Genomic DNA, 60,948 nt, shown 5'->3' with positions numbered 1-60,948 from the left:
CGTAGCAACCTTTAGTGAACATAATTTTCTCCCCTAATTTTCATTTTTCATGAGACAAACAGTCTGAAGTGGAAAAAAGTCTATGAATGTCTCGAAAATAATTTCGATATATAGAGATTCTTTCGATATATAGAAACAATTTTTCTATGTAATGAACATAGAAATTTGCTGGGATTTCGATATATAGAAAATTTCGATATGTGGAAGTTCGATATATGGAGGCTCGGCTGTAATTGTTTCAAGACTATCGTTCAGAGATTAGAAAGTACAGAACTTTGTGACAATACTTGCTTTAGCAGCGGCGCTTGCGCAGAGCATACGCTGAGTTGCGCTCCGCAAAGAGCAGCACTGCGAAATTCTCGCCAACCATTTTAGCAGCTTTCGAATTTCGCCAATTTACTGTAGGTAACCAATCAGGGAAAAGAACTTCGCGAAAGTTCTAGGATGTGGATATATGCATACACACACAACTCAACCGGTAGCGACCGGTTGATCGATCGCGTGACAGCCAGTGACGTCAGCTAATTCTTAAGCATCAGAGGTGACGTCATTATTTTAACCGATGAGCTACCGGTTGCTCGTTCTGCTCATAGAACACCGGTTAACCGCGTCGACCGGTAGCTCTATTCGAACAGAAAAGTCAGTTTAGTATACTGCACATGCGCGCATATTTACCGTCAATAGAGTCGGAAGACAGAAATTTCTAGAGCCGAGGAACAGGGAACAGAGCGCTTGCGCATAATAGAAGGGGGTAGAGGGATGATGAAAATAAACGCAACAAAACTGTCAGAAAGACAACGTAACTGTCAGATTCCTGTTATATAGCGGCCACTGCTGATACTGTGACAACTCAAGAAATTTGAGAAATTTCGCTGTGATTCCAGTGAGTATTGTTCCGTGTATTTGAAGTAGTATTTGAGAGAAAAGTAGTGATGAAGACCGATTAAATTTTTTGAATGATTTTTATCGTTTTATAATTACAAAACGCTTAAGTTTCCAAACTGCGAAGTTTGTTTGTGGTGCAGTGAGTAGCTCTTGTTACGCAATACTTCCAAGGTACAGTTGTTGGAAGTAGTAGAAATTTTCTTGTTGTCTTTAATTTTGTTTTCATCATATTAAGTCATACATCATTTACATCATATTAAGTCACATAATTAAGTTTTTAAAATCAGAATGAACTCGTTTTATGAATAATAAGGGGGAGGAGGGGTTAACCCCCACCCCACCCCAAAAGAAATAAATAAATTTAACTGTTTCATTGATTATTTTTTAATTGACTTCTTCACACTAAAAAATATTTTTTGTTTTAGTTATTTAAAAGAACACAAAAAGCATTTTTGTTTGCTAAAGAAGTAATACTGCAGTTACAGGCCAGTTTGACAGAATACATTTAACTCCCTGTTTTAGAATTCAATAGAACATATCAGGATTCATCCATTAATTCTTCTTTGATGGAATCAATAATTAACATTAAAAAAAAAAAAAATGTGTACCCGTACCCAGAAGAGTCATTTTGATCCAAGAAGTTATTTGTGAAATAATTTTTCAGCTTATAAAAAATGCAAAAGGAAAGAAATCACACAGTACAGTCAAACCAAGGGCGCCCATATAGGGGGCCCTTTGAAATTAGAATTTCCTTGCTTTTAGCACTTTTTTCGGAACAAATCTGATATACCCCCCTCTTGGCGACTTTTTCCTGTTGGCGCCAAAAAAGCGTCGCCAAGAAAACTATGTATGACGTCATATGTCATACATCGTTCTTAGCGGTGCTTTTTTAGCGCCAACAGGAAAAATTCAAATTATGTCATTAATTATTTAATGAAATTAATGCATTAATTTTTTTCCGTTGTTTCTCCGGGATACGAGCCCTCGGTCTCATAGTACTTTCGTAATGAGACCTCGGCTCGCCGGCCCTGCCTCGGTCTCATTACGAAAGTACTATGAGACCTCGGGCTCGCCAGGACCTCGCTGCCGCTCTGTCCGTTATCCCTCCGACTTTTAATATACATCACAGTCGGATATAAGTCACAGATCTCCTCCGTTCAGTATACAATAAAGTCACAGATTTTATGTGAAATTAACACCATTTTTGTGCTACAAAAATGCCAACCAGACCAAAATACAAACTACCAGAAACACACTAAAAACACAATAATTCAAAATATGTTCACTTACCTTTTTTACTTTTCTTTTACTTCCTCACGTGAGGCAGTGCACATATGTTCCGCTCTTAGGGAAATTATCCCATTTTTTATTATCATTACTTTACAAAAATATTTAAATTATGTTTGTTTTGACAAAAAAAATTCCAAAAAAAAACAACCTTATTTTACTTGTATTTTGTACTCCACCCAATTAATTTCGCGAATTATTTCCAAAAACTTTACAAACATATCCTCATTTTTGTATTCACAATTTTTTTTGTATAAATAATAAGCTAAATAAAATTTAAAATCCCCTAATCTATTATATGTTGGTAGAGTACTTTTAACGTGTCTCCATGTGGATTCAATTGTGTTAGTGTGACATTTAGTTTCTGGATCTACAAAATTAAGTTTATGGTTGACTGTTAAATGCTCATACCCCTCCTCCCCCAATGTATCATATGCCCTCCAACAATCGGAGTGCACCGTCGTGCCTGGTAGTATCCACTGCTTAATTGCCAAAAATAGAGTTTCCCTACCCCTATCCCCAACAGCAACCAAAAAAGTTTTCCCCGAACCCCGTTCAACCCCCCCAAAAACCCATTGTCCCTCAACTGCATGTCCCCGATTATATTTTCTTTTCCCAAATTTAGATTCATCAACTTCAATAACTTTCCCAACCCCCCCTATTTGTTCGGATTTTAATTCAATGTAATTTAATATTTCTTCATTAATATAATTTCGCCAATCGGCTAAAGTTTGTGATGAAAAAAAATATTGACTTTCAATATCAGCAGTTTTGGTCCCAATTAAAATCTCATATGTTATCAAAAAAATCTCCTCTATTTTCAACTTGCTAGAACTAAACCATGACCCACTCCTGATCGTTGCTTCTTTTCCACAAACAACACCCCCAATAACCTTTCTACAAAAAAAAATTAACCCATCTGAACATTTTTTAGTTTTTTTAATTTTCATAACAGAATTACATCTAGAACATAACATTTCATTCTTAAGTAAACCAATTTCCCTTAAAAATTCTAAAAAAACCTCTTTATTTTCAATTAGTTTAAATATAAAAAATCTATTTAGGACTCCGGTACGTCCAAACGTTGGACGACCGGACGAAAAAGAAAAAGAAGATTCATTCAAAAATTTCAATTGATACTTTTGGACATCACAAACCGAACTCATAATTAAAATAAAAAATTCAACTAAATTAACATTAAAAAACAACAAGAAAAAGAATACTCTAAAAGCGGAACATATGAGCACCTACCTCCTACCACACAGACACGTGCAAAAAGAGACTTCGAGAAACTACTTTCCAGCGTTCAAGTTGCAAAACCAGGGTTGCCAAGTTATCGCCTTATTGGTGATTTTCGTATCGAGCGAAAAATTAAAATCTCGCCAAGAGGGGGCATATCAGAGGAGAGCCCTTTTTTCTTTGCAAAAATGTAAAAACAGTTCTTTTTCAGCCATTAATTAATTAGTTATTAAAAATATCAAATTTAATGACACTAAATGAATGCTGTATAACATAATTCTGCCACCCTGTTTGATTTGAACAAGATTTCTGGCAAAATTCAACCACCCTCTCAACGAAAATATTAGCAAGGCTTCACTTTAAAAACTTGAACTAGTTCTTTATTTATTTACATTTATAACATTCTCTTGATAATACGAAATTGAATGAAATTTCTAATTTTATCCGTTTTCTAATTATCATTTCTAACCATCATTTAAAAGCTTGATCAAACCATTAACTCTTTGAGGGACAGAGACTTCCTTTGCTGCAATCATTTTTTAAAAAAAGGCGTATTTCCGGTTTTTCTTATCGTTATTATTTTTTTGCAACGAATTGGTAAAATAAGCTATCTTAGGATCCATTATGGTATTTTTGTTCTTTCTAATGGGGCTTCGTTAGGGGCTTTTTTTTTCGGACCTAGTGAGAATCACCGATATGGCATCTAGTCTTTCATATGCTACTATTAAGGTGCGGATGTGACTGGCACAGGAAATTTTTACGCCAAGTTTCCACCAGATGGAGACACTTGAGCTCTCTGCGATGCGAAACTGCACTAGGGGTTTAATTTTGTCGAGTCAAATGAATACCTGAGAGATCTTTTACCTGGCGAGTAATGGAATGTATAATGAATGAAATTAAGCATCTATGTATTTTTATTTTAACAACATTTTGGAAAAAATGTAAATGATTGCTTTTTATAAACATTTTTTTATAAGGGCATGAATGATTTGAACATTATTGGCAATTTTCCTCTGATGTTTTCAATTTGAAGCTTCATTTAAAAGATCAATAAGAGGCATTGCACCACAAATCAGTCTTTTTCAAATTAAAAAAATAATTGTAAACAGCTACAGGGAAAATGGCAATATGCTCTGTTACGAATTATCGTGACAATATTTGATTATAGCCTGGTTACTTTACTGTCTTTATTAGCAGTAAGCAAGTGTCAGACTCAAAAATTTCATAATTTGGAGTCAAACGTCAAATTTTGATTAGAGACGTACCGAGTAGCACTTTCGCCGAGTACCAAGTACTTGGCCTTTTACTACTCGGCCGAGTTACCAAGTACCAATTATGTTTTATGAAGAACCACCGACACACATGTGATGAATTTTGAACTTATTGGAATAGTAGTATAGACCTCCTTGTCTATATAATAGTTTTTAAAACTAAATTCCTGCTGAAATTCAATTTACGCATTATATAAACCATTTTGTTTGTGTCAAAAAATTTACAAAAAAATTATTTTTTGAATTAAAAATAAATAAGTAAAAGGTATGATTAATCAAGTTGGAATTAAAACAAATTTATACCAATCAATTATAGTTTTAGTCTGCAAAACATAAATAATTTTAATACAACAAATGTGCAGGAACACTGCAGACATGTGTTTCTGCCCCCCCCCTCCCCCCCTTACAAGGAACGTCTTTTTCAGTGCATAACATGTGAGCTAAAGAATGTTAAGACATTCGACAAAAAAATCTGACTTTTGTCGGATGCTTTTAAATCCACGAGCTCCCATGTTGTGCATTGAAAAAAGAATTCCTTGCAATGCCAAAACACATGTCTACAGTGTTCCTGCACTATGCTTTTAACGTTGTTTTATTTCCTTTTATTTTTTAAGCAAAGGTATTTTCATAATTTTTTATAATTAATTTTTGTTTGTAACAAAAATCCATTTTTAACATAAAAATTCCATATTTTCTATACTTTCTTTTTGCAGAATTTTACATAAATAATTTTTATCAACTTTGGGGACATTAAAATAAAGATTTATTCCATTGAAGCATTACAAACTTCATTATTCTCAAAATTTAAAATTTGACTTATAAATTTTAATTGTAAATGTTTGCAGAATATAATGCTTGCTCTTTTTTCTATAAATTTTAGTATCTGCTTTGGACAATATTCAATTTTTTGCAACTACTCGGTGTTGGCCGAGTATCTGATCAGAATTTGGCCGAGTACCGAGTACTCGGCAAATTGGCCGAGTAGTTACCGAGTACTTGGTACATCTCTAATTTTGATCATTAAGTAGTCTTCCTCCCGTTTGCGATAATACAGCAGCATCAAATTAGATACAATATGTATGCATAAAGCTAGCCAATTTTTGGAAACAAAATTTATAGGTTTCTTATAGCCTTAGTTTGCAAATTTTTTGTTCCTCAGTCATTCCTCAGTCATCTGATGTTCCAAAGTCTAAAGACAATCTTTTGTAAAAACTCTTAGAATAATTGTGATTAAAAATCCAGTGTAATGATTTAAATCAATCTTCCAAAATTAATATAACAATAATAACACTTCTGATTCTTTCATTTTCAAACTGGTATAACTTCCATTCTAGGAGCAATTTTGTAATCATCCTGTATTCTCAAAAGCATATCATATTTTATTACTTAGGTATTGACTTTTTTTTTCTTTTATGTGATGTTAGTAAAATATATTCTAGTGTAAGAAATAGCAAGTAATTTTAACTTGAAGAAATTAAGAGTTAAAAAAAAAACTAATATAGAAGTGAAAAACACAAGAAAATTTTCCTTGCATTCACCTTTTTTAAATTATTTGCTTGTAATGCAGTAAGTAGCAGAAATTTTCACCTGGTAATTTATAGTTAAATGCACATGTACTTTTTGTTATGTTTAATGCTACCTTCGCAATTTACTAATGATGGATGCATAGATGCTTACTAAATAATTCCTCAATACAAAGGCCTTATACCTTTATTCAAATGAAGCAAATACAAATATGCTTTACTTGAAAAACGGAACAACATCGAAGAAAGTTTTTTTTCTTCAGTTAAAAATGACTATCGGCTCTTCTCTTGGGACCATAGACTCACAATTCGGTAAGATTTAAAAGTATGAGTTTCAAATAATTACTTTTAAATTACATGTGTTAATATGGTCGAACTTGCAATTTCATAAATTGATCACAGTAAAATATTCCAGTAATTTTCAATTTCATTCTTCGCTTTATGAAATTTTGATACAAATTTTATTTATTCACTTATTTTACCTTCAAACACAAATTCTTTTTGGGCATTTAATATGTTTCATGGTCATGTTTAAATATTGGGTGGAAAAACATCCATAAAAAATCTAGTTTGTTTCTCAGAAAGGAGAGAGAAGTTTCTCAATGTTTTCTTGAGCTAAAAATAAGACATGAATGTTCAAAAAAAAAAACTTTTCAGGATTACAGTTCAAAAGTTGTAAGCTTCTGGGGACATAAGTAATCTATTATTGTTAAAAATAAACTAAAAGTTTAAATAAGATTAATAATCAAAATATAAAATGAATCTGAAATTAATCATCCCAAAAATATAAAGAGCAAAAATAAATTAATGTTTATTTTTTCTCATCTTCAAACGCACAAAATGTGCAGAATTTCTTTTTCATTGCTGTCTGATTTTAGTTTTTAAATGGGCAAACACATTAACACATAAAATTGCTCGTATTATTAAGAAAACTTTAAAAGGGAACTTCAACTTACCTAGTTTGTGTAAACTTAATTTTCTTCTGATTACAAATTTGTTCTAGATATGTTTCCTATAACTGTGTGTTAAAAAAAAATACTGTGTGTTAAAACAGAAAATAAAAGGAATTTCAATTACTGATTCACCAGGGATGCACTTTACTCTGGCTGCCCTTCGTGCAGCATGTGTCTAGGAAATCCAGTCCAAACGGGAAAAGAGTCAAAACAAAAAAAAAAGAAAGAAAGAAAACCACGCCAATAAGACTGGGGTACGGCGAAAGTGACAATAAATGTTTTTCAATTACTTTGCCGATAGCAATGTAGTGGATCAAGGGAAAGGGACCGAATTTCAACATCTACAACCCAGCTGAGTTGAAAGAAGAAACGGAAATTCGTCATTTTCGTACAGAGTACGCGAACCAGCAAAAGACAGGAGGCAAGAGAGAGCTGCAGGTTCAAGGTTCTCATGTTCTGAATTGACTCCAATGCAGGAAAATTGCCGATTAATGGGAATATTTAAGGGGAAAATACCAGGTTTCATAAAAATTTTCTCTTTTGAAAAAATTTTTGTTGACGTGAGGTGCAACAGCTGACAAAAAGCAGACAGTGGTCTTTTGGGAAGGGGGTTGGGTCCAGACCCCATGGACAACCTCCCTTGGCTACGTCCTTGCAGCACACGTTAATGAAAGCTAATGACTAAAACCTCTTAGTTTTGTGGGAGCGAGATCAAAGTCGCATTTTCCTTTCTGTATTATATTAACAATATCTAACTAATACTTTTGCTTGATTTTTAGGTCAGTTTCCAAAACTTCGATTTCTTCCGACCGAGTTCTTTCTAAATTAATAATATTTAATTTTACAAAAACAGTTGATGCCATCCTGTTTTGTTATTTTAATACTATGTTGCTTCTATTTTTTATAATATAAGGTACCACCAAATTTAGTACAGATATGGTAATATGAAAGTATTTTACAGCTTCTGCATATAAAATAAGCTCGGGGGGGGGGGGGCACCAAATAAATTTTGTGCCCATTAGAATCTTGGTGAAATTATATTGGGTTTTGTGTTTAATTGGCTTAAAATGTTAAAGATATTTTACCTATACATTCAAAGCATATTAAAGCATAATATTTATGTAGTACGTAAAAGTAGATTAATTGACCTGAAGGGATTTAAAAAAACATTTAATGATAAAGTCATGAAAACTATTATGAACCATTGTTTGGGGGAAGGGGGATCGCTTTACAATTTCTGGGCCCCCTCCAAAATTTATTTCTGTATCCGCCCCTGTTTAGGGCCACACCCATAAACGAGAGAGGGGGAGCATGTGACATATCCCCCCCCCCCCCTTTCTAACTTGCAACTTGCTCGACACTTTAGTCTTAGGAACCTGAATTATTCCAAAGTTAGAACAAAAATCATTTCAAAAACATAATTTTTTTTTTTAAATCTTATTATTATTCCCACTAGCATAGGATTGCGGTGGGGGGGGGCACAATGAAATCCATGCCCTCAGTGAAAAAAATTCTGGACACTTAACATTTCGCACCTGAATTGTTTCGTAATTAGAAAGAAAATCATTTCTATATCCTCAAAGTCATTAGAAGGATTATTTCAATTTTTTTAACACTAACTGGTGCCGAAGGTAACGGCACCAGTAACAGACAGTCGTAAGTTTGGATTTTAATAGTAAGAATTTTAGCTGGTTAAAACTGATGTTGCTGTGGCCCATGATACGATGCAAACATCTAGTGTTATCGGAGTACATTTTATCAGCCAGTTGGTATTTACAAGGCACCCACACAGCACACTCGTCCATAAAGTGACTATTTCTCGTCGAAACTCATCTATACTCATCTGCATCTAAAGGTGATATCTATTCTACGACTAATAAACGTTATTTCTATATGTTCTATCAAACGTCTATAATTAGAGACATCTATTAGTTATCCTTTACAGACGTAAATTAGATCATCCATAAGGGTCGTCTATTAAACGTCGAATAGAAGTGTCCAGTAGAATCAACACAGACAGTGATGGGTGAGAGCTGATTGCGGTGGTGCTAATTGCTGCAAAGATTAATTAAAAATAGTTCATTAGTTCATAGAACAACGGTTAAAGGGCTAGAACTTCATTAAAAAAATTAATGACAATGATGATATTTATAAATCAATTGACATTTTTGGCAACACTTGTTGTTGTGATATTAGTGTTGAAGCGCGTGCTTCAACGTACGTTGAGCAGCACCGCTTTTTACTTCTGATATATTAGCGTCTGTTTTATAACGCCTTAATTTCGGTAATCCTATTCATCTTGTTGATTTCTGTTTCAAAATGATATGTGGAAACAAGACTGTCAGATAAAAAGATAAATTTGCACACATGAAAAAATGAAAATAAGGTTTTAAGTTAAATAGTGTAATTGCAATAAGTACTAAAAAATTGGACTGGCAGATTAGACAGAAATGTATGAATGTTAAAAGATTAAGGAAAATGTAATGTGTCGTATAAACATTACAATTAAGAGTCCAGAATTTTAAAAAAAAAAGGTGTGCTGCGTTAATAAGCGCAACTAGAAGACGTTTTTTAGAATATCTATAACTGTTCTTGGAAACGTTACCTAACGCTATGGATATCGTCCATTATTCATCTAATTCCACCAATTTTCATCCATTGTAGTCGTCTTTTCGACGTGTACAAGATGACTTTCGACTGTTCTGAGGGGACATTTCGACGAGTTAGGGACGGTTTTTAGATCAGTTATAGAAGAGTGTTTGGACCAGATTCGAGGACTTTTCAACGTCTATTCCACCATTTTATGTTGTGTGGGCAGTAGTGGAAGGTTATGAACAGCTACCATGAGGTCAGCTGTTGTTTCATATTCATTTGAATTTAATGAGGCTTTAGTTCTAAAAATAAAGAACTTTTGCACATTTTGAAAAGAAAAAGGGAATTTTGTCCATTGCTTATTATCCTTTCCTCATCCTATCTGTTACTGGATATCATCAGATTTATTTGTGTCTGTTACTATAGGTCGGACCTTTTTTCAAAATTGAGCAAATAAAAATAAAATTTACTAATGCAGAGGAGCCAGAAGCATAGTCTAAACGTTAGGTGAGATGTAGTTACATGAGAGAAAAATAATTTTAAAAGTTTTAATACATTAAAAGGCTCAAAAATTGAGTTAACCTGAGAGCTATGTCTGTTACTGGTGCCGTTACCCTATCCCCAGTGATGTATTATAGTTAAAAAATATAGTTAAAAATTACATTACAGTTATGGGTTAAGGTCAGAACTCATTTATTTGTTTTTATTTTTTTACATCGATTTACTCTTTAAATAAATCTATGCAGAACAATATTAAGTATTTTTAGTTTAATAAAATTACTAATGTTTGAACTCAATACAACCAGGTTTTTTTGCATCACTCACATTATCACTATATTCAGTGTTATTTAAACTTCTCTATGTTTGTTGCGTTACTAAAATAATAGTTTTGAAATAGTGTGGAATCATTAGTTATGCTAAATGTTCTTTTTATCATTTTTGTGGCTTACATTTTAAAGTTCTATAGCACTACTAACTACACGAGAAAATATTTGGAGATTGAAAGTACCATATCCATAAAATCTGACTCATTATCTGTGAAAATCAAATTCATGGACTTCTGACAGTATGTAATATCAACTAATCTTTATGTTTCAGGTGTTTATAAAAGATGTCTTACTATGGATCAGATGCTAATCTTCGACCGTTTGAAGACTCATTTTCAGAAAAAAGTATTCGACATGGTAAGATGTGTATGATACTTAGGTTTTATGCTTAAAATTAATAGCATTTGCTGAAAAGTTTAGAAATAATGTGCAAAGCATACTTTTAACTTTAACAGATGTTTTAATATCAAAATTTTCTTTATACATTCAAATATAATTGGAATTGTTGGTTCCAAAATATTTCTGTAGTTTTGATGTATTGCTAGAAGAGAAATGCATATCAAATGCATGTGCATTCGAAGTTGATAACGGTTAATAGGACCATATTGGAATGGGAACATTTTGGTCCTAACAAACAGCTGGTTTGATTAAGTGAAGAGAACCTGTGTAGCCTGACCGCACACAAAACATTTCAATGCCCTTATGATTATTGTGAGCCCCAAATGTATGGTGAGCATACAAAGAAGAATACAGTCGGATCCCGCTACAACGCAATCCGACTTACGCGAAATGGCTATAACGTGAGTTTTTCATGAGTAATGAATTTTTTAGTGCTGACACAAATTACTCGCCTGCAACATGAAATTTTTCGGAAAAGAGCGGCAAAGAGTTAAAATGGACTTCGTTGACACTAAATATTGGTTTTGTGAATGGACTTTCATCCCTATAGCATCACTGAAAGCGGACGTTCACCCATTGTATTAGTCTAAACAACGCTTTGCTTTAGTTTATAGAAATAACCGCTCTGATTCTTAACTTTTTTTTTTCATTTTACTTATGAACGTTAATAAAATACATTCTGATATCATTCTAATCGCGCTGCATAAACCTTCTTCGTTTTTTAAATTATAAATATATTTACCAAATCTATACTGTTAAGTGCTAATAATGCTGTAGTGTACATACTGTAAGTACCATGCTGCTTTGTTTTAAGTTTCTCTCCCCCATTAATCATTGATTTTGTGCTAAATTACAGAATTTTATGTCAAATAATAACGCTTTTTGTAAAATACAGAAAAACGGTTCTTTGTAAAAGGTACTGCAATATATAGTTAATAAATGGTTTGAAACAATATGAGGGGTGTTTACAAACGTCTGAAACAAGTGGGTATGGTTATAAAAAATTACTAAACATACCTTGTTCCACAACGCGAAATTCCGACTTACGCGAGGTGTCTTGGAACGCATCCCTCGCATAAGTCGGGACTCGACTGTAATTGCTGTTTACGAAATTTTCTAATAAAAAAATAAATTAAAATATAACGAATAATAGCTTTACACTTGTTCAGCAACGTGTTCAGACTGATACAGTTTTAGTTATTCCTTCCAGTCAGTGTCGATTCAATTCAATCACGAGAAGCAACTAAAAATGTGAGAGTGAAAAAGTAAGTGCTAAAAAATACGAAACGGTCCGTAAAATTTTCAATGAAATGCAAGTTACGTATTTTACAACTTAACATTTTTTTTTTTTTAAAATTACAATTATTGAATGTGCTAACTAAACTGAAGAAGTTTGAAATGTCACTGACATTTGCATCTCTGCTGGAACAATTGCTGCCATGCAATGGGAGCTTGATTAACCTTTTATTTTTCTCCTGTCAATATGCTGGGTTAGTTGAAAGCTATAAGCAACCATTATTAATTTTTATTACACTAATAATTAAGTGTTAACCCACTTGAAACTCATTTCAAGCAGACAATTTTAATTTTTTTCCCTATTTGTTCTCATGTTCCTCGGTCCGATTAAACAGATTTTTGGTCCCAATAAGCAAATAAAATTAGGCTTGAGTAGTGGGATTCGTTTTGATCTTTTAAGATTTGGTCTGAATATATGGCTGATCCGATTAAGCATATTCCACTGTGTATCAAGAAGTTTCTGCAAAAATATGGCCCATATGGTTCTCTAGGGGGTAGAAGGTGCACTTAATTATAGGCAGGCCATTCATTAGTTCAAGGCAAATAATAGTCCTGCTGTATGCAAGTTTACAATATTAGCTTATATTGTAAAACTAATGTCATGGTTTGTATGCTTTTAAAAACCCTTGAGAATTACTTTAAAAGAAATAATTTTCAAGTTACTTGAAAAATGTCGAAATGTGTCCTTGAATTTCGTAATTTATTCTGAAAAGGTACATTGGAGAAATTAAAAAAAAGTTTTTGCTGCCGTTTTTCACGCAGTCTCTTCAATTGTATTTAATGAACATCAGATTGTTTAAAAGGAAATCCGATTTTTTTAAAATTTTGTGTGAAAAACCGGCGTCAAATTTAGTCCACTGAAAGAATCGAGTTATTGAGGACTATTACTTGAATAAATTTTCAGAATTAATAATTTATATACTAAAAATCTCACTTTTGGAACCTTGTCAACATTGAGTTTGTGCTGCTCTGATAATTGCATTTAGGATGCTTTAAATCTTAATTCTGTTGCACCTTTTTAATTTTTTAATCATTTCAAATGTTGAAAGCTATTTTAACATATGTTACTTAAAATGTTTTTTGTTTCAACAATTTCTTTATTTTATTGATTTCATTTAATAAAAATAACTGACTAGTTCAATTAGCACCGTTATTGCTGAATCTGCAGGTTCAAACACTAGCACTCTTGAATCGCATATGACTAAAAACAATGTATTAGATCAGCGTTTCTTAAATTGTGTTTCACAGAACACCAGGGTTCCTCAGAGCTCTCTCAGGGATTCCATGAGATTTGTATATTTTCTTTTCCCACCTTTCAAATTTGTCACTTAAAAAATCGACAAAAATAACCCCTTTTCAAAAATACATTTACTGTCACTTTCGCATCTAATCTCAGTATTATTACCCACCTGGGATAGCCACTATGTGGGAACAATTTTATTTCTTGTCTAAAATAATGCAAATTTTTGACTATCAAAAATAGCATGAAATGGTGCTTTTAAGGTTTTAACTTCGAAATTTTTTCCAGATCAATCCCAAAAAGCCTATTTTTCACCTAATGGGTCTCCAAAGATAGCATAAAATTGGGTTTTAAAATCTTCAATTTTGAAAAAGTTACGGAAGAAGCTATTGACTCCCTAATATCGCCAAAAATAGTTTAAAAGTGGCTTCAATGTTGAGCAAATTTCGGGAAAGCACCCCAAATCCCTCTGCTACAACATTACCAAATATTGCCATAAATTACGATTTTTGACATCAATTTCAAATATTTCACCCTTGATACTAGCCATTCTCCCAGTATCTATGGCAAGGCCATTGTGGCTTGATCGGTAAGGCATCGGACTTGTGATCGGAGAGAGCCGGGTTCGATCCTCCCTGGTTGAAGATCAACCGTGTTCATTAATGGTGACTGGGGCACATTAAATACTCATAGTCACAAAGTCCTCCAAGTGAAACGATACTTCTGGCGGTGCTAGTCCAAGGATTGCAGGGTTACTGGTCTGATTTCAAAAAATCAGAGCTGCCTTCAGGATTTCATCCAACTGGTTAAGCGACAAATAGTGGTAAGTAGGGAGGACTCTGGAATGAAAAGTAGCTATGGCAGCAATTGAAAGGACAATTTAAGCATTTAACAAGTGGTGACTAATTTAAAAAGAAGTACTTATTACGAGGGTCTAAATGGTTTAGTTCTGTCTAAGGCCCCTATATATACAGCGAATCTAGTTCTGTCTGAGGGAACACACAGTGACATCAAAAACTCTAATTTGTAAATAAATAACAAAATGTTAAAAAATAAGAGGTATTTTTACATTTTTAATTTTAAGGTTTAAAAACTTTTTCTATGTAAATTTAAGTGAATTATTAACACTTTTGTAGGTAAAGCACATCAGTATTTCTTTTTTCTAATTAAGAAGATATTTTAATCATATAACTCATGCATCAATTCCAGGGTTGGCAAGTTTCTGCAAGGCCGTTAAAACCACTGGTAGATATCGGTTAAAACCGGCATGGCAAAAACCAGTTTCTGCCACATTTGCGGCAGAAACTGGCAAAAACTCACAAAATGACAAAAAATTAATTATTGACACACAGTAGAAAATGCAAGGAAAAAATAATTATTTTAATGTGCACAAATGAGGAACTTAAGAATACTCTTGCAACAAAAGAGCTAGCAGGCAAGGCATCAAAGAACAAGCAATATTCGTGAAACTTTCATCAGTTGTATATTTTTTCAAACTGGTCCACCATCTAGTAACTGGGAAAGTGGTAAAAATTTAACTGGAAAAATAAGTTTCGAGAAATGCGACCAATTTGTTTTGCAAAGCTGTGACATTAGGTACATACAAAATCTAGGTTAATATTGGCAAGTAAAATTCTGACACTTTCTTCTTGAAGCATGTGATAATTTCAATCACATGCAATTTAGATGAAACATATAAAGCGAGCAAATTACAATCAGTAATTTCCTGTTTTTAGTTCTGTATGTCACTCCTCTTGCCTAAGAACCCATCTGATTTTTGTCCTTTGTTAGATTAATGCAAATATTACGAGCATCTACAATTGAAAAGTTTCCTTTCCAAACTAAATCAAGGGCATTAGCATAAGATTTTATTTTTTTAAATGATGAAATGAAGTTTGATGTCTCAGTTTATTTAAACGAATATCATTTAGTAATTACTTTAAAAGTTAAGTAAAGTTAAAGTCATTAAAGACACTTTTAAGTTTTTGCCAGTTTCTGCCAGTTTTTACCGGTTATAACCAGTTTCTGACACTGGCACGGCAGAAACTAGTTTCTGCCAGCAGAAAGCCAACCCTGATCAATTCTGAGGTTATATATCTCTTTTAAAAATGCTGAGATTTCTCAGAATCACAAATAAGAGTGTACTGGTATTTTACAATAAGAAATAATAATTAGTAATCATCAATAATTAAAATGATCTATAATTATGTATATTTAATTAGCGATTGAATGACAAATAGTTAATGTGATAGTCTCTTTGGCGTAAGAACCTAGGCATTCTCCGAAACAAAATACTGGCTACACCCCTGCAAACTTTTGAAACACCAAGGGTTCCACGAAAGAATGAGAATTAAAAAGGGTTCGGTTCCACTAATCAAAGAAATTAAGAAACGCTGTATTAGATGCTTATGCACATTAACTTATATGCGCATTAAGAATCATGCCTTATATAAAGTAAACAAGTATTGCAAAAATACCTAATCATATGTTTCCTAATTTCAGTCACTGCAAAACTTGGAAATGAATTTTGAAATTCTGATTTTTTTCAAATTACTTATTGTACTAGGTTAAACTTTTTAATTTTTAAATTTTGCTTTTTACTATTAATTCAGATCAGTGGTAATGATTCTGCTCTTTACAGCCCACTCAATTAAAAATTGATTTTGAAGCTTTATTAGCATGGTGTAAAAGTTTTGTCTGGGACTGAAACTTTTATGTTAACAGGAACCCAATCAGACTTTATTATATATATTATTACTGTAGAAAAGTTCACTCTTTCAAGTACCCCTAACTAGTCCTTGAAAAACTTTATTTTATCCTTGAAAAGTCCTTGAATGGCAATTTAAGATTACTTTTTTTTACTGCTCAAAAACTTTTGGTTGGATTTAAATTATCCACTGAGGCTGTTTCTTTTGCTTCTTACACTATTTTAATTTTCTAACTAAAAATTATTTTATTACTAACTATCTGGAGCCTTTTTAAATGGTCAGCCCAACATATGACCACCCAGTAAGCAAAATATCTTGCCTCAGTATTGCATAAAGGTTGACATGCAAGAAAAATCATCTTGCATTAATGCTGCCTCAATGTTATGTTACTCCATTTATGCTGTCAGCAGGCTGCCACAATATTGACTGACAAGGTGTATGCAGCATAATATCAGGAAAATATCAAGGTAGGCTGCTTTTGTAATATTGCATACGTATTGATATGACAGGATAATATCAAGATGTTTTCATGACAGCATGAAATCAAGGTCTAGGCAAGATGATCTTGCTTTTGTAATCTTGCATACGTATTGATATGACAGGATAATATCAAGATGTTGTCATGACAGCATGAAATCAAGGTCTAGGCAAGATGATCTTGCTTTTGTAATATTGCATATGTATTGATATGACAGGAAAATGTCAGGATACATTGACATGACGGTATGAAATCAGCACGTTTGCAAGGTGTTTTATCTATTTATTTATTTGTATTATTTTCACTTTAAACTCGAGAATTAAATTTCATTCTTTAATTATTTCTGTTATTCTTCAAGATAGTTTTCTAGCCTAAGAATATTTTCAAAGCTGGCATCTGATCGGAAATTTTCATATAAGGGTATTAATAGTACTCGCAATTCAATTTAAAAAATGAAAGTTTCTCCGTTTTGCGTAATACTTGACTTATTTTTTAAATTCATGCTTCTAATTGTATTATAAAGACATAAAATGCCTAGTTAGGAATAATTGTGGAAGTTTTTATAACACATTTAGGAGTAAAGAAAGCAAAATAATAAATAAGTAAATAAATACAATAAAGTACATTTCCAAATGGATGTCAGCATTGAAAATATCCCATTGACAAAACACATGAATTTATCTTAAAGAATAACATAAATAACCATTGAATAAAATAAATCTTACTTATGAGATTGAAGTGATAATACGAAATTCTGGGCTTCATGTCCTTTGTTTCAAAGTCTTAGGGACGAAAAAAGTTATTTTCGGCCATTTTTAACATTGATCGTACATTGTCTGCGATATGACTTGTTTAGTACTATATTAATAAACAAATGCAGTTATCAGTCATTCATAAGTTATTCCTAAAACAATACGATTCTACACTAATAACTAAGCAACCAACTTAACGAAGCCTAAAGAAATGCAACGCCACGTGCAGCTCCTCTGAACCGACTGAATCGGAGGTTGAAGGAGAAAGATGTGCCAGTAAAGCCAGGGACGCTGGGTAGAAAGAACAGCGCATGCGCAAGTATCAACAAAGGTACACGTGTTTTATTGTGTACTAATTACCTTGACAGCAACAGCATGAAATCAATATCATCTTGACGGCGTTAACATGTATGCAATGTTGTTATTGTAAGGTAATATCAATATTGATATTTTAAGATGAATGTAATGTTGCATACGTGTTGTTATTGTAATATTGCTTTTTAATCTTTATGCAGTATGAAACACGTCAATATTGACGCCGTCAGTATAATATTAAGATCTGTCAAGGTTGATGCAAGAAATTTTGCTAGTAGGGCAGACTGCAATTCATATACATGTGTTTATATGTGTGCATAGAGAGAGAGAGAGAGAGAGATATGCATGTATATTTATTTCTACATTATTATTTTTTAGCTTTTATCAGGAAAGTTTACACCATCATTATGTTTCAACTTGCTATCACAACTGCATTTATATGCCTGTTTCTGTATGAGTAAGTATTTTCTGACATAAGTAAGATTTTATTGTATTTATTTAACTATTTTGTAAAATACCAAAAAATCTTATCTATGATCTTTATTATCAGGATTGGCATTTTGATATTTAAAAAAACTAGTTCTTGGCATGACGGGTATTGAACATTAGATTCAACTGTAAAAAGCTGGTTTTACTGTCAAAAATCTAAAATAGGAAAAGACTTTATGAGTAAAATAATTTTCCAGGATACTTAAATTCACATTAAAATGTATTTCATTAAGTATTAAAAAGTAGCAGTTTGAAAGGTATAAATTGTTATTTTAATTGTCTCATTAATATTGATTAGTTTATGTTGTATAAGTTGCAATAATTTCAATGGAAAAAGAATACAAATCTTGGCCTCCAGGTTGCTCAGGCGACTAAGAAAAAAATACTGTGGTTCTTTTAGAACATTACGGACCCGGGTTCAGTTCCCAGGTTGAGCATGGTTGACTCAGCCTTTCATCCCTTCAGTGGACCAGTAAAATTAGTACCAAGCGTACTTGGGAGCTAAACCCCGGGGGTTCCTCGTTTGATTGACCACCTAACCGGAACATCTGCCGTGCATCACAGAGCCCTCAGCCTTGTAAACTGGGATGGGCACAGTAGTCCTTGGCCTGTATGGGCTGTTGCGCTGCAACGAGCTTTGAATTCAACTGTCATAAAACACGGAAATTATAACCAGTGTTAGAAATACATAGCTGTTAGGCATAATTTGCAACCAAATATTGCTGTAGTTGTACAATTCATGCTCTGCTGGAAAATTTAAATATTTCAGATTCTAAAGACTTCGGTGTTGAAACATCAAAGGTTTTTGGAACAAATCATTGGTAGCCATCTGAGAGATTTATTTCTCAGCTCTGCGCAGGTCATTTTTTGCTTGGCAATAACAAGTGTAAACATTAATTATAATTAAATGCACATTACTTTTGAAATCAATGTAACTGCGTCAATAACTACCTGATTTTTTAGAAAATGTTATTCATATTTCTGATGTATTTTACAGGCCTAATGTCAAGCTATATTCCATGGAGCATCCTGCGATGTTCTGGGTGGCTTTGTAAGTATAAAGCAAAAATCATAATATTGTGTTTGAAAAATAAAAGACTGATGTCTTTCTTACTGAAGAACTTCACGTAAAAAAAAAAATAACTAAATGTTTTCTGCTCTAAATCTTATGTATAGTTTCCCTCAAAAGAATTAGTTTTTGATGATATTATTTGAGATCTAGAAACATATTGGGCTTTTTATAAATGCAATAAACATCAAAGAAAAAAGTTTTAAATGTTTCGTTTAATTGATATTAAATGTTTTAAATATATTTTCTAAACATCGGCATCAAAGCCAGGGGCACCCTGATGAGAGACTACTGGGACAACCCAAAAGAATTTTCTGTTTTTTAGAGAATTGTCTCACAATTTGGTAAATTTTGAGAAAGCATTGCAATATTTCATATTTTTAAATGGTGCCTGATGTCTCTTCTCATTTTTAATCATTACACAATTTTTAATGATGCATAATGTCTTCTCATTAGATGTAAGTGTGCCCTTTTTCTCATATTTTATTACCAGTGGGCAAAATTCGAATTTTCATTTGGTAAACTCCACCTTTCCTGCAAATTCAAGTTTGGGGTGCCCCTGATTGAAACCAAGCACACAAGTTCTATGTTTTGTTTTTCAGCATTAAATATAGGCTTTATCTATTCAAAAACAGTTTTTGAATTATTCTAAATAAATGATTTCTCATGATTGTTGTGAAACTGTTAAAAAACTTTAGCAACATAGAAAATCAAAATTGAAAATCTTATGTTAATGAAGTTTGTAAATAGTTCACAGGTATAATAACAAACTTATTGTAATATCATCTAACTTAAAAATAAAGAAGAAAAACGAAAACATTTTATCGTCAACTAGAATGAAAAGTAATAGGTACTAAACTGACAAAGATGAACAGCTTTCAAATTGATTTCACAATCAGTGCCGGATCTAGGGGGAGCAAGCCAGGTCCCTTGCCCCGGGTGGCAGCTTCTGAGAGGTGGCAAATTCACCCTCTTTCTTTTCTTTTTTTTTTCCTAAATTGAAGGAAAATAATTAAGGACACAGCAATTTAAAGTTTTTTCCCAGTTCAGGAAAACCATTGATGTAGCACTGTTCACAAGGAGGGAAGAAATTGTATGAAAATGAGTTTGGTAGTAGGTTATATGGTATTAGCCAAACTTTGTTAAAATAAACTCAAAGGGAGCTTTAAAATCAATTAGTCTTGAGAGTAGTTTGTCTTATATGAAAAACAATGAAGTAACTAATGATTGGACAGGGATCGGAAATGTAATTCATCATAGCAGAATTAGTTTTTAAAGTGTAACTGTATAAACACTTTGGAACTTGTCCAAGACTTGCAGTTTTAGAAAAGTCGGGGGAACATTGCAATAAACTTAAAGAAATCATGGAATTTTAAGTTTCTGAGCTGAAACTGTTCTGAAGTGTTAAAAAACATATACAAATGCAAATTTCTCAAAATTATAAAATACACAAAAGCCAAGTAATTTCAAGAAACATAAGGGGATTATTGTGAATAAGGAGTACATACTGGTTTTGGTTGCATATTGTTTCTATTTTTGTAGCTCTAGTTGAGTTCATTAACATTTAAACTTCTGTAGTTACAATGATGTAATATAATGACCAATCAACTTTCTTACAAATACAGTATAACTTCGATTCAACGATTTCCTCGATTTAATGATACATTTCACTGGTCCGAATTTGACTGCATTGAATGTCGATGTTCCTTGATTTAACAATAACTTTTCCCAGTCCCTTTACAATCGTTAAATCGGGGTTATACTGTAATAAATAGTTGTTCAAAAGCTTTCACTGTCTTTTTAGAACTAAAGGTATGCTGTTTATAATTCACATAATCATGTTGCTTATGTTTTATCAATTTTTGTACAGCATTAACTGAGCTTTAAATTGAATTATTCCACAGTTTCAAAAAGGAATTCTTATACTTATAACTTTTTTTTTTAGTGCTATGACTTTTATTATGATTATTGTACTGAGTTGCTGTCCTGGTGTTCGTAGAAGTTTTCCTTCAAATTTTATATGCCTCTTTCTTTTTGTAAGTAAACTTTTTTCATGTGTACACTATTTATATTATATCTTAATATTATAACAGATATCTAAGCATTCTTAATTTAAATTTTTTGAAGTTAGATGTAATGTGTGAATGTAATGTACTCGCATTCTTTCCTACTTAATCTAGTTTTTATATTTTGTAAAACATTTAATACAGTGGAAAACTAACTATCCACGATGTTTGGGACTATCTCTATCCCGGATATCTGAATTTCCAGGTTTTGTATATCGCTGAAAAAAAACGCTGTTTCCCTGATTGTTTTTAACACCCAAATTACTGTAATAAATAGTCATGTATCTTAAAATATGAAGAAATGCCTATAAATTTCAAAATAGTTTGAATTGTAACAAACGTTTAAAATTCTAAAAATCTTGGAATTTTCTCAGACCCTTCCAAAAAAAAAAATCACTGCAGTATTACATAATGGTTTAAAAATCGAAAATGAAGGGTAAGAGACTTGTTTATGAATGTAAATGTACGATTTTTTATACTAAATGTATGAAAAGAATTTTCGTGAACGTCTTATGTTTTGAAAAGGCTTTGTTTTTGCAATTATGATAAGTATTAATTGTTGCCTTAGCATTGAATTAACATCAATAGAAAATCAGACCTCATGATTTGGCAAGGCTGAAGTCTCGGCAAAATAGTCAAAGATTTGGCATTCTTTTTTTTTTTTCTAATAACAAATTTATCTTAAATTATATTATTCTTTTTTCCTTTTATTTCTTAATTTGTTATGTAATTTTCTATAACTTTTTGCTACTTTACTGTTTTTTAACTTCCCTACTTTTTTTTTAGGGGGGGGGGGTTCGGAAACTTGTTTCAGGGTTCGATATTTACACATACATACAGTGCTAGATCTAGAGAGAGAGAAACATTTCTGTGTTTTTCTTCATTGAAACCCGAAATAAAAACTTGAAGCAAAGTGTAAGGGTGTCAATTTCAAGTTTTTGTCAAAACTCGGGAAAAGTCGAATATCCACACTGCATACATACTATGATTGTGCAGTGCCTTCTTAAAACTTGGATCTCAAATGCAACTCATTTTATTGCATTGTAAAGTTTCTAGGAATCAAGATTAATCAATGAAAAGATGTTATTCCTCTCATATTGGCATTTTTAGAAATCCAATATTTATTGAATTATTCATTTTTTTAAGAGCAAATTAAAGTAATATGTCTCTCAATATATGTATTAGAAGTGCTAGTGGACTCAAGTAAAATTTCCTGAAACTATGAGGAAGCTGTACCCCCCCCCCCCCTTTCCTCTAAAAACTCTTCAAATATGCATTCAAAAATCATTGAGAAAAAAAATTGAAAATTTTTGAGTTTTAGAATGTGTTGTCAGCTCAAAATTTTCGGAGACTAGAGCCCAAAATTTTCGGAATTATTGTATCTAACATCCCTAGGGGGGGGGGATTATGAATAGCAAGAGAAGTTTTTTTTTCCAATGTTTCTCAATTTTAATATCTCATTAGAATAGATTTAAAGGAAATTCAAGCTAAGAAACATTTGAAAAAAAAAATGTTACTTTTTTAAATTTTGATAAAAATTGTAACAGGTTTTTATTTATCTTTCAAGACATTCTTTGAATCATTCCTGTTGGGATCTGCTGCAAGGTAGGTTATGAGTCAGCATCAAGATTAAACTTTTCATTTAAAAATGTACTAGATTTTCTAATAAACTATACTTATTTTTATAGTTACTATGACACTGAGGCTGTAATGATAGCTGTTGCCATCTGTGCTGTAAGTAAATTGAGATTTATTTTAATAGTATTTTCCTCTTTGCATGCTTATGAATGGAAGACTCCTATTTGAAAATTGCATAAATTCTTTTTGTTATATGGTTTGGCTAGGTTTCATTTGCTGTAAAATGCCATTTTGGGTTATGTCTTTAAATTGAAATTTCTTGTTGTCCTTTTTATTTATAGGTAATATGTTTGGCTCTTACCATCTTCGCATTCCAGACAAAAGTATGTAATATTTGTTTCTTCATTTATTTCCATCATTCTTGCTAATAAAAGTAAAAAAGGAAAAAAAAAATAAAGTACCTCTAAAACGTAGCGTTAAACCTTCCAATTCACTACTCCTTTTTTGATTACCGTCAGATTAAATAAAGGAAAGAAGATGCAAATTAGGGTGGAGTGAAAGTGTAGAAAACACATCATCGGGGAATATGAAATGAGTTTTCATTATATACAGTAGACACTCGTTTTACGCAGGGGTTACGTTACATTCCACGGAAATGCCGCATAAATCGAAGCTGCGCATAAATCGAAGCTGCGTAAATTGAAACTGCATAAATCGAGACTTAATACTATTGTTAAAATAGGGGTTTGGTTCCGTAGATAACAGAATACTTCATTCTACTAATGACTAATTGTACAATAAGTTTAATATGTACTTATATCGACTTTTATGCACAACATGCATAAAGAAAACATAAATTAATTTCATTTCCTGTTTATAAAGAGGAGCTAGCTATGATAGTCTTTTGGCAGTCATTAAGAATTTTCTCTGTAATTCTTTGCAGATCATTAACACATCCATGATCACTTGCGTCATTTCAATGATAGAATCTTCCTTCACTAACAAATCAGAAAGATCATTTCTATTGTCTAGGAATGGCTCAAAATTTCTACATAATGCACCCAATGTGTATGGGGGGAAGGGGGACTTTGGAGGAGCAGCATTTTTCTATTTTCAGACGAACTAGAAAAGAAAGAGAAGAAATAAAACAGGGGGAGGGGGGCGATTAGCTGATCAATGAACTGTAACTTTTGAATATTTAAATTCAAAAATTTATTTTTGAAAGAAATTAAGATTTCCCCTGACACAGGGGTGGCTCGTAGCTGTGGGCAGTTCCCCACCCAAAAAAATTGTAATTAATAAACAAAATTATTAACTATATAATTGTAATTATTGACAAAAATGTCGCTTTGTGTTTCAATTTAAAAAGCAAAAAAGTAAGGCAAACAACAGATTTAAAATATGTCGCCCCCCCCCCTCCCCGCATATCTCTAAACATAGCCAGAAAGTTTTTAAATCCCATTAATTTTAGCGCTGTGCACAGCTTTCAGAGCTACGGGCTCGCTTTAAGTTGCCCCCGAATATAAGGGCCACACCTCTGCCCTTAGCCAATCGGAATGACTGAATCAGAAAGCAAAAAACGGCGGGTGATAACACCCGAAGGAATTCATTGCAACTTCAGGGTGGGCAAATTTCGCCGAGCAAGAATGAAATCCTAGTTGTTTAATACCAACCGAGAGCAGTAGCTTGGAGGGAAGAGTAGAGGTCAGCGGGTAAGAGTCTAGCAACGTCACTCTATAGAATAACATGTAAAAGGGCAGAGAATCGGCTGCCCCCTGCCCATGTGTCAGGGAAAACCTTTTATCATGCCATTCTGCTTCTGTTTTTTTTTTTTTTTTTTTTTTTTTTTTTTGTCTTAATTTTTTCCAAAAGGCATGGAGATTGCCAGTTTTATGAGATTCTGTGCATGTTTTACAATGCATACATATTTGTTTTTGGAGTTATTCTCAAAATTTCTGTGTAAAGACTTTCTTTTCGAATAGTAGAGAAGCCCGGTGGTCTGACGCACCGGCAAAGAAAAAAAAAGACTGGTCCTCAGATTTTTTGGTCTGCACACAAAAAATAATAAAAAACGAAATGAAAGAAAACTAATACCTAATGATAATATTATCCAACACTTAATCTTTTACGTCAGTTTTAAGATTAATTTTTATAATTTTCTATGATTTCTCAGCAGCTTTTTTTTTTTACTTATGTCCATTTTTTTTTACCATAGTTACTTCTTGTCTTACCATTTAAATATTTGTGTAACAGTTATTTAATAGAGTTTTATTTATATATTTACTAATTCATTTATTATTACTTTGTAAAAAAGGAAGGGGGGAAAACTTCAGCCGTTCGTAATTTTTTTTACAAGTTAAAAAAAAAAACAGTACTGGTCCGCGTGAATTTTTTTGAAAAGCTTTTGCAGGCCCGAATGTCAAAAAAAGTCGAGAGACACTGTAGAAATTACATTGCTGGTTTTCATCAGATTGCAGTTCTATTGGTATGTACCTTAAATTTTTTTTTCTATCATATAGGTTTAATTTTGCCATTAATTAAAATATTTAAGATCCTTTCAAGTTAATGTGCCCATAACTGGTCGATTAAATATTTTTTAAAGAGTAAATGTGTAACTGTAATTAATTTTTCAGCCTCTCTTCCTCAAAATTATTATTTAATAATAATGATGATAAAACATAAGCTAAATTTGAAAGTCGATAAGTAAAAAATTCAGCAATAGGAATATTCTGTTTATTTCTTTTATTTACTTATTTTTGTTGTTGTTTAGACGGACCTTTTAGACATGATTTGTCAGTTATCCATGTTTTAATTTTAAGGTTGCTTCAATTGTTAAGTCAAGATGCTTATACTGTAATAAAGTATTTTTTTAAATATTGTTGAATACTTTTTTATGCCCTGTCCTGAAAATAATTTAATTCACCCAGCAAGACCATTTTTTGCGGTGGTGTTTTTAGTGGTAAGGGGTCTTTCTCTTTTTAAGAGTCTAGTTCCTTAATGTTTGAGAGTGTGTGCCACCTCTCTTGAAGAAAGGGGATGGCACATTTGATTAGATTAATACTTCTATTACAACATATTATTATTATTACTGCTGTTAATATTATTATCAATTTGATCGGTTAAGGGAAGCCGAGGGTTTCATTTAAAATATACGGGGTGTTCTGTTTTAACTATGAAGACCTTTTTTTTTGCAACCGTTTGTCTAAGATGTATTCTTTCAATTGCAAAAATGTTCAAAATCAGATGCAGCGTTGAGATGCTAAAAGTTAAAAGCGTAAAAAAAAAGTCAAAAAATAAAAATAATAACTTTTTATATGGGCCCTAGGTCTTCTAACTTATATTTAGGGAAATAATCTCCATTGAAATACATTACATACGCAAAAATTTTTAACATTTATGCAACCAAAACTCAAGGAGATATTAAAGTTTTAAGGGGCCAGATAGAAGATGAAACAGGAACTTATTGTCCTTTCAGAAGAAAAGTTAAAAAAAAAAGCAAAGTTTTTTGATTTTCAATGATATTAAAAAACAAATGCAAATGTTATGCTAAGATACAAAAAACACTACAAAACCTCAATCAATTTGAAAAATAACACACTATGCTGACAAAAATTTTAAATCTTTGTACACTGCTATATTTTCCCCCAAAAGGTGTTATTGACAGTGAGTGTGAAGTAGTGTAAGTCACGAAACGCTGCGTTTCATATCTAGGTGAATATTGGTCAAACTATTGTCAAACTTTTTGTGTTGGAATTATTTTTCAATGGGGACGACTTCAACTATGGCTGAAAATAAACAAGGGGACTCCCTTGTATCATGAAAAATAAAATTTGATGGCATTATCGGTTTGTGTTATTGAGGAATTGCATTTTGTGTTTGGGTAACGGAGATGAGAATTTATTGTGTGACATGACTCCTTGTCCTACTAAAATAAACTGAAACACAATATTAAAAAATTAAATATACTTAAACAATTAGCATTTGAGACACTTGTGAAAGGAACAATGAATAAATAAGTATATGCTATTAATTAAACAAATTATTATGCAACAAAAAGTCACATAAGGTATGTGACATGCCACGGAGGTGAGAATTCACATGTTGTGAGCCAAAAAATTTCTAAAATAAAAAATATTATTAAAAAATTGTTGACAGGTTTAAATAGATATATCTTGATGAAATTAAAAATAATTGATAAATGAATTGTTCCCTAAAGTTTTTACTGTAAAAGCCGTGTGACAGAAAAGTTACTTTTTGAAGAATGACCCATAAACATAACTGTGGGTCCACCCACTAAATTAAGGCACAAGCTGCCACTTTCCTGACATTGCTATTAATTTATAAAAATCACTTTGTTTTCCAAAGACATTCTTATCTTCTCATCAATAATAAAGAATACTTTTGAAAAAAATTTAACTCAGAATTCTGGAGGGGGGGGGGGACAAGCCCGGTGAGCCCTCCCTGGTTGCACCATTGTTCTGTTTTGACCCCTCTCTTACATGGTTGTAAATTCATTCATGTGAGTGCCAGTTAAACTATTAAAAGTAAATTTCGCTTGGAAATGCAGCAACATTTCCGCCCTTTCTTGAAAACATTAATTTTTTTAGGCATGTAATCCAAGTTTACTACATAAATTTAGTAAACTAAGATTACAGGATTTTAGTAAACTAGGCCTATATATATATAGGGAAGCGAGGGGGAGGGGTCATCATCACTTTGTGATCAGGAACACGAGCCTCTTCTGGGCTTCCGATTGCTCACTGTGGTGCAGTTTAAAAACAGATAAACTATGGGTTCAAATTACTAATTGGTAGTTGACTACAAGGATACAACTTTTGCATAGAATTCATTACAATTGCATCAGTAACATACAAATTACATTTTATTATCATTTGAAAATTAGCCATAGATCATTTGAAAAACAATTTTAAAAAATCTTTTGCTTAAAAACTGGGGGGTACTCATGCCCCCCCCCCCCCCAGTTTACGCTTATGTGTAATGGTATCCTATTGCAAGGACATATTCTAAAAATTTCTATAGAAATGTATTTATTTTAACTTAAATTAAATTAAAAAACTAGAGTTGTAATAGGCAATTTACGTATGTATTCTAGATTGAAATTCAATTCTTTTACTTTACTAACAGATTGATTTTACTGCCTGTTCTGGAATATTGCTAGTTGCACTTCTGATACTGATTATCTTTGGATTTTTTGCAATTTTGTTTCCTGGGAAAGTAAGTAAAATCAATGTTAACAAAAACAATGAAAATATTTGCTATAAGAATCTGTGTGATACATAATGTGATTTGAATGTTTTGCAGCTCACTCATTTATTTTTTTGTATTATAGATTATGCAGTTACTCTATGCATCAGGAGCAGCCCTGATATTTTCTGCTGTAAGTGTTCAAACTATACGTAATGTTGCCTGTTTTAATACTAACCCATAGTACTTCAATTTTAAATACAGAAGAACCTCGATTATCCGTATTACATTTATAGAGCTGAAAAAAATATATTCACTTAAATGATAATTCTAAATTATGATAGTAAGAGCAGAACCATAAATGCGCAAAAATTCGCTTTATTTTGATTAAATGTACAACTCCTGCATAGGTCGTGCAATGAACAACATGGCGTATTTAGTGTGTCAGTCCGACACCGCTGCAGCTGGGCTATAAATGATAAATTGTTTGCAAGAAATAAGACTATGTAATTTTGTTACAATGCATCGTTTTTTGCTGCAATAAAAGATAACTCTGCTTATTTAGGAATGTGTTTTACTTATTACCCATATTATTTGGATTTTTGTTCATCTGGATTGCCTTTGGTCCCGGCTAGTCTGGATAAACGGTGTTGTAATTTAATGAAAATTAAATTTGCTTTACTCTTTTTAAAGCTGTACTTGGAAAATGGAATATATCTTGCAATGTAAAATGATGACATTTATTATATTGGGTCATTAACTCTTCTTTTCCAGTACCTTGTAGTTGACACCCAGCTGATGATTGGGGGAAAACATCAATATAGTTTGTCTCCAGAGGAATATATATTTGCTGCATTAAATATCTACTTAGACATTATCAACATTTTCATGTCAGTTTTGCAAATAATAGGATATGCAAGAGACTAGGTAAGGTACATTCACTTATCTTTGGGGGGAGGGGATAATTTTTCTGCAATAATTTTTACAGAGATATTTGCTCAGTTAACTGTGCAAATAATTAAAAAGACACTATACGTAACTTTTAATATGTAATAAACTTTAATATATATACCGTGTACCAGTACAAAGAAGTTTGAAACGTCACTAAGCTGATTAAGTTCATTAGGTCACTGAAAGATTAGAGTTCAGTTCTACATAAGGTACAGAGCTGTATAATGCATTCTATTGGCACTTTTGCTTAACATAGCGGTCATTAAAAAACTTAGCTTTTGAATTATAAGTATCGGTTCTTCCTTTTTTAAACTCATAGGACGTGGGAGCGTCCCAGCCGCCAAGAAAACCAAATTTCAGCAGCCAACAAAAGCAAATCCATCGCCAAGAAAGACGCAAGAAAAAACGCGACTAAGGAACAGTTTATACAACAGAACAAGTTGGGGTTTTCTGGGTTTTTCACCCCTCTGTATCTCAGCCCCATGAAGACCCCCGGAGTTGATTTTTGGTATACTCAATCTTTAGTGGCCCTGACGACATAAACCAAAATACAATCCCCAGGACCATCAGGGGGAGGAGGAATTCAAGTTAGAAAATCGCTGTTCAAAAAAGTTTTCGCTTTCTTTGACAGGGTTACAGCCCAGACGATAAGACGAATCAAGCTGAAATTTCGCACACACATTCCTTGTTCCCTATACTGATGTGCGTTTTGTGCCATTTGACTCTCCCCCTCCTCCCTCGTTTTTACCCCCCAAATTGTGCCTTCCCGGGGTTCTGTCACAGCCCCCGGGGGCTATGGTGATGATTTTTTGTATACATATTTTTTGAGGGCCATTGAGCACATGGTGAATTCCAGCTAACATGAAACCAAGAAGACAGAAAATCAATTTAAACAAATCCCCAAGAGTTATATATCATTGGAAAGCTTATAACCCCCAAAACAAGAATCTAGTGTTGCTTTTTTCGCATATTAGGTTTATTTAGTGGAGGAAGAGATGGTAAAATGTCTATTTTTTGTGTTTTTTAGCAAGTAAAATGATCATTTTTGTACCTTATTAGTAATGCAAATTGTGATTCTAAATTTAAATGGAGTAAATTTAATATTGATATAAAAACTATAAAAGTAAAATAAAACCACTTTTGGGCTTGTTTTGAATATAAATAGTCTAATTAGGGGCATAATTACAACATCATGTATTATATGTAACGTCCATTACGAAAAGGTAAATAAATTCTTCTCACATTGTGAAACATTTTTTAAAAAGTTTTGTTCTAAATTATTTTCTTTATTTTTAGGTTAAAGCAACTATGATTCCCAAAATTTATATGATTATAATAAAAACCATGCAGAAACAGGCATGTAACGGACGTTACATAAATTTGTAACAGACGTTACAACTTGAATGTAACATCCGTTACACATTTTTAAATGCAATTATAAAAATGTATTCAACACATCAAACAATTCATAAAGTCCATGGTTGCAAACATGTAGCCAGGGTTGGACTGGGTCCTGAAAAAAGCACATGCCAATGGGGGTGGGGGGTATAGACAATCATTTTCGGGGAGCGAATGGCTAATGACAAATTAACATAAAATGAAATATATATAAAATTGAGGTACGCCTAATTTTTTTTAAATCGTGATTAAAGGGGTTGTAATTAGATGTGTTTCAAGTAATAAGAATGGGGAAAAAAAGAATTTTTACCAGTATATTGGTTCTACTCAAATAGTTCACCGATTGATTCATTTGTGGACTCGAGAACTATTTCTAACAATCATTTAGATCCTCAATGGTACTTTTTTCTTATTAAGAAAATATGCAATATCAAGATGGTATCTCTTTTTACTAGTTTTCGTATCAAATGTGATGAAATCTCCAATATTGAGGGGGTGCACCCTTGCCTTTAGGGGGGCACTTCTATATTTACAAGCATAATTTGATGAAATCAATAAGTCAGAGCAAGCTTGTCTTAAAAGCAAGCCCATCATTTAGTATTTTAGGATGGGAAAATTGCTTTCTACCACTTGTTGCATTCTATTTGCTGAAATTTTCATAATCCGAAGAAATTGTCTATAAAACTTCAACTCCATTTTTTTTTTCATTAACACAGCTTGCCTGATTTAACTTTAGCAAAGATTTTATGGAAGCTTTCTTTTGGGTATGGAATCAGCATTACTACATATAAGTAAAATCTCAAGTACAGAATGGAAATATACAAACTGCAGGGGTAGTACGTTGACTACAAAAATTTTCAGGTCCGTACAACTTTTAACTGTCCATTTATACGTCCTGAGGTTTTAAATAATAAAAAAAATAAATAAATAATATGTAAAACTAAATTAGTATAACAAATGGAGTCAATTAGCAGTTTTTTTTTAACTGACATATTCCAATGACTAGGGAAGAGAAGAAAACAACAGGCGTGTTTTTGTTCACCAACACTGGTAAAGGAATCAAGCCCACGACATGTTAGCGGTGTTACCCTTTTGGGAAGAATAATAATTGGGGGCAGAGCTCCATTAAGATTATACAAATTTTTATTTATCCATATAGACTAAGATCGATATAGCTTAATAGTGATCTGAAAGTCTTAGTATTAAGTACTGTCAAAATGTGTATTAGTAGAGTAGTTGTTCATGAAGTAATTTGAAACAACAATATAACCCCGATTTAACAATTGTTAAGGGACTGGAACATAGGCGGATTTAAGCTGTGAATTCTGGGAGTGCAACAATACTGGCAATCGAGGGGGGGAGGTGCAGGGCTGCCAATGACGACTAAAACTACTATTTTGACAGCAAAAGTTAGTCAAAATACAGGCAAAAACGACTATTTTTGCAATCAATTGTAAAAAAACAGCGACTATTTTAGTAAATGTAAGTTTAGTAAATACTGAAAAACGCTACGTTTTTTTTTCTTTTTTTTTCTCCTGGGAGAAAAACTTAGTAAAAAAAATGAAAATTCGCTTATAATGGGGGACGCTGCTGTATCCATCGATCCAAAAAATTTTCTGGCAGAATCTACAGCTTATCATTAAAAATCAGAAACAAAACCTTCAAAATATAGGGAAATCATGATAGCTACAACAAAAATAAATAATACAATACACGACAGACAAAAAAAAAAAAAAAAAAAATTGCTCATGTTATTTTTTACTTAAATCCTACTAAAACCGAAAAAATGTGATTATTTTAGCAGAAAAAGTGCAATACCAAAATTACAACTAAGTTCTGTGCAACAAAACACTTTTGGTTTTTTTTATACTTTTATGACAAAGTAGTGAATGACTGAAAAAAGATTTTGTCAAAAAAAAAAAACAAATTTACATTTATGTTTCAGTTACTCTTTAAACACTTTTATATATATATTGCATTTATTTTTTGTTACATGATATCTAATCTAAACCTTGGTGAATAAGATTTTTTTTGTATGTTTTCAAAATAATTTCTCACATAATATCTTAAATGTATGTTTTATATGTTTACAATTTGCAACTGATATTATCTCTACTTAATGAGCATTATGAAAGAAAAAAGTTTGCATTATTAAAGCTTATAAAATTTGCTTACATTTTATTGTATCAAGGAATTTATTTAACACAAATTTTGAAATTTAATTATCTTTTCATGCTACTTTTTTAAAGTGAGAGTAATTGCATTTCACTGCTGCACTAAAACTCTAGTGTATAAATATTATTATAAAATACACATTCATACAAAAAAAAAGCTTTATGACTAAAAAGTGGAAATCATAGCAAAACATTTTATACCCATTTTTTTTTTTTTTTTTTTTTTTTTTTTTATGGGTGTTAAGTTGAAACCTATAACATTTGTTAAAGTGCAAATTTCTAGTGATTGATTCAAGAATGAAATAAAACCACATACAAATAGCTCATCAAATGATCATAAAATCAATCCTGTAGGGTTGTAAGAATCACTCATATGTATACATACACAATACAATAATACTACCCAACTATTTTTCAATTTCTGTGTCATCTGCTCCAATTCAATGATTGTTTAGCATTGCTGGAATTTTTTTCACTTCTCAAAGAATGAGGGGTCCTCCCTCAATAATACTCCTCCATCGTACCACCAGCAGAAAAATACTTGGTTTAAACCAAACAACCCTGATACAAAAAGTTCAATAGATTCAGGAATATCACTCACACGAACCATTTCAAGACACAAAAGCAAACAAACTGCAAAAAGGAATAGATTTTAATTGCAGTCACCAGCATTTAATCAATGGTGCCACCAGTTATGAATTGGTGAAAATTTATAGAAGAAAAAAATATGAAATATTCTCAGAGGCGTAGGAAGTATATAAATGTAGGGGAGCTGGGGCTCATGATAGGGATCCAAGGGACAGAAGCAGTAGCGCCACTAGATTTTTTTTTTTTTTTTTTTTTGGCGGGGAAGGGGGGGGGAGCACTTGAAAAAAATTTTCTTATTTGAAATGATTGTCGATCCTTTCGTCTTCCGCTCCTAGTAATGTTTTCAATCATATCTAATATATAAATTGAGGCAGTGAGAAACAAAGGGATGTAAGTGGATATCTTCAAGTTTTGAGTAAAACGCGTTTAAAGATAACGTCTCAGGTAAGCCTTCATTGATATTTTTTCTAAATCATGCTGTACAGCAGCAACTACCAGCGTTATACTAGTATTATCTCTCACCCCAAGACAGAGGAAAGGTTCCTCTACTATTTGTACTGGTTATCTCCAAATTTTTAATTTTGCTACTTACATCCTCTTGCTTCTCACCGCCTCAATAGTATATGGAGAGAATGAGGGGATAAAACTTCTGGTTTTTTTGGAAGGGGTCGGTCAGTTCTCGAAGATAAGCACATATCAATAGGGGGGTCCTGGGGCTTCAGCCCCGGAAAATTTCCGAAATCTTAGTTCTAAAAACGTAGTTTAGACGGTCTTTGGTAATGTTAAGGAGAGAAAATGTTCGAATGCCCTCCCTGGAAATTCTTCGGAATTTATGTTTTTAAAGCGCGAATTCAGACCATATTTATGACGTTAGGGAAAATGATATGACTCAAGGATTGTCCTCGATCGATTTACATCTCTTTCCCAATATTTCAGAATTGAAGTTCCAAAAACGCAATTGAAGACAGTCTTCAATGATGTCAGGGAGAGGGAGAATTTCTAGGGCTCTCTGGAATTTTTTAGAAATTGAAGTCTTAGAGAGCGTTCCTCAATGAGGTTATTGGAAAAGATTCCTTCCCCTTAAAGTTTTAGAAATTGTAGTTTTAAAAACTGAATTTTCATCCTTCTTTTTTGATATCAGAGAGGAGTTTCGGGTGTCGCTCTCCGAAAATTATTCGAGATAGATCATATTTGTTAATGTTAGAGGCATAGCAATGTTTTGAAATTAAACGGAATATTATATAATCTACCATATTGTGGAGGGCAAGGTGTTCAGTCATGGGTTCTCTTCCGCGAATTTTCAGGAAATCGCTCTCTAAAAACGAACATTGCAACGCTTTTTAATAATCTAGGAGGTAGGGGAGGGCTTTTGCAGCGTAGCATTTAGAAGACTTTCTTTTATGAGAACTAGAAACAGAGGAGAAGAGAAACAGTGCGCCTGAAATGTGTATAAATAAAACGTTCGTTGTATAGTTCAGATAAATAGTAGTAAAAGTACTTCAGAGAAACTATGAAATATTGTTGGTGCTTTTTTCTAACAATAATAAGTGAAAAGGAACATTTTTAATCGTGAAAATGGATATGAAAAGATTCCCAGAACCTCAAACTTTTTGAGGGGTGCTCAAGTGCTCTCTTCCACATGCATTTTTTTAGCATAAAAACATATCTGTGACAAAAAAAAAAACACCTTAATTTTGAGGAAACAAAAAAAAAAAAAGAAGAAATGTAACTTCATAAAGTCTAAATGTTCAAAAAAATTTTTGTTTTCAATAAACTCGCAGTTTTTAACATCGTAACAGTGTTTACAATTATTAAAGTCTTTTTTTTAAATAAATATTCTAATGGAGATTTCACTACCGATTTTGATTAGTGAGAATTTTTGTTTCTGTGTTGTAGTATCTTAGAATTCTTTAAATTATATTTATCTTTCCAAATTTTTAACTTCATGAAAAGATCAATCACTCACGGTTTAAATATAACAAAATAAGGGATAAAAAATTTTTTTTTGGTTTCTACCGTGGGATAGTTCTGGAAAAAATAAATTTTTTTTTATTATCACAGCAATGATATGTATCCGAAAAAGTAATTTCTGGGTATGTTACTGATTTAGGTTGTTTCTTCTGACAATATTTTCAATCAAAAAGAATAAATATAACTTTTATAGAATTTTAAAAATTTGTTCGAAGAATATGTATATCAGGCTTTTAGTCTATGTCCCCTGACAGAAGATCACTTTTGGTTTCGATAGACCATCGAATAATGATATTTTCGCAATCTGATCTTATCTTTTGATCGAAACGTGGTATTTAACACCCGAAACATACGATCATAATCCCTCGAAAATTAGTTTAGAACTATTTTTTGTTCTATAATTACATTGCTAAACTTTTGAGAACTCGCTAAAGAATTTTCTTTGATCGGGGCTGAACTTTTTATGAAGAAATGAAAAAAAAATGAAAAAGAGAAAGAAACGATGGATAAAAATGCTAAATAAATTTGTTTGTAAATTGGACTTTTTTTCTTTTCTTCCTTTGCATTGTTTTTTTTTTTTTCTCTCTTTCTTTTCTTTTCTTTCTTTTTTTTTTTTTTTTTTTTTGATAATTGCAATAAACAAAAATATTATATGACCACACAGTATTTTAATTTAACTTTTGTTTCATATTTTGCAAGTTTGTTTTAATCAACGAATTTAAAAGGATTCGCCGGAGATTCTTTAAATAGTGTCCGGAAGGTCAGATGTTGTTTACCTTAGAAACCTTCTTTTTGATACGTGTCTGGAGCACCTTCATATTTAAATACAAAACTGGCTCACAATTATCTCTTTTTAGTGGAGGTGTGAGATACAAATGGCATGCAAAACTAAGAACATTAAACTGAGCTACAGTGTAATGTGTAATACACTTGCGAAAGACGAGCTCAAAGTGGATAGGGCGGAAAACACTCCTATGTACATAACTTGTCTAATACTTTTCTTTTTCTTCCGGGAATCGAGAGGTTTGAAAAGAGGGAAACACAAATGTACTGACCGTACTGACCACTCCATCTCTTTCCGTTGTTGGTTTTTATGTGGAAATTCCTAAAAAAGATAGATCTCATTTTTGAAATCAGGTTTGAGATTGACAATGTATTGCAAAAAGCTATACGGTTAGAATTTTTCCGGGGGAGCTGAGCCGGTCTGAAATATTATAGAGGGAGCTCAAGCTCCCCCAGCTCCCCCGCTTCCGACGCCTATGAATATTCTAACTGGCAATGTGGTGTGCTGCTGTTAGAATATATTAAGTCAGGGATTGGGAAACACATTTCAGTGATAAATTTTCTTTTATAAAAAAGTGGGCCCAACCATACCGACTGTTAATCCACGAGAAAACAAAACACATAAATTACTGACAGGGAAACACAATGAACTTCAAAATGGAATGTATTTTAAATTACATTAAATGTTATTTGCACTCTTTTTTTTTTTTTTTTTTTTTTACAGGTATCATAGCAGACCTGAAGAAAATCTTGCTCTTGTCGAAGATAAATTTTCCACGGAATGGTGCAAAAATGAAAGTCTAATTGAGAGACTCAACTTTGATCTGTGAATGTTGTTTTACTTGTAATTTTAATGTTTCATCTAGTCATTTACAGCTGTTACTCCTATTTGCAATTGTTATAAGTGTTATTGTATTATTCGCTCTATATAAATAAAGAAATTTAAAATCTGCATTGATATTGATAAGATCTACAGTGGAATCCACTTAACTGGACCACTGGTGAATAGGACCAGCTGCTTTTTCGGACCAAAATAAATCTTATTACACAGACCTAAATACTATTCGCGCATTGGGACCAAAAATCCGTTTAATCCAGGGCTGCGGAGTCGGAAGAAAAATTGCCGCACTCGACTCCGACTTTATTATTTATATATATATATATATATATATATATATATATATATTTTTCAACTTCCTCTTCCTCATGGGAAGGGGAAAAAACATCTAAAAAAAAAATTAATTCCTTTTCATGAAATTTTCGCGTTATATTTTATTGTAAACCTAAGATGTATACAAAGTTAGAAATTCAATTTGAAAATCAAATTATCTAGAAAACACTTCCCCCCCCCCAACACTAATTTTTAAATTAATTTTTTTAAATGTCAGATTCTTGAAACAAGGCGTGGTCTTGATGACGTCACAAATGATGCACTTTGCCGCATCTTTCTACCGCGATTCCATGTAATGATAATCAAGAAGCGAATTAAAATTGCACTCGACGCTTGCTATCAACAATATCGTTGCCAATACACGTAAGTAAAGATGCGAATTAAATATTTTGCTCTGTGAATGGCAACACAGAATGGCATTTCATCATTTGTGATGTCATCAAACAGAAGCATAAACATTAAAAGCGCGCCAATTTAAGTAATTTTTTTAAAATGTTAAATTATTTAAACAATGGTCAGATCCTGTTTTTAAGCATGCTCTTTCAGAAAATACTTTTAAAGAAGAAAAATTCGCTTATAAGTTTCCCTAAAACTAAGTAAAGTTTTAGCGAGTTTAATTTTTTATGACAAGTGTTTTAAAAAGAGGCAAAATGAAATGTAAAAAATCATTCACGACCAGAAATGTGTGATGTTCATATTTTTGTAATCGCGATTTTGTAAATGGTTTGTTTTTCGAGTACCGTAAAGTGGGGCTACTTGGATCTGAAATTTCATACTTTTTGAGAGTTTTACACTGAATGCTTTGTTTGTGAACTGATAACCTTGTTTTTACCACTTTTCAGACGTTCTTCTTAATAACCTTAAGCCTTTTTTAAACAACTCTTTGTTTTTTTTTCTATTGTTAAAAATTGGGTTCAAGTAGGGTCGCGCTAGGGCTACTTGGTCCCACTCAGCAAATCCATTAGAAAAAGCTGTAAAACAAGTGGTGGTATCAATAAGGACCAATGATTTTGAAAAAAAAAAAACTCAAAGTAACTTCTAGTGACCAAACTATTTATATAAATTGGTCACTAGAAGTACCAATCCTACTTTCCTCCTACCTCCCTATCCAGGTATCCTATCTCCCTCTTCTCGGGCAGCAATGACATAACAATGCGTAGCGTCGTTAAAAGTCTAAGGATTGTCTTAAGATTTTCATACTAATGTGAGAAATCGGTGTGAATCTGAGATTTTCTAGCGAACGAAGGTTTGATGAATGGGATGCTAGTGCCAATCTTATTCAAATATTTAGACTTTCTAACAGAAATCTTTCTGTTAGATCAACTAAATTCGAAAGAGTCGAAATTTTGAATATTTTAAACAATTTACTGTACATGCGGAGTAGTGATGGGCATAATCGAGTTCTCATAATCGAATCACTCGATTATTCAAGATCATTCGAGAACTCGATTACCACGAGTTCTCGATTATCGTATCTCGAGATCTCGATTATCACTTCTCGAGTTCTCGAGCGATGAACTTCTCGAGTACTCGATTATCACTTTTCGAGTTCTCGAGCGATGAACTTCTCGAGTTCTCGATTATCACTTTCTGAGAACTCGAGCGATCAACTGCTCGAGTTCTCGATTGTCACTTTCCGAGTTCTTGAGCGATCAACTGCTCGAGTTCTCGCTTTGAACTTCTCGAGATGTTGAGTTCTCGAGATGTTGAGTTCTCGAGATATTGAGTTCTCGAGATGTCAATCACTCGAGCAGTGTTATTCTTCGATCGATTTGATAATCGAATGAACCTCTCAATATAGTTGACTTCTGACAAGGGTGCCCACCTATGGAGGGGGGGGGGTCATGGCGCAGACTCTGCTATTGACATTTTTAGGGGGGGGGGTTTAAGGGGTATTTTTCTCATTTGTTGGTGGAAGGTCTCTGTGATATTGAGGGGGGGGGGGCTTGACCTCAGGGCGGGTGAGCACCCTTGCTTCTGAAGTGTTTTAGTTGCAGGAGCGGATCCGTCATTTAGGCGGTCAAAGGGCTGACTTTGAAAAGTTAATGATTTTACTTATGAATGAGCATGGTTTTTTTCTGTCTTCCGAAAAAATTTGCATTGAAACCTTTTAACCCTTCCCCCAGAAAGACGAGCTGCGCTGAGGAACCCACAGGGGAGGTGGGTCATTGCGCAGACTGAGCCATTGAAATTCCTAATGGACGTTAGACTTTTTTTAGGGAGTGTCCTTCTTGAGGGGGAGAGAGGATCCCTAATTTTAAAAAGTGTGCCAGCACACTTGAGGAATAGATCCCCTTGCGATCTAAATAGTATTACAATCAAATAATTGCCTTTCGAATGTTTCATTCGAATAGTGTTATAATCGAATGTATACTGTTGAATGCTTGATTATCAAATGATTCTTTGGGGATGCTTGGTAGTCTAATGATATGTTTTGAGCGAAAGGTGTTAATGAATAAACACATGGACGGGTCTGTGGGAGACATGTGTTGTGTCTCCCGGTGGTGGAAGTAAAGGTTGGAGGCACTTATATAAGGTTCTAACTTGAGAGGCATTCAAATTATAGTTCAGGTAAAAAGGGGGAATACTTAAGTTGAAAACCTGAGGGGACGTCTTCCCCCTTACGTTCACCTTCGACTATACGATTGGGTAATGATACAAGTGTAATAGGCAATAACAAACGTTTTAGAGCCCAAATATACAGATCACTGCAGACACGTGTTTCGGGGTTTCAAGGAACCCTTTTTTCAACGCAAAATAGTGAGATTGTGGATGTAAGGACATTACTGGATGTCTTTACGGACCATTCATTAATTACGTAAGGGTCCCGTGGGGGTGGGGATGGAAAAATGTCTGCATACTTTGGGGGGGGGGAGAGGGGTTCAAACGCATTCTTAAGCAGTATTTTCCAAGCCGATGTTTCATTTGCGTCTGGAAAATAAAAACGTATTAGGATGACTTTTTTATTTGTTTTACGAAGAATTAATTATGTAAAACATAATAAAAGAATTACACAATGTATGGCATGTTTTATTTTAAACTACTATCGCATCATATACAAAAAAATGTCGAAAACACATTCAGTCTAGATTCCAACTTTTTAGTAGAAATTTCTTCACGCAAAAAGGTTTAATTTAATAATAGTGAATTAAATTTCGATTGCAGTGATATTAGATTAGTTATTTCATTATTTCTAAAAACGAAATGGAATCTTACGTAAGAATGGGGGGGGGGGTTGAAAAACCTTACGTACCCTTACATGGGGGGAAGGGGTCAAAAATGGCCAAAATCATCCATACGTAACAAAGGAATGACCCCTTATATGTAAAAGCTTACTATTTTGTTGAAAAAAGGGTACTTTAAAACTCCAAAACAAGTTTCTGCAGTACTCTGTATATTTGGGATACAAAACGTTTGTTATTTCATGTCACTTCTCGGCACAAAGGTACTTAGTTATTTCTTAATAAAGCAAGTGGTTAACTTCTCGTGTAATTCATTCCTATGGGTGCAAATAAGAGGGAAGGGGGGGGGGGAGTTTTGACGTAAACTGTGGGATTGTAATTTTTAGGGGATTTTGTCTCTTTTGGGTGTATTGCTCTTGGGGGAAGAGCTTCATAGGTGGTGCTATTTGCTCTTGAAACGGATAGATTTGGAATGATTTTTAAAATCGAATGATTGCTTTTCTCTTGCTTTATTCGAATGGGGTAATAGTTGAATGTTTGGCTTCCAATTTTCGATAATTGAGAGATTCCTTAATAATCGAACGATATTTTTAGAACGAAAATTGTTAATTATCATATGAGCAGATTTATGGAGGGGCATGTGTTGTGTGAGTGGCGGATACAATGGAGGGTCGTGGGGGTCCTACCCCCCCCCCCTGAACTCTCGAGAATAGTATCCGTACACATTGTGTTCAAATAATTTATGCATAAAATGCAAACGATGACAGTATCTTATCTTTTCAATACATCAATTATTTTTCAAAGAAAATATTTGAACTACTACTTTGTTTTATTGCTTATGAAATTAATTTGCAACGTTTATCCCCAATTATGTGCCTTATTCCTGACCGATTTTCGGCTTTTTATTGACCCCCAAAAAAGTTTCAGAATTTTTTTGTATTTAAAACGGGAATTTCGTTCATGGGGGAGGGCTTTCTTCAGCATGACCACCATCCCCCTTCAAATGGTTTTCTGTATCCGCCCCTGGTGTGATCCGGTGGTGAAATCTTGAAGCAAAGGATAGAGAAACGCTTTCCATACTGTTTTGAACTTGACAGTTATTAAGATTAAATACATACGCATGTACAATTTTTATTAAAAAGTGAGGGATAATGATAATATGGGCAAGTCGTTGGGCGACACTAGCAGGTTTAAACTTGAGAGTTGTTAAACTTAAAAATATATTAAACCGGTATCAAGGGCTTCCATATAGGGGGGGGGGCAAAGTGGGGGCTCAAGCCCCCTCCCCCTTCTTTGAAATTAGGACATCCTTGCTTTTAGTACTGTTTTTTTTTTTTTTTTTTTTTTTGCAAAAATGTAAAATCATTTCTTCTCCAGCAATTAATCAATAAGTTATTAAAAATGTCAAATTTTAATAACTCTAATCTGTACTGAAATCGGTTTCTATGGGGGAAATATCCTATTAAACCATGGGGAAAATATCTGAGCCCCCCCCCCCTAAAATTTTGCATATGGGCGCCATTGACCGGTATGGTACAAACCGTGTAATTGAAAATTTAATGTAGTCTTAGCCCTTTTTCGGATTATCGTTTCTTGGGGGAGGGGGGGATTGTCATAAAAAGCTCGCCCAGGGGACGGACGTTCACCCCTGTCATTTTATAAGGTTTTTTAATCAAATAATTGCTTCTGCTTTTTTTCTAATGGGGTTACTCAGAGAGCACACTTCGTTGAGTAAACGTTTTAAAGCGATTGTTAACGCTGTGACAGCAATTTTAAAACGTTTATGAAATGTTTAAACGCAAGGTGTTTATAATTCAGTGGTGCCCCCCCCCCCCATGACGATGACACTCATCCCTCAAATGCGACGTTGAACCCCCTAAAATAAATTAAAGCCCGCTTAAGTTACCCTCTCCTCTTCAAAACTTCAATGGCACGGTCTGCGCCATTTACCCCCCTCCCCCGCGCTCTCTCTTGTATAATATATTGTTTGTTGTGGAATGCTCGGTTATCGAGCATCTCGGTTGATTTGAAAACCGAATACGTAATTTGCTTTTTAAAGAAACTTGACAATCAATTTTAACCTATTTGAGGACCAGCGCACGGAAAATGAAACGTAGCTACGGAACCTTAAGTTCCGAAATGGACCGTTGCGAGCCTAAGCATTTTCAGCAGTTTTGCCTCAACTTTACAAAAAAAAAAACCCCATAAAATCAGCACATTAATTGACTGAAAATTTTTAAGTTGAGTAAATAATATACTAATCAACATTTACGAAACTATAAGGAATATGACATAAACAGAAGCGAGTAAAACAAGCAAAATACTTAAATTTAACTACCCACGCGAAAATAAATGCTACGCACACAAGAAGTCACAAATATCTTGCATATGGAATTTCAAAAAAAAAAAAAAACAATCTGTATAAAATGTAATTTTTATTTAAAAATTGGGCCGAAGAGTGGAAGCTAAAATTAATCCCACACGACAAACTTCAATATTTCTTTCTAATGCACTCAGAAACATTTCAACTTCACTCCCAACACTTTTACTGTTATTGCATATTCCTAAAGTCGACGAATGAAAAATAAAAATAAAAAAGAGCGGATCAAGAAAGAAAAAAAATAATCATGAACTTCAATGCACTTCAAGCCACACTTGTACACTTTTCAATGCGTCGGGAATCCCAATCCTCTGGAAAACGCAATCAGAAATATTTTACCCTCCTTCCTCTTGTATTAATCAGATAAATATACTCAACTACTCTCAACAAGAACATCAAAAAAAAAAAAAAAAAAACAAAGCTACAAACTAGGAAAGAATGAGTACTTTTGCGCAGAGCAACTATTCCCTACTTGTTTACATTATTAACTTCGTGTTTGAGAGTCCGAAACCATTCGAAATAATCACGTGATAACTGAAAAGCATTAGTTTAAATGCATAACCGTTCGAATAAATCACTCAGTCGCCCAAATGCCGAGCTCCTAGTTTCTGACAAGCTAACAGGGAATCTAGTCGAACCTGCACCCCCCCAAGGATTGCGACCCCAAAATGAAGACTAAAATCTATCGAATCGACCCCCTAAAACAAGCTTGCATTTCGAACTTTACCGGAGGGTAAGGGGACAAAAGATGTATCTGCTAATTTTATCGGAAAACAATAAAAAACTAGACCCACTTAAATGTAAAAACTAGAATTTTTCATGGAATTTGGGGGGAGTGGTATTGATTCCCCTTCTAAAAGGGGGGTGTCAATACCCCCCCCCCCCAGCTTAACCTAAAACTTCTAAAAGCCAGGAGGGTTCACCCTTTATTATACCCCTAAATGGTAGGCCTTTATTATATAAATGTCACATTCCTATCTCGAGCTCACCCCTGCCAAAACAACTCGGGAATTCAACTGAAGTCAAGGGTGTCCACCTCCCCCCTTTCGCAGGGCGATGGCGCACCATCTCAAATGTTACGGAGCATCCGTCCAGAAAGAGCTCTCCCCCCCTCCCGAAATGAGATTTAAAAAAAAAAAAAGCTCTAAAAAACCGCTTCTAAAAATTTCGGTTTCGCAGGCTGCGCCATGGACCCCCTCCCCCCTTTCGAAAATGAGATTTAAAAAACCCTCTCAAAAAATCGGCTCTAAAAATTTTAGTTGCACAGGCTGCGCCATGCCCCACCCCCTTTTAATAGGCACCCCCATAGCAGTCAACTCAATTTTGGAAAAGCTCAGAAAATGAACTACTCGAGTACTCGATTCAAACGTCTCGAGATCTCGATTCAAAAGATCTCGAGAAGTCAATCGCTCGAGTACTCGATTTCAAAGATCTCGAGAAGTCAATCGCTCGAGTACTCGATTCGGAAGATCTCGAGAAGTCAATCGCTCGAGTACTCGATTCGGAAGATCTCGAGAAGTCAATCGCTCGAGTTCTCGATTTCAAAAGATCTCGATTATCAATCACTCGAGTGATCGACTTAAAAAGATCTCGATTATCAGAAGTACTCGATTCCCGAGATCTCGATTATCAAAAGATCTCGATTATGCCCATCACTAATGCGGAGTATTATATTAAGTTACAGAAAATTAATTATAGGATGTCGGCGAAAAACTAGATTTTTAGGGTTCATAATTTCTATGAAAACTGTGCTAGGAATATATAAAACGTATGTAAGTGCCCGAATTCCAGTTATAAACTACATAGACTTATAAGCCTAATCAGGATCACCTCGAAACATTTTTCAGTGCGATCAGGTTGCAACGGAGTTTCGAAGTACCAAAAAAAGATTATTAATTCATACTGAAATTGAAGATTTCAGTTTTTCGAATTGCGCTGATTTTGACAACCTTCAAATTTGAAGCATAACAAAAATGCTTTGGAAGAATGCAACTTTTCTTCTGCAACTTGCACTCTGTTGTGAACAGCGACGATAGTAATGCAGCCTTAACTACAACAAACCAAAAAACTGTATTAGTAAAATTTAAGAATTTTGGGACACATTCACGTATAATCCGCAACTCCAACAAACTATAGGTGGCATTGCAGCTACCGACCAATGGCGGATAAAAAAAGGTAAAACGCATGCCATAGATAAAAATTGCTAATAAGCCTAGTAATTTTGTTTGTATGCATGACATTTTTGTTCCATTAAGGGACAAAACAATTTCTGTTGTTGAAAGCAATCTAAGACCATCGAATGCATTAATAAATACTCATAACAAACTGCCTGTGTTTACCAACAGATGCATGTGGTACGCAATGTTTTGCCTTTTTCTGTAATTTTTAAATCACAGCAAGGTAGCGTATTCGAGTGCTGGAGTTGCGAATAGCTTATTGCAACCATCGAAAGAACGAAAGATGTATATATGCGCAGAACTGAATGTGTTAGTAGACAGTGTGGAAAAGTTTTGGGAATAAAACACAAAAATTCATGACCACAAAAGTTATGGAAAAAATTTCGAATAATGTTTTTCTAAATTTAAATGAGATCATGTTGGAAACAGAAGCAACTGATAATCACGTTAACAAGTTTATAAAATTAATCGGTTTTAAATATTTAAGCTATAGAATGTATAACGCAGTTAATTCATACAATGAAATTAATTCACATAGACCAATATGTGAGAGACTAACAAAATTAATAGTCTTAAACAGTTATCACTAGTTTTCTTCAGTCTTGATTTTAAATTGTCAAAACTATCATTTTGTGGAACAAATTAAAAAAAAAATGGGAAAAGGTGGTGAGTCAAACAACCATTCATGTAGTTTTTTTTAAAATTGAAATTGGCTAAAAATCACGACAAACCATAGTGTTTGACTAATATATTACTGGGGTGTAACGCAGGCAAACTGTTTAAATTAACTGATATTCGATTCTATTTACATTTGTATTTCTAATTGATTTGGGATTTTACACATGGTTTTATGAAAAATTGTTTCACTGGCTTCAAAAGTTGTTGAAAAAGTACACATTGAATGTACAGGGTGGGGACAGGAACTGTGAAAAAAAGTTCCCTGACTTTTCCCTGATTAGGTTCACCAAATTTCCCTGATTTACGTTACCAATGATAATGTTTTCTTTCTTTGCTCTACTTGAAATCCATTGTATGTTTGTATAAAATGCAGTATTTTAAACGTTTTAAGTTGCGTAAAGTTGTTGAACTAAAGATATTTTAAAAAGATGCTACTTTTTTAATAAAATGGTTTTAAAAACATATCAAGTCAATTTTTTTGGGAAAAAAAACCCTACAAAACAGTATATTAAATTTTTCTACATGGAAAGATTATAGAAAATTATTAAAAAAAAAACTTTACTTCCGGAAACCACTTAGCATAAGAATTTTAAGAAACTATTAAAATTACTCTTAAAAACATATGTATTTATGATAGAACTAAAAAGTAATTGAAATTATTTTGAACTAAGTTTTCAAACAGTATAATAATTGTTGCAAGAATAACAAGCAATAGTGAAAGAATTGAAGTAATGTAGTTGTTCTTATATAACTGACATATTTATGCAAAACAGATGAAACCATTTGACATCCATCCATAGGGCGCTTTTCTCTAATCAAGAACATAGGTTTTAATGAATGAATACAGCATTTTAACAATAAAAAAATTAAGATATTTACTTAAGTACACAAGTTAACTCTATTTCAAATGATTTCAGTATGTAACTAAAAAAAATCTTAGATTGCTTTTGTAACAAACAACTTTGAAATGCAAGAAAAAAAAATGAATTAGTTAATTTCAAAATATATAAAAGAAGAATACAACTTGGTATAAAATTAAAGAATCCCTTAAGTCTGAAGAAAAGAAAACCTTTATAATCTGCGGTGACAACAAATAGTATAACAGCAAAAAACAAAGTTTTTTTAATTGAAAGTTCAATTCTAGCAATTAAATTAAAAATGCGAAGAAGTAATAACTTTTAAGGTTTTAAGGTCTTAATTCAAAAACCAAAGATTTCTTCTTGAAATCGCGATTACAGTACACTAATTACTTCGAGACAATGGAATAAAGGCAAAGGAATGAAGGCTTCCTCTTTGCCTGTGTGGTTGTTTATATTACATAGCATTGAAAGCGTATAAGGAAATTTCAAGCTAGGTAAAATAAACAACCTAACAGACACAGAAGCAATCTTTGGAAGTTCATCCTGTGGTTAATAAGTAAGATTCAATACTTTGACGTTTAGTAAAAAAGATGAACAAATATGCGGCAGTGTATAATCGCACGTCATTTATTTTACTTTTTCTTAAACAGATAATTGCCGGAAAATGCGTAGGGAATTAGAGTACTTAATTTTGTAAAGCAAAAAAGAATTTTTTTCTTCATAAAATCAATTTTCCCTGATTTTTTGTTATTTTTTCGAAATTCCCTGATATTTCCCTGATTAATAAAGTTCCCTACTTTTCCCTGATCTGTCGCCACCCTTATCTATTTATCTGTAATTGAAAAATTTGATTTAAATAAAATTTAGAAGGTTAATTTTTGTTTAAGATTATTTTCTTTTATATTTAACATTGAAGACATCTATTTATACTCAGTATTTAAGGCACTTGGAAAAAAGTTTAAATAGCTTATGCGTCTGCACAAAAGTTATGATGGAAAAATATCATCTAATAAACCATTCTATGAAAAAGCTGCCATTTTGTCCTGAATTTCATTTAAAAAAGGTAATGAACAACATTTTTTGCTAAAGTACGCGCATACATTTGTGATTTGTTAAGCAAAAATCTTTTGTTCCTTCCACCTTTTAATTACTTTTAATGAAACAAACATATGAGCTGTCACACGCGGACAAAGTGTCCATTGCGCTTTTTATTTCTCTTAATTGTGCTAATGGTCGCGGCGAAAGCGATTCTCTTTGATAAGGAAAAGAGTTTCTTGTGAGGGGTGTCCCGTGATGTCCAACGGGGGATGTTGACACGCGCTCCGAGGAGAGGGCACATCTACTCGATTTTAAGATCTATGACTAGAAATGAGGTTGGATCCAGTTCTGTCTAAGAACAAATATGTCGGATAAGTCAGCCTGTCCTTTTCAAGGGGCTCTAGTCTGATGTCGTTAGCTCCTCCATGTGCGATCTTGATATCCGTACTGCAAACTGAGCAAAATGCAAATTATGGTTCTTTTCATGATAATCATTTGAATAACATTCCAGAAATATCTGGTCATATTTCTTAGCTTTAGAAATTTTAACTTAAATGAATAGCAAACTTTCGAACACTGCATATAATTCTCATAACAAACACATTGCTGCATGTGATAATAGCCAGACAGAATGCCTCATGCGCGATGTGTAACGTGTCAGAGATTTATACTTAGGCCATGCGTTTCAGTTGAACGTCGCTGGAAAAACCCACTAATCACGATGGTGCTTTCTTGTGCTTGGCCACAAAGTATCATTCTGAGCTGAACTGCTTTGCCAACTGAGATATCGTGCCAAATGTTGGATTCAAACGAGTCTTTAGGAGACGAGTAGCACAGAGAATAAGAGAAGTGAATTTTACGCTTTTCAATGCCGTTTACATCACACCTTTAGGGGTTGCTATGAAAGTGGTGGAAGTAAAAGGAAACTTCATCCATTCGCAATTTATCCTAAAATTTAAATCAAAAACTTAAAAATCGTACAAAACTGCCATAAGACTACAAAACGTTCGAAAATCTTACAACATACAAGTTGGCAGCTATGCTTACAGTGAATAGCTCACATCACCAAAGCACTTCCACCTTCAAAATAGTCACCTTGAGCGACTATGCAATTCTGCCAACATTTGTATAATTTTTGGAAGCACTCCTCTAAGGCCTTTGCGATGAACTTTTAACTTCATTGTGGTGAAGGCAATGGTCCATTAGGGTGGATCGAAAAAAATGAAATTTCGAATCTTAATTTGGAATACCTACCAAAAGCTGTGCATGTGTAAGAACAATACACATGTAAACTATTATCAAGTTTGAACAACTCCTTGAGGCTCCTACCAAGGTTTGAATTTCTTCAAAAATAGGAAAAAAGGTCAATTTTCCAAAATTTTTATGAAAATAACTAGGTTCAAAATTTTTGTTCTAATACCATTAAAATGGTTCCTTTTAACACGCTTTTCATGTACCTTCAAAATTATTTACATTCTTTGCAGTATTAGGTTTGCACACAAGTTCCTCAAATTTCCAAAATCCGACTTTTTTCAAGCTTTTTGGCACATTGAAATATTTTTTCTTTTTTTTTTTTGAATAATTGTGCAGAATGCAGTTTTAAATGGAAATGAAATTATACTTCATTACATTAACAGCCCAGCACTACGACGAAGAGTGTAATTGCTTCAAACTGGACCAGCGATAAATTTTCGCACCTGTCTAGCAATTTACCTATTGATCCTGCGAAAATTCACATGGACCAGTTTCACCAAGTAATGTGAACAGGTGACAGAAAGGCTGCTCGCTTTCAGTTCGCAGATTTTCCATGGGACAGGATGTCCAATTTAATTCTCTATGGCAGCAATTGCACCGCTCTTTTTTCTGGTATTCGTGGCCGTGCCATCACAGCCAAAAGCTAAAAGATCCCTAAGGCTTAAACAAATTTTCAGTTCAAAAATCACATTGCTGTCGCAACATGTTTTCCAGTTCCAGAAGTTGGCGTCCAAATAAGAGTATTGGATTTTTCAACCATGGATTCCTCGCTTATTGTTCTTCTATAGGATCCGTTTCCAACCATTTCTTTTTGTCATAGTTTTGTCTTTTCGGCTATCGAAAAATGTACTTTTCAAACTCTTTCACTTCTAGTTTGCAGATTTTGAAGAGAAGCACTTACTTTGTCCGTGACACCTGTGACACTTCTGTCGCTGTCTTCGAATTTTATTCCTATCGACGACTTCAGAGCAATAATTATGTGACACAGTACCAAAATCCTGTAATGTTTCTGAAGCAATTGCTGCAACACATCGCACATCTGTCAGAAATGCCGTACTGGTAGCACACTGTTGATAGCGTTAGCAGAGAAAGCCTCATTTGTTCCACTTTAGAAGTGACATCAACACCAAAAGATGTTGATGAATCTGTTGGCGGGAGTATAGCCAATGCAAATTTTTCTTCTTCTGGAATTGAAAGAAAACTTTGCTGTTCCTCATCAGTGTTATTACAGCATCTCGTTACGTAAATGAAAATCTGAAAACATTATTGATCCTGCCACTCAACGAAATGCCTGTTTTTGCTAACCGGAAAAAATTCTCTAAACAGTAATCACTGATGAACGAAAGTATATCAGAGAACTGGGTTTGCGAAGATTTAAGGCCATACAAGTGGCTTCTGTTCATGAAGAAATAAGAGAATTCTATAATTCAAAGATTAACTTTAATGGATCAAACTACTATGATGTTATCAACCGGCAAGAATGCAATAACTGCCACCCCTCTCCTATTTTAGCTAGCATATCTAATTAAAATATTCAACAATAGATTAAAAACACTAACGCCGATTTTGCTTTCGTTTAGTTGCCCTGTCACACACAGATGGTGGAGCACTGTGCTAATATGGCGACAGAAGCTTCTTTGTTTGTGATTAGTCAATCGGCAAAAGATGGTTTAATATGAGCAAAAATCAAACCTCGAAGTATCATGTCATCGATTGAATCAAAAAATGATTTCAAAGAGGTTTCATGAATGGATGTGACGAACTGACTATTTTATGTGGCTATAACTGATACTTTTCAAGTCCCTCATTTTGTGAAATATTGATGTTTATATGTCAGAGTGACTGTGTGTGAGTAAATATACATTCTTTGTAACCAATGCACTTCTGTTTTTCTTTAGTTAATACAATTAAATCATTCTGATAGTTTACTTCTAATGTAAAATGAATAATACATTTATACTTAATACATGTGGCTCGGCAGGTGGAAAAGGTAGAATGGAACTCGAAATGCAACCATTTCTTTTTATTGGCTACTGGGCTGTTAATGTAATTAAGTTTAACTTCACTTCCGTTTAAATCTGCATTCTGTATAGGTGTTGTAAAAAAGAAAACTGGACTTGAAAAGAAGAAATATTGCAATGTGCGAAAAAGCTTTAAAAAAGTCAGTTTTTGGTTAATTTCGCGAAACTTTACGGCTTATGTGCGAACTTAATGGTGCAAAGACTGTAAATAATTGTGAAGATACATGAAAAGAGTGTTCAAAAGAAGCATTTTAACCATATTATACCAAAATTTTAAACACTAGTATTTTCATAAAAATTTTGGAAAAATGACCTTTTTTTTGAAGGAATTCAAGCCTAGGTAGGACCCTCAGAGGTTGTTCAAACTTGATAATATTTTACATGTTTGTTGTACTTACACAAACACAGCTTTTGGCAGCTATTCCAAATTACGATTCAAAATGTCGTTTTTTTTTATCCACCCTAATGTCCATGTTAAGGATGCATGCTTCGATTGGATGTTAAACATATAACACCACATATATGTCGGACTTAGCCTCGTGACTTAACATATTCCCAGCAGTTAAACAGGGCCACTCCATCCCTATGTGCAAGCAGGGGTGATTGTGAGTTCATCAAAAAATACCTGAAAGTTTCAAAGCGAGAACGGAGGGGGGGGGGGGTGTATTCTTTGGCCCCTATTACTTCAGTGCACCTATGCCATAGTATTGAATAGTTCAATAGTCAGTCAAAATAGTGTGTACATTTGGTTAAAATTTTAATGGGTTGTCCATCTTAAGGGATTAGGTATCCATCTTAAGGATCTTGCAGGTATATTTGATAAATATTATATAATTTTTTAAAAATTGTGGAGGTAGGGAGATAAAAGCATGACATAAAAATACCGAAAATACCGGAAATTCGGTAAAATACCGGAACACAATCACCCGATTAAATTTTTAATGGATTACAAAGTTACTTTTGAGCTGGTGTTATAATAATAAAAAAAAATGCGGAGGTAGGGAGATAAAAGCATAACGAAAAAAAAAAACATGATTCCGGTATTTTCGGACATGAAAATACCGGAAATTCGGTAAAATACCGGAACACAATCACCCCTGTGTGCAAGGTCGTGTGGAGCCGAGCTTGCACACAGGGGTGATTGTGTTATGCATAATGGTGATTAAATTATACTACGCATCAAAACAAGCAATCCGTCTCTAAAAAGAAAAATTAATGTTTCAAAAGTGCAATTCTTTACACTGAAAATACATTTTGCAAAAAAAAAAAGCAGATATTAGCATTTTTCTTCCTATAATGAAACCGTGAATGCTTTTTTGATATGTCTATGGCACACAAAGTTGAGCATACGAGTCGCAAAGAATTTGTTATCTCCCATTTTGGTTCTTGCAGTGAATACGTTATTATAATTTGTGCAGTATAACATTTTGTGATTTTTAACTATTGTTCATGGCAATTAGCCTGCTTCATGATATACATAAAATACGGTAAGTACATTTGCTTATTATTTACGTGTAATATTATGTATCATAGACAATCATTTGGGTTAACTTAGTTCCGACAACCAACAACTCTGAGTTGATCATAATTATTCAATTCCCCCCCCCCCCCCGTTTGTAACTATTTGTGTATTAAATTAAAAAAAGAGCTTTGTACAATGTAGATTCGTTTTAGATATTAAATTCAATACCTTTTTAACAATTTCGTACATTAGATCGATTTTTCCGGAAAGAATTTCAGTTTCAGATTTTAAGGTGAAATATCTTCATTGTTCTTCACTTTAGAAATATTAGGGGACAATGTCCTCTGTTCGCTGACGCTCGGCCAACCCCCCGTTGGTAAAACATCTCATTCGAAAAACATAGAATGTTAAGGGGTGTGAGAAATCTTTCATCTCTTTGATAGACAATTTACATGAAATATTAGCTTAAAAAGTACATTACAAAAAAAAAAAAAAAAAAAAAAAAAAAAAAAAAACAATTTGAAATTTAAAATAAAAAACCCCAGCTCCAAACCCCAGGGCTTGAGATAATTTTGTAAAAAACCTCAAGACTATGGGGTCTCCCGGACTTGATTTTTTTCTTGATTGAGAAAGAGCTTGCCACTTTTAAGTTTCTGCTATCAAATGTTCAAATGAAACTTAAATAAAATCTTGGTTCTCTCAACATTTAATATCTTCTTTACAATAAATTGTGCAGAACACATTTATGTAATCAATTTATTTTTAAAAAGTTGTTAAGTTTCTTTGTTTCACAGAAAATCATCTTTAGTTCTAAAACACAAAATGAAAACTCACAAATGGAGCTTAGTTTCACTTTATTCATTTACATGGAAATTGACAATTTTTGAAAGTTCTGAATGAAGATCAACCAAGCCAGCCAATTTTCCTGTACCTAAAATCAAATTAAAAGCATTTAGCCACTGATAATTTTCATAAAGCATATACATTTAAAAAAAAAAAAAAGCAATGCCCTCAGACTCAATATAAGCATAACAACTTATACTGAGCTGCCATTTTTTACAACAGCGAGTCCAAGACTCTTATGAGAGCAAGGATGTAGTCATCATTGGGCATTCAAATGATCATTGATGTGTAGCTGGTGAAAGAGTATCAATTTGCAATATCCCTATCACCCTCAGCCCTAAGATTTTAGGGAACAAACTTTCCACATTTTAATCCACTTTTCAGAGAGCTGGGTGTGTCATCATAGGGTGATAGGAAAATTTAATAAAAATCGAACTGAATACCATGAAATAAATTTTTAAAACATACTGACCTCAAATTTAAAACAAACATAAACACAAAAGCAACACAGTAAATTATATTTTGACCAAGTAAATAACTGCATATAAAAGTAATAGTTGCAATAAAAACATTTGGCCAAATATCTAACATTTAGTCCCTACAACATTAACATTGGACAATAATCTAAGGTATTTTGCAAACAACAAATGTTAAGACAGAGTAAATACTCATTGCATCACTAATAAAAATAAATACATGCTGCTTCACTTAACCTAATTTTAATCGGAGAAATTTCACATTAATATTATTTAAATATTGTATAAATTATGATGTAAACAACATTTCCACTTTTAGCTGGAAAGGTATAAATAAATGTTTTATTTTGTTAGAGAAAATAAAAATTACATAAAATAGTTTATAGGATTTTCTTTTCATCTTACAGCCTATTTTTGTAAAAATTCAATAGACATTTCTTTTCTTCCTTTACAAACTTTTAAATGGTATATTATTTCTGTTCGAAAAAAAAAATATTCCCGCATTAAGGTCCTAAGCATAACATTTTTTTAAAAAAATCAGTATTTTTTTAAAGATCTCAAACTAAATTCAAAAATCATCAATCAGAGGATCATCTGACCCAGTATTAATAAATTAAATACTATCAATATTTTCTATTTTAACAAATAACACCTATAGTCCTACAATTTTTGAATTTTAACTAATGACCAACAAAGACAAAAAAGTATAATATTTTTATTTATAAGTGGCTCCTAGATTGTGCACATTGACACCTTCTGTTTCTTCAGCATGTTTAATTTTAAATAATATCTAACACTGCTTTGAATTATAAATTTGTTTACTTAAAAAAATAAATCTTCAGCCTTAAATTAGCTTAGGGAACAAATTTTCTTCATGAAACATCTCAGAGAGCTGGGTGAGTCATCATACGATTATAGAATTTAACTTTAAGCAAAGTAATTTTCAATTATGGTTTGAGAACTCAATTGTCAAGTTGGTGTGATGCATCTAAAAATTAAATTTTTTATTTAAAAAATCCGAATTTTATCACTTGCCACAGTGTTAGCAGGTATGACCAGCCTGCTGGCCCAACAGATCATGCTGCACCTTTGAACCTTTTTCAATTTTACAAAAAAAAAGTTTTCAAGCTTAAAATTTCTACAAGTAGTCCTACACTATTATCTACACAAGAAAAAAATAGAGCTGGGACTCTGCTCTTACCAATTTTTCCAACACTAAAACTTGTATTTTATGCTAATTTTCAGTTTATTTATAGTTATGAATATTTTTCTTCACCTTTCTCACCTCAAAAGCAAACTTAATTTTAAAAAAAAGTACGAGTCTAAAAAATTTCATTTAAAAATTTTGAACTCATTTAGTAGCGGGAAATAACTAGTAAAATAAAATTGGGAAAATAAAAAAGGTTGAGCAACTCTGTCTGGATGATTTCTACTGGATTGACCCCAAACCGAATACTTGGTGCATCTCTAATTATAATCAATTAAAAGCAGGGGAGTTTTCAAATCAGTAATTTTTTCTACAAAATACATTTCCATAGCTGCCAACATGACAGCTTAAAAAATGTTACAATGTGCGAGGTGGCTATATTTCGACCCTTTTTTGACCATCATTAGTGATGTAAAATACCCGGGTATTTATTTCAAATATTTATATACAACTAAAATACTTTTCTGTATGTATTTCACTATGTATATATATAAAACCAACCATATACAAAACAATACATTTTTGTCCAAAAATTGTATTTTGATTACATATTTAAAGAATTGTGTGAAACAACTGAGCCATCTAATATGATATTCACATTAAATGTGTTGGATATGCCTAATCACACAATGTTGGTAGCCTAATTTAAGATATAAAAAGCCATTCTACAAAAAGTAAAAAGTTTAACTGGTTACAAAAAAAGTAAGCATCAATTTTTTAAGGTCCTAGTCTTTTATAACCCAGTAATCCCTGCATGACATCAAAATGTAACAAAATGTTAATAAAAATAGTTTGAATAAATTTTCATCATGAAGTATCAAGGAGCAAATGCAAATGAGCAAGGCAACGGAAAACAGTATTTTGATTTGTTGTTTGCTTATTAATGTGAAAACTGTTTCTATATTTGCCACGTTATCACTTAAACAGCAATAAAATAAGTAACATCATAGTCTTAATAACTTCTCAGTTTATTCTTCCAAACATCCCTCATGCTTCCTTTTTTTTTTTCTTTCCATTTTGGATATGACTAACCTAGATTGTGATTTTGAAATCCTGAAGTTCATCATTGAATTGCTTATACTTCTCCAATTATGACGTTGAAAAGACGATATGTTTCTTTCATAATTTCATCAAGTTTTCCAATAAAAAATATTATAAATTGTGTAATACATATGTATGTATTAATATTTACCAGTTATTTCATATTTTGATTTTAAAAAAATTTCCCATTCGCTTTTTGCATTTTTTTGTAAAATACCCAGTTTTTGGGTATTTACCCAGGCCTTGGGTACATCACTAACCATCATAAAGCAAAGTATTATAATATTTTCCAAACCTTGCCTTGACTTGGTCTGTACTTTTATAAGCTAAAACATGAATTAAAAACACAAGTAATTTTTACTTACTATAAAATAATACATTGCCTAAGTTGTAAAATGACAACATACATAAAGTATAAATAAAAACATTTAAAAAAGAGTTAAAAACTCAGCAAACAGCTGTTTCGGGGCTATCATATGCAAGCCTCTTCTTACCAAACAGCAAATGAATGAAAAATGAAAGTAAGCAAAGTAAACCAGGGGTCTGTCCGAAATTTTTCAGGGTCCATTTTTTGTGAAAAAGCAAATAATTTTACAAAAAAAAAAAAAAAAGTAATAACCAAATTTCAAAATTTTGATACCTCAGATACTGGCATCACAGAAACTTAAAGTTGAGTGCTTTCCTCTTTTCTGTTGAGAATATTATTATTGAGTGTTTTGCTAGTATTTGGGGGGGGGGGGGGGGTCATTGCTCTCTGGGAGATGGTCACACCTCAAGTATCAATATTTACCATTCTACAGTCTGTTTAATGATACTAGAAATGTTATATGTATAGTATTTAAAATAATTGTAAAAAAAAATAGATGTTCAGCATTTTTTGGCCCAAGACACTTTTAAAGAACAGAGAATTTCGTTTAAAACTTATAAATTCTGTGATTTTAACAAAAATAAAAAGATTTTATTTGTTTAACCTCTTAACAAAGCGTCCTAAACATCAAAAATTTTAAAAAATCCAATCCCCATTGCTGATGCAAAGAAATTGCAATCCTCTAAGTGAAGGCATCAAAAGTATAAAAACAGCTTACAAAAGAAATATCCTTATATATTATTTCTGTAGCCTGTTTTTTGTTCCTACGCGAGATCTTCCTCAATTATTGATCAATTTCTTTGATTTACATCTCATTTTAGAGCTTAGCTCGTGCAGGCTAATGACGAAAAACACGGTCTAAAAATTGTTTTTTCATCCAAAAAAATGTTTTAAAGCACTGGATTGAGGTTTTCGGTAAAGTTTATAAGTGTAACTTGCGCTGTTACCAACAGAGCTGAATAGCTTGATCGGCAGGGTATCGAATGGTAACCATAAGAATGATTGTTCGGGATCACCCCGGACGATCTGCATCAAAAAATGTAGACAAATATCACACATTACATGAACACAAAAACAATAAACAATACAAGTGAGGTAATAAATCCTTGCTGTTACAAAAACTTGATGCAAGGTGTAGCTATATCAATTCGTAATTGTAGATTTTATTTTATTTTTTGTTCTTAAAGCTTTGGCTCCAGTCAGAAAGCTAAAGCGTAATGTAAGCGAAAATATAAGTATCAGGTTTAAGATTTCAGACTACAATGGAAAACAAAAATTTCCCATAAAGTGATATGACCAATTTTCTGGTACTAAAATGTACTGTTTCACACATAGCTGAAAAGACTTTTCGATTAAAAAAGATTTTCCCCAATCAACCCTCCATCTTCAGGCTTTTGCTTCAGAAGCAGAAAATTATCTTCTCCTCTCTTGAGTTTGTGCATAATTCCTGTTCTGTTCACCTGAGGAATTTTTTACTTGGGAACTATTGAGGGTCAAAAAAGGCTACTGCGGAAGTTCTTGTGGGTCGCCACTTTTGTTATTGGCAGCATCATTTTGCAACAAAACTTTAACTTTTTTTTTTTTTGGAACCACAGGCTCCGCAGACAGTGTTTGGGAAGAAATAGTAGGAAAAATGGGAGCAAAAATTTCATAAATAGTAAAATAATGCTTTAAAAATAGAAAAAATAAATGATAAATAATATTCTAAAAAAGGAAGAAAATTGCAACTAAAATATAATAATTACAAATGTAACTATGGAAAAAGAGCTACAAAGCTATTTGATGTTTAATATTACAATTAATGAAAACAATTAGAAATTTTATTCAAGATAAAAACAGGAAATTGTTTTGCTTAAGAGAATGTTTTACTTATATATTTCAAATAGAGCTATTAGCAAAAGGCTTCAGTGAGGGATTTACTAGGGGGTGGTGGCCAGTGGAAGCGAAGTGATTTTCATTGCGTCCGTGACCGTCATTTTCTGAAATCAATAATATGGAATTTATTGGAATTACTTGCAATTGCTACTATTTTAATCAAGTAAATTACATAAATTTTGATTTAAATTAGTTTTAGACAGTAGCGTAGTCGAGGATCGACTATAATGTTAAGTACTTTTTAAGTTTAAACCAAGCTCGCCCTTTTCCCCTTTTTTGTAAACTATAATAATTTTTATATTGGTATACAGTGGCTCCCAAAAGTGTTCGTACACCAAGGACTTTCAATGAAATAGGACTATCCATTAGTTAGAATTAATATTTCGGAATAGGTATTTAATTATAAGATCTATGATCAATTTTCAACAAAACTACATGAAAAGTTTTTAAAAAATATTAAGGGAATATTATAGGAAATTTTATCTCACAGTCTTCGTACATTTAAAAAATGTCTATTACATTATTGAATAATATAAGTTATTATTTAGTAGAATATCATGCAGTATCAGCAACATCTTTTAAACGTCTGGGAATAAATTTCATTCTTTTTTCTTTCCTTTTTTTTTTGCATAATTTCTGAGTAAGTGTTCAACCACTCCGAGTCTTACCGTTTCTAGCTCTATTTTCGTTACAAAGGCGTATTTTCGTAATCTAGCCTCCAGATATCTCTAAATATGTTACATTAAGTTCAAATCTGGAGATTGAAGGGGAATTTTCTAAACTTTAGGACAATTTTTGAGGCACTTAAGACAAACGTTGAAAACCATGTGCTTCTTATTGTTATCTTGATTTTTTAAAAAAACAAAGTTGTTTCCAATAACCAAATTTTCGGCTAAGAGTTTAAAATTCGTTTTTAAAATATTTAAATGAACAGCATGATTCATTATTTCATCAAAAAATTCTAAATACCAAGTCCTGGTGCTGATATGCACCCTCAAACAAGAACACCTTCACTGTCCTGATTAACTGCTTCAACTAAGTTCTTAAGATTAAGTTTCTAATTTATTCTTCTATTTACAATTATACAACAATTTAACCAAAAATGTTGAATTCATTTCTATCTGTAAGTAAGACGAAATTCCAAAACGTTTTGAGATTATTTATCATTGATTTTGCGACGAAAAGCGAAAGCTTTTTGTTTTTCTCACAGCCAAGAAAATTTCTGCTGGAAGAGATTCCATTTAATCCAGCTAATCAGAGAACTTGGCGAACATCTTTAGGTGAAAATTAAATGTAAAAATTTTCATTTACCTCTGTAGAAACTTTTACAGCAATCAAATGTGTGTTTTTCATAAACTTTTTAACAGTAAATCTTCGATCACGCTTTGTCAACTTTGCCGGCTGACCTTTTCTTACTTTGGTTTCAGTCCAATTAGTTTCTTTAAAGCATTTTATCAAGCACTTTACTATAGAATGGAATAAATTAACTAATTTAGAGACATTTCAAACCAATTTACTGCTAATATGAGGGAAAAATTCAAATTTTGAATGGTGTTTGATTTTTTTACGAATACCAGCCATTTTAAATTAATAAGCACAATATTAAGGAATAAATAAAAAATTAAAACCAAATGACTTTGAAGGGTCAATACAATGCGAAAATTAATAAAAAAAACGACATATGATAAATTTTAATCATGAATTTATTCGAAAATATTTGAGTGTACGAAGACTTTTGTGGCGTATTATTTGTGTCTCTTCGTTCTTTGATCCATTTCAAAAAGAAGATCCGTCAATATTTTGAAAAAATTACAGGGTTTTATTTAGAATGACATACGAATGATGTGAAAAAATATTGGACTATATATTTGAATTCAGTTTTGTGTTATTTCGGTTTTACTAAAAAATTTCAAAGTGTACGAACACTTGGGAGACACTGTATGTGTCTTTCTAACTTTTTCTTCCATCAGTATATACTATACTGGTATGATAAGACAATGCTATGATTTAGATTGTAATGTGGCATCTTCGGGTTAAATTTTTATAACTAAGGAGGACAGAGGAAATTTCAGACAATTATGACTTTTTTTTGCTACGATTTAGTTTTTGCTATCATTCCAGTGCTCTTAACAGTTAAACAACTCCAGTCACAACTTAATTGGTTTCTGAGCTCACTTAGATCATTTTAGGATGAGCCTTCTGACATTTCTATATGCAGTGGTGTAGTAGAATGGGGCAGAGAGATTGATCTGTCCCGGGCGGGTGGCATACTTTTGGGGACGGCAATTCAGCATCTTTGATTTTAAAAAATTTAAATAAGGGAATCATACTTTAAATCTGTTACTGGAGGCAAAGAAAAAAAAACCCCTTCGAAATGCAAGGTTTTGGTATGACTATACAATTACGCTTTTCACTGTATTACTATAAAAACTACATTGCCCACTTCCCATTACAAACTGACATAACTATCAAAACCAATTATCTTTAGCCCTAAATTAGTTTAGGGAACATGTTTTCTTCAGGCAGTATTTACGAGAGCTGAGTGTGTCATCATAAGATTACAAGAGATGTTAATATTTAAGCAAGAGCTTTTGTACAAGTTATTTTTAATATTACTGTATAACAAAATACATGCTACAATCCAAAAGTAATGAGCCTCACGTTATACTATGCATGCACACCCTGTAGCTCACTCAGCTTGATAGCGATGGTGGTTGTTGGCTTTACAGCGCAAAGCAGCTTTTGGAACGGTACCATCGGCTTAACAGTAACCTCTGTGCGTTGGTGCGTGACACTGATATGGAAAGTTTGTCAGAGCAACTCAATGAGATCAAATTTTGCTTCTAGTTTCCTTCCCAAACATTTATGATGCTTCAACA

The 60,948-nt window shown here is 32.9% G+C and overlaps 1 protein-coding gene across 1 annotated transcript; it reads left to right on the top strand.

Moving 5' to 3' along the window:
• The first annotated feature begins 737 nt into the window (after window positions 1-737).
• Window positions 738-36,989, top strand: LOC129217119 (protein lifeguard 1-like). Its single transcript, XM_054851372.1, has 12 exons — window positions 738-883; window positions 10,849-10,934; window positions 18,144-18,222; window positions 19,252-19,305; window positions 21,269-21,359; window positions 22,957-22,994; window positions 23,078-23,123; window positions 23,309-23,350; window positions 28,113-28,202; window positions 28,318-28,365; window positions 28,947-29,099; window positions 36,762-36,989. Exons 2-11 carry the CDS (start codon window positions 10,862-10,864, stop codon window positions 29,097-29,099), a joined length of 714 nt encoding a protein of 237 aa, XP_054707347.1. The 5' UTR covers window positions 738-883; window positions 10,849-10,861; the 3' UTR covers window positions 36,762-36,989.
• Window positions 36,990-60,948: the final 23,959 nt, after the last annotated feature.

Source organism: Uloborus diversus, chromosome 2 (genome assembly GCF_026930045.1).
Source record: "Uloborus diversus isolate 005 chromosome 2, Udiv.v.3.1, whole genome shotgun sequence".
NCBI classification, from domain to species: domain Eukaryota; kingdom Metazoa; phylum Arthropoda; class Arachnida; order Araneae; family Uloboridae; genus Uloborus; species Uloborus diversus.
Note: the sequence above shows the minus strand (reverse complement) of the source record. Positions and strands in the feature narration are given on the sequence as shown.

What these genes read in the sequence shown, in the direction of transcription:
- LOC129217119 (XM_054851372.1), top strand. Translation starts at nt 10,862, where the DNA reads ATGTCTTACTATGGATCAGATGCTAATCTTCGACCGTTTGAAGACTCA. An exon ending in ATATGCCTGTTTCTGTATGA is followed by an intron (nt 18,223 to 19,251) that starts GTAAGTATTTTC and finishes TGTATTTTACAG; the next exon opens with GCCTAATGTCAAGCTATATT. An exon ending in GCGATGTTCTGGGTGGCTTT is followed by an intron (nt 19,306 to 21,268) that starts GTAAGTATAAAG and finishes TTTTTTTTTTAG; the next exon opens with TGCTATGACTTTTATTATGA.